The sequence below is a fragment of the Argentina silus genome (genome assembly GCF_951799395.1).
Source record: "Argentina silus genome assembly, chromosome: 19".
In the NCBI taxonomy this organism is placed as follows: domain Eukaryota; kingdom Metazoa; phylum Chordata; class Actinopteri; order Argentiniformes; family Argentinidae; genus Argentina; species Argentina silus.
In genome coordinates this window covers 14547791-14613196 of record NC_139673.1, presented here as the reverse complement: position 1 = coordinate 14613196, position 65406 = coordinate 14547791, and the positions used below count along the sequence as shown (strand labels likewise).

The window sequence follows — 65406 nt, the reverse complement described above, 5'->3', positions numbered from 1 at the left end:
TTAAGTGGAACCAATATTTCTCTGGGCCCACTCCAGATTCCTCATAAAAACACGAGTTGGGATGACCTTACCATTAAGAATATATATTACAGGGGAAATAATGGCACTTCCTTCCAATGAAGGACTCCCTGAAAGGGGCTATCTTAATCTTCGACACACTGCCCCATGCTAGGTCATTTAACAGCCTCATTTTCTTTTAGGGGTATACCTACTAAAAACAACCATGATACACCTGCAATACATTTTCACTGTTATCTGTTAAAAATATCAAATCATTGTAAAAGATTTTGCTGATAACAGTTTAAGAGTAAAACCATCCATTTGTGATGGATGATGGAGTGTTAATGCAGCAAGTGAAATAGATGTCCAAGGACATCAGTTTTCTTTCAAGAGAGCTGCTTGTTAGGACTATCACTGTTCCATGTGTGAATGAGGTGAATTCCACACAAACACACACGCACGCATACACATACATACATACACACACACAACCATGAATGAATGAAGAATTAATGTGATTAAATACGGTAAATACAGTAATGATATGATATATAGCCCACTCTATGTGTGCTTATTGAAATGCATGATGGAAGAGTATTTCACAGATGTTTTTTTAAGAGGAAAAAAGAAAACATGCCAAACTTGATGTTTTATTTATCAAAGAAAATATATACAAAAGAGAATATCTTATATAGCAGCGTTTTCCCAATTAGCCAGAGAGAATAACATACTGCCTGTAATCCTGGCTCATCCAAACCTCAGAGGTTCTAAGTAAAATCCCTGGGACCTGACTAGACACTGCATTGCCTTCAACAATTATGCTAAATAATCTATAGCTAGCTATCACCCAGGGCTATTTACTACACTTATTCCCCAAAACACACTGAGAAACCTGTACACTGCTGAATTTAAACCGCCTCAGGGACATGTCATCATTATTGCTTTGCTAAAAGATATATAATGTGCTCTCGTAAAAAAAAATGTCTTATTAAGATAATTGCCTCTGAAGCATCTTGTCATCTTGTGTCCTAAACATCTTGATGAAGATCCCCCCCCCCCCCCCCCCCCCCCCTCCCTCCACCCTCCCCAATTCTCTCTCACAGATGAGGTCATCAAAACTCCAACCATGCTTTGTATGTTAATGATGCAACAGCCGTGAGTTTTTGGACATTCTTTCCCTAGGGACCTGTCGGCTGTGATTGTTCTGTTAGGCTGATACAAAAAGAGATGGATACCACAATAGATACATAGAGAGGGAAGAGAGAGAGCAGAGTGAGAGAGAGAGAGAGAGAGAGAGAGAGAGAGAGAGCAGAGCGAGTCCAGCGAGAGAGAGAGCAGAGCGAGCACAGCAAGAGAGAGAGAGAGAGAGAGAGAGAGAGAGAGAGAAAGGTGGAGGGGACTGTGTCTGTGCTGTTCTGTGGCTATAGCTAGCAATAGCGCCTGTGCCTTTAAAGCTGCCAGGCTCCTCCTCCCTGGAGCAGAGTGGAGCGGAGCAGAGCCGAGAGGTGTTGGCAGGAGCCTGAGCCCTAACGATAAACTCTGGCATCAGCCTCCCTTCATCCGGCAGTCAACGAGGACACACCAGGGCGCAGGGGCAGAGAGAGAGACGGGGACGGAGAGAGAGAGAGAGAGAGAGAGAGAGAGAGAGAGAGAGAGAAAGAGAGAAAGAGAGACACAGAGAGACACAGAGAGACACAGAGAGAGAGAGAGATAGAGAGTGAGACAGAGAGACAGAGAGAGAGAGAGTGAGAGAGAGAGAGAGACAGACAGACAGAGCAGCAGCAGTAGCGGCAGGCAGGAGGAGAAGAAGAAGAAGAAGCAGCCTCCAAAGGACACTGATACACAGCTCCTTTCCTCTCCACAGCTCTGCACGCAGCCGCTCAGCTCCAGCCCCCGTCAGCTACCTCCTCCTCCTCCTCCTCCTCGTCCTCCTCCTCCTCCCTGACGCCGGGCGCTACTGATGGTGATGGAGGCAGGTGGCGGCTTCTCTTCCACAGGACTGTCGCCGGAGCAGCGCTACATGTAGCATCAGTTAGCTTCAGGGCTCAGCATCCTTCAGCAGCAGCGGCAGCAACAGCAGCAGCAGGATCTACAGTACTCTCTGCTCCTGGTCCCTATCCCTCAGCCTCCTCTCCTCTCCTCTCTCCCTGCTGTCTTCGGAGGGCTGTCAGGGCCATTCCTACCCGCCCACCTCCCCCTGCTGCCTCCTCCTCCTCCTCCTCCTCCACCTCCTCCTCCTCCTCCTCCTTCTCCACCTCCATCCTCCACATGCACTACATTCCGCTGAGCAACAACAGCTGAATGAAAATTGCCCTCTGACTGAAGCGGCTTTTCTCTGTGAAGACAGTAAGTGAGGGAGGGAGGGAGGGAGGGAGGGAGGGAGGGAGGGAGGGAGGGAGGGAAAGAGGAGGGGTATATGTGCGGTGTGTGTGTGTGTGTGTGAGTGAGTGAGAGAGAGAGAGAGAGAGAGAGAGAGGGAGGGAGAGGGAGAAGGTGTCAGTGTGTGCGTATTGATTGTGTGCGTATTGATAGAGGGATTGAGATTGCAAGAGAACTAGCAGGACATGCATGGCATGGATGAGACTGTGCCTTTTTCAGTCAGTCACAGAGAGGAGCGTGGATGATGAGCTCTGGCCACAGCTGATGTAAACGAAAAGGTAGGTGTGTGTGTGTGCGTGTTAATGAGGAGAAGTGTGTGTCGGGGGTGGGGGGGGTGGGGGTGGGGGGGGGGGCAGTCCAGCTGAGACTAGAGATGTATTTTCACAGCGGCTAAAAATCGGCAAGTTCCAGCTCCGCAGTTAATTCCTGTCTATCTCCATCCCTCCATCCCTCCCCCTCTCCCTCTCTCTCTCTCTCTCCCTCTCTCTCTATCGCTGTTGTGTTCTATTTGCAGTGCCGCTGAGCCTAGAGAGAAGAGAGAGAGGGGAAGAGACAGAAAGAGAGAGAGAGAGTGAGAGAGAAAAAACCCGACTGCTTTCCTTCCCGTCTCCCCAGGTGCCATGTGTGATTGGTCAGCTTGCCCTCTGGCAGTAGCATCACCCAGGACTCAGCGAGCATCTCTCTCCCCTGCCTGTTCTCCGGCTGTCCCTGGGGGAAAATTCATGGGATTTACCTAGTTCCTCCCGGATGGCGCAGGGCTTTTTGCCTTTTTGAAAACTATCCACACGGAGGAGAACAACAAACACACAGATAAGAAGTGAAATAATTAATCAATCAGCACAAGCAGGCAGACTGGATTCCCTTAGCAACAACTGAAAAAGGAGGGAAGTGAATCGTCTCTTTTTCTCTTTCTCCAGCTCCCTCATTTTTGGGCGCACCCCTGCGGACCAAAGTGGACCAGTAGTTTTCTGAGAGGGTGGCGTGAACAGGGGCACTGCATGGGCACGAAGGACACGTCAGTCGCCCTAAACCTGGCTCTCCACTCGTCCTCTCTCCACCTCCACCTTTATTTGTTATTCTTCCTCAGCAAATTCTTATCATGAGTCACATTCTCCTCACGAGAGAAATCAGTTGATCCCCCCCCAGTCCCTGCCACCTGGAATAAGCCCTGCTGTGGAAAAGATTGGACACACACACACAAACACACAAACAAACACACACACACACACACACACACACACAGCTCCCCCCCCCCGCTCCATCCTCCCTCCTCCACACTACCTTCCTTTTCACAGACAAGAAATGAAGGACACATTTCGGTCATAACCGGTGAAGAAAATGGACGTGCGCAGAAGTTCCTTTTGATGTGGGGCTATTTCTATTTCTATTTCTATTTCTATTTCTATTTCTTTTAAGATTTTCCTTTATTCCTCGGTCTCATCCGAGAGGAAGGAAAGGCTGCACAGGACACAGGAGTATCGCTTGTTTTGAAACCGGATTTGTCCTCCTCTCTCTCCCTTCAAAAAAAGACAAAAGCCCCAACTGAGGGAGTATATTTAGAAGGCACATCTCGTCCCTCTTGACCACCAATTATGTAGAACAGGATCGTTTTTTTTTTTGTTGAAAATCGAGCCACTGCTGGGAGTTCTATTTTTCTATCATGCTTGGATATTTGGCTCTACGGGGGAGGTAAAAATGAACCTCTCGTTCAGGTTGACAATCTTGACTCTTGCTCTTACTTTTTTACGATAACCTGCCACAGAAGTCACCGTGTCGTATCGCTAAAGATGATCGTAAAGGGCAAGAGGAAGTGGAAGAGAGCAACTTCCGCATACATACGGGCAATCTAAATAAACATCCCCTCAGAGACTAGAGCATACGTAGCCTACACACTGACACACTGAAATGAGTAGGCTCTCTGGCTCAACCACTATTATATAAGAGTTTTTCACACCAATTTTAGCTCATGCTTTTTTTCTTCTCCTCCTTCGTCCCGCTCCGTGGATCTAACGTGCTTGAGTTTTTTTCATTTTTTCATGTTTCTTTTTTCCACTTCTCTTTCCGTACCGGTCGCACAGGGGCCATGGCTGTCCGAGGGTAACCCGGGGGCGAGCGAGGCGCCGGCCAGGGAAGGTCTTTTGGCTGCCCGGGTGCTTTTAAGATGTTGAGGTCTCCCTGCGTGGCCGGGGCCTCCGTTCGGATCAGTAGCACTGAGGCTCCTCGCGGCCAGAGGCATGGACCCCGTCTCGGCTCCCCCCTGCCCACAGCCCGCCGCCCCCCGCCGGCCCTACGTCGCCTTGTGAAGGATGTCCCTCAGCAGAGCTCAGGCCCGGGACACCTCTGAGACCCCCAGCCCGAGAGAACGCATCCGCAGCCACATGAAGATGGTGATCGACCAGCTGGACGGCATTCTCAAAGAGCTCAAGGATGTGGCCAAGGAGCTCCGGGAGGTGAGGGCTCAGAGCTGCGCCACTCTCTTTTCTCTTTTCAAAGCTTTTTTTTTTTTGAGGTGTGTGTCTTTTTGGATGGGGGGGGGGAGCGGGGGGGGATACTGGACTGCATTGAAACGAAGCGTAGAATTCATTTCACAGTGTCAAGATGCTTTTGATTATAGGATTTGAATGAGATGAGATCAAGTTGGCTTTGATGTGGTAGTTGGCAGGAGAACATGGTTTCTTCCTGCGTGTGCGATTAGGTTCCCCTTTCTTGTTTTTGTTTTTTTTCTCAAGGGCTAGGATATAACTATGGACATGAGTGGTGTCGTTCACATGATAGTTTGCAGTATCCTATGAAGCCTTTAGTGGATAAGGTGTGCCTTTAGAAAGAGCCTTCTGGAGAGGCAGGGCAAATGTGAGACTCTGAGGTGTGCTTAGGTAAGCCAGAGGACTTGGTACTGCAACAGTTATGCAACCATTCTGTTATCAGCTGGATTCTTACTGTACTGTGTTCTTTGCAACTGCCATGGTAACACGATGAAAAGATTCTCGAGTGAGTGTGTGTGAATGTGTGATGTGTGTGTGTGTGTCTGTGCATGCGTGTCTGTGTGCGTCAGTGTGTGTGTTTGTGTGTGTGTGTGTGAATACAAAGTGATCTTGACCATCACAGTAGGATCTCTCCCTCCCCCCCTGCAGCGAAAGCCTGTCCTTCCACCGACGGCTCTTCATATAAAGCTTCTCAACAAGAGGAAGAGAGAGAGCGGTAGAGAGAGCAGCAGGCTCTAATTAAACCCTTCCTCCAGAGGATGTCCTCTCTTCTCCCAGTGAGAAGTGGAGCTTTGACACATCCACACCCCCCCCCCCCCCCCACCCCCACCCCCCTGCCCTCTCCCCCACCTTCCCTTTTTGTTATTAGCTCCCAACCTCCATCAGATCAGGGGGCCCGGGTCGGAGGGGCGGTGGGGGCAGGAGGAGACCCTTGAGAGGAGGGCGGGGGGTGGGGGGTGGGGGGGGTGGGGGAGAGGGGGTGGCAGGGATTCGATCAGACCCATGGGGGAGGAGGGGCCGCCATAAGTCACCCCCCCCCCCCCCCCCCCCCGCCCCCCTTCCCGCCGACTGCTGCCCTGCTCACCTCTCCCTCCTTTATGTACTCACATGGGGTAGAGGTGCAAGGTCACACCTCACACAGCCTCACTTCTGCCTTCTGGTGAGCCCAGGAACACAGACCCAGTGGGCCCAGGCAGGCCAGGAGTGATTGATGATTATGGAACGCTGCAAGAGGAGTAAATGCAGGCTGGAGCTATTTATAAACAAAAACACTATACCTCTCTGCCTCTGCCAGCGCCAACACATTGATATTACAATTCTTATTCCAGAACCCATTAGAGAGGGGCTGTTTTTAGAAGCTGATGCATCATTCCTTGCAATACACATATTGAAATTGGTAGAGATTGCACTCGCTGCAGTATAGTGGTAGTGGCAGTAGTATCAATAGTGTGCAATTAGCTAATCTACGCAATCGTAGACTGTATTAGAAAATGTTTCCAAAAAAAAAAACGGCATTAGTGCTCAATGTACCGTCAGATGCATGGCTGCTTAATGTCCCATAAAATCTCTCTTTCTTGGCGACATTAAATGAATAACATAACAGATAACATCTGTCACATCAATAAATGATTAATTGCTGGACAGATTGAAATAAATAACTCAATAAGGGCCACCTTCATGTAATGTGGTGAGTGTGATGTGACTGGACTTGCTGGGTGGTGTGTCATTGTTCTGTGTTTGTGTATTTGTTTGTGTGTGTGTGTGTGTGTGTGTGTGTGTGTGTGGGTGTCTGTGTGTATGCCCTTTCGTGTGTTCATGTGCGCGTATGTGTGTTCATACGCGTGTGTATGTGTGCATGTGTGTTCATGTGCGGGTGTGTGTGTGTTCATGTGTGTGTGTATGTGTGTTCGTGTGCGTGTCTGGTTGTTGGAGGGGGTTGTGGATGGTGATCCGGAGATAGTGTGGGATTATCCCTGGAGGTCCAGAGGGAGCTAGTCTGATTTCTGAGCTCTCAGGTTTAAAGCCATGAGCTCCAGACAGCAGCACAGTAGCTCAGAAGTGACTGTAGTCTCTACACAGCTAGGTGGACCTGCCCTGTACATGTGTGGCCCTGGGTTTCACTGTACATGTGTGTGGGTTATCTCAGACCTGCTCTGGCTATTGCAGGGGAGGCTACCACTTGCCCTGATAGCCTTAACAGGAATGAAGAGAGGGGTTTTGAATCAGCAGTACTAGCCTGACATCATGTAGGTATACCAAAGTAACACACACATGGGCACTGGAGCATGGTCGAATGCACGCACAAATGTGTGCCCGCGCACACACACGCACGCATACGCACACACACACGCACGCATGCACTCACACACACACACACACACACACACACACACACTAGTGGATCTAAAGCTGGCTCTAGCTCTAGACCCATGCCTCTCGCCAGTCTGTCTCCACTCTGTGCTGTAGGTGTGAAGACAGAAGAGGGGAGATAGGGCCATTACACAACTATGTCAGCTACAGTACTTACATAACACTACACCAAACCCATAGTGAGAAAGTCATCACCACATGTCAGTGCAGAACGGAGCACAATCACAGCGCTGCCTGAGATCTTATTTACTTGCCAAAGAGAAATGTATTAGAGCATATACTGGTAGTGTTTCAAGATAGGAGGCTTCAAAAACACATTTGTGAATTCCATTACACATGACAGCTAGAATGGAGGAGATCAAAAGGAAAAACCTTTTGAATGAAATGCACTGATAAACTACAGTTGGCTACTCGACACATAATAATAGCAATGATATTGGAGGCAGCTGTGGTGGAATTGATTAATTTGAGTATCATGTCAACCTTGCTCTCAGAATCCCTGTGACAGTACAAAATGGCAGGCGAATGAAAAGCAAAGCATCCTCTGCTATATGCAGTATGAAATATTCCATTTGTTAAAACTGAATCCCGATGAATAGAAAGCAATTTCCAACAGCTGAGCAATGCCAAATGTAAGAGAACATCCATATTGGTTATTAGAGAGATACAAGACTGGTAAATTGAAAGCAATAAATGAGGCAGGAAGGACAGAAAAATTAGAGAGTGGAGAGAGAGAGAGAGAGAGAGAGAGAGAAGCAGCAGCAGGGAGAGAAGTGGCACGTCATCTTTAGATAGAGCCAACAGGGAATGGGAACTGTTATTATGTAGAGGTAGTCATTATGTGGAAACATAAGAAGATGTCCGTGCTCCATGAGAGAGAGAGAGAGAGAGAGAGAGCAGAGAGAGAGAAAGAGAGAGAGATGGAAATGGAAATAGGTAGACCGTCAAACCTGAGGAGAGAATTAAAGTACCTAATGAGGGCAGTGAATAAAAGCCGGACACAGAGCAATTATCCCTGGCAGAGTACGGTACAATGTGTGCTTTCCTTGAGCTGGAGCTGTCCAACGGTTTCGTAACAAGCAGGACACCCGTCTCTATCCGTCATAAGCACTGAGTCCTCAGTACACGTGTAGCTCACAGCAGACTGCCTTGGTAAAGCATGGAGATGGGCTGTTACAGGGCAGGCTCTGGACCAGAGACGGAGCCGGATTGCATCAGCGCCGTGACTATCCGTCTTCTCCCCGAGGCTCTGTCTGTTTCTGGAACAAATGGTCCACTCTTCGCTCAACAAGCTAAGCTTACTGCTGGAGAGTGAGGAGAAGTCATTCTCATACTGCGCTATCAAACCTTACTGTTGGCATCAGGTTTGGAGTCAATTCCCATGTGGTTAGCACTTTACATTACAGCTCGGAATAAGTGGGTAATAACGTGATAATAACCATGTAGTTAGCAATAACAAGAAAGAACATTGCCTTGTTATTGTAAGGTAAGTTGGCCAGTAGTTTCCATGCCATTATTTTACATGAGAGATGCTTGAACAGAGAAGGTAGTTACTATAAAATAAAGCTGCATCACTAACATGGCAATAAACTCCCCAATGGGTCTAATACAAAGGCCTACATGAAGGGTTTATTGATGACTCCATACAGTTAATGTAAATGCACGTTCCTTTATTAATAGATTTAGATGTTGACATTAATAATACAAAGCTGTCCAGTAGGTAATCTTGCTCTGTCATGTAATGGTTTGGGGTAGAGAATTAATGGAGGCAACACCTTCAAAAATCTTCATATTGCACTTGGATTGAGATGGATGGAGTCAGGTCTTCTTTTGGACTGAATGATATTTCCAATGATATTCGGCACAATATTTAATTCATAACAATAACAAGACACAAATATTCATTCACTGACATAATATAATATTCAATACAGGTAGCTAGCTACTTTAATCTGAGGTTAATGTTCGTTTATTGCTAACAAACTTCACAAATATTTCACAAATACAAATGTAACATATCTACAGTATCTGTACTGAATGTATCAATACTCTAACTTTGAACTTTAATTAGATTTAACGTATCACGGTTGTTCAAAGAGCCGGTTCTTCTTCTATTAAGCCCTGACAGGAAGTGGCCTCCTAGTGAAGACCAGAGTAACTTTACATTAACTGCATAGAAATAAGCAATAAAAACGTATCGTATCCGACCCATTGCATAGCTTATTACTGTGTTACATTCAGTGGATGCATACATACTGACACTACTGTAGGTAGCCTATGTATTACCACTGACTGAGTTACCATGGTCTTAGTTGTTAGGTTAAGACAAGGGGTACAAGGCTAGAACAAAATAGAAGCAGGTAATATAGGATTTTCTGGTTCTGATACCATCTTATTTCATAGTAACTACCTTGTTTGTTCAAGCATCATCTTTCATGCAAAATAATTACATGGAAACTACAGTCCAACTGACCATGTAATACGTGTCTTATTACTGGTAGCTGCAGGTAATGATTGATAATTACTATGGTTATTACCATGTCATTACCCACTTATTCCAATCGTTAATGTAAAGTGCTACCCACATGTCAATTCACTCAATGCAAGACAGTTGATTGAAATTCAATTCATTAAGTGAAAATGTCCCATTGTTTTTGATGAAGATTTTTTAAATTCATATGAATCAAATGTCACTACGCTTGGTGCTTTAAGTAAATAGAATTCTAGAATAGGATTTGAACTGACCCTCAACCCTGATTGCTATTGCTGAACTACAAGCAATACAGGCTGGCACAGATGCTACTATACCTATTGAAAGCACAATGACACCAGTTCATGATCCCCTCTGAATCCCCTCAGGTATCAATCAAGGGATATTTGCAAAAATGAAAACAGACAATGAAAAATAGCCTGTAAATGGATCTTATTAGAGAGCCTTTTCCAGGGGTGCACTTTCATGTCCATGGCATGGTTTAAACCCTGCATTGTTTAGTCCCAGTGTGGTTGTAGCAGAACAAACAGCTGGCTCCAGATCAGTCAACGAGCTACCATGCCTCCTGATCCAGTCTGGACCGGGCTCCAACCAGCCCGACAGTGGGGGTGCCGGCACATTCTGCTACCGCCACAGAGCTCAGCACTGCGCAAATCTGGTCCGAACACAGAGGTAGCCGCGGGGAGCCCTAAACCCAAATCAAAGGCTGCTGTTTTTGCAGGGGACATTTATCCCTCTCCTCCATTGCTCCCTGTTCCCCCACCAATGGTGCTGCCATGCAGAGCAGGGCAAGGACAAGGCAGAGGCCCCATGCCAGCTGCGCTTCAGCGGTTAGCCACTAGGGGCACTTGGGTTGGACACTTGCATGATAATGAAAACCAGAAGATGGTGCATCTCATCCTCTCAAGTCAGCTTATAAGTCTGTCAGTGTAAGAACAGGTGGTGCCATGATGGTGTCTTTCGCTTATTATCTGTCCTGTATGTGCACAAAGAGGCCCCTGTGGCCATTGGCTTATCACACGTATGTTGGCTCCATGGGTGGTTATGGTGCTTTTCCTTTCAGTCCACCTGAGAGCCCACTTATCGGAAATTACAATCAGTCCCAAAGCTGTGCCCTAGTGGACCATTTCCCAGAAAGCAACCATTTTCCTTCGCCTGCCAGTTTCCTGGGTTGACTGCCCAGTCTGCCTCGACCCGGTGCTCTCCAGCGAGGGTGCCCCAGCACACTGCTAGAGAGACAATTTACTGCAGATTAAGGCCGGATTTGGCTGAGCCGCGGGACGGCGGCTCGGGACGCTCGCTAGCCGCCCTGCAGGCCCAGAGAGCTCACTAGACTATGCCGAAGGCTTAGCATTGCTTCTAGGAGGGGAAAGGATCCCTAAACCTGCCTCACCTGGGCCGTAGGATAGGATTCCCTTTGTTCAAAAGAGCCAACCCTAAAAACACAGCGCCCGGAATATCTGTCAATGTGTTCCTCCTCGCCTGACCTCCTTTGTATGCCGAAATTAAATCTTCTAATTAAAACGTGGTGACAAGCCTCCAGCACAGTTCGTTTCGTACACTACAACAGTAAGAATAGGGCACTTCAGTGTCATCGACTCTGACTGTCGTAAAATACCCCCGTCTCCATCGGCGTGGCTCTAAGGTCACGTTCATTCGTGCTCTCTGTTGTGAATTCATCACTAACCCTAACCTGTGCGTGACCTCACAATGACCTTATTGACCAGTGGCTGGGCTGGTTCCTCCTCAGAATCACATCCTGACATTCCTCTAATAAGACTGACAGAGAGAGAGAGAGAGAGAGAGAGAGAGAGAGAGAGAGAGAGAGAGAGCAGAATAGAGCAGAGCAGAGCAGAGCAGAGCAGAGCGAAGGGAAATAAAGAGTTAAGGATTTAGTGCCTTATAACCTTGAAAAGCTGTGTAGAGAATAAAACTGCACCAGGCATAGCATTCCCCTGAGCCTCTTTTACCAAGCGATGCTGTGGAGCTTTGGTTGCTTGAGGATGCAGGGCCAGCATATTGACTAGCCCATCATGCCTGTAAGACCCACTGGATTAGCCCACCCCTCGGAGCTCAGACTCCCTCCATGAACCTTGCATAGATCGCAATGAGGGCTTTCGGTTGGAGACCAAGCAACGTAAACATAAACTAAATGGGCCACTTGTATCAATGTAGCCATCATACTAAATCAGCCTCGAATACCTCCAATTCTGACAGGATCTAAGGCTAGGTAAGATGACAGCAGAGGTAGGGGATTGGAGAGCTCTCGAATGCATATTTTGTACTTAATGTAAAGCTCCAACCCTTCCCTCCAGGGAAGGATAAAGCTGGAGAGAGAGAGAGAGAGAGAGAGAGAGAGAGAGAGAGGGAGGAGTGGGGTGGAGTGTGTGTGTGTGTGGGGGAGGGGGGGAGGGGGGGGTATAATGGGTCCTCCTGCTGTACAGGCTGGCGACAGACTGGGTGGAACAGCTTAGATCAATTGTTGCAATTGTGCTGGTGGGCGTGTTCAGGATTGTTTTGGCCTATCTTTGTGCTGTGAATAAAACCAGTGGGCTGTAGTTAATGGTGTGAAAAATGGCCTTCATTGAAGTGCACAAGCAGCCCCCAAGAATAGCTACATGACTTTATTGTGCCTGAGCATATTGTACACACAAGGAAATCCAGCAATTTTCATTGGATCGTCAGCAAAACGCTTTAAAGGTTGAATGTCACTGCACCTTCAGGGCACAACAAACCTAACAAACCTTGTTTGCATGTATTCCAGTCTATGACAGGCAACCCAAATTAATAGGTGACCTAATTTTATCGAGAGTCCATTTCTTCATTGGTCGTGCCAGGAAAAATGCTCAGGGCAGCATACTCTAGATCACTCAAATGTTGCTGTTCAGACTGGAGAACCTTCTCACCGCTCCTCAGATGCTTTTGGCCCAACTATTTATAACTTCGTAGCTTTCCGATGATTAAGTATCATGATGAATCGACCCAGTTTGGAATGATCCTATAATGTGATTGTGCTGAAAACCCAACGCTGGCAATATCCAAAGCACCAACAGCAGGCAACCGTTTTTATGCAGCGTCTAACCTTAAAAAAAACCTTTCCATCAGGCCTTCAAATCATTTCATTACATCAATCCTGACTGCAAATGTCAGAGTCAGATGCCCCTTGCATACAGTATTTTGTCTGATTCAGTTTCAATTCGATGGGTGTTTTCAGCAACATCTCCAACAGTCCAACAATGCTATTGTTATTGTACCTTCTCATGAGAACAAAATAACACACCGTATCCCCAAACATCAAAACGCAGAAAAAAAAACAGTTGGATTACTGTGATTCTTTTCTAATCCTTCCAATTAGCGGCAAACCTTGTCTGGGGTACATTTTACGTTTAAATGTCATTAATTATCTCATTCATTTCAGTGGAGCCTGTCTGCATATCTAAGCAGGGTCTGAGGCAGATCAATTCATGCAGAGGGCATTACATGGGTGACTACTTGGGCTGGACTGTACCACACAGGGAGATCTGAGGCCCTCTCCCTAGTCTATTCATATGCTGCTGTAACCTTGTGCTAGCAGTCAAACTCCACCACCTGGCCCTGCATGGGTGATTGCCACCACTGTCATTGTCAACAGCACTCAGATGCAGGCATCAGCTGCGGGCGGGGCGGGAGGGATGAAAGACGCACAGACAGGCTAATTATTCAGGGACACAGATAAGAGCAGACAGGGGATGGAAAGAATGTGTCAACAAACTATTTGGATGATTAATATTTTTGTCCCGGACCTTTGACGAGATGGTGAGGTATGAAGGAGGGGGACGGGGTTAGGGCAGGGGTTTGGGTGGGGGGGGGGTTGTCATCTGCTCGCTTCCAGCTAGTTTATTAACCCCCACCCACAGACTCCTCCCTCCACCCTAACCCACCCCATGGCCTCCACCACTGGCCTACTCTCCTTGTACTCCACAGCACCTCCGAGCAGACAGGAAGGGGGTTTGGTTTATGTGTGTCTCTGTTTTGTTTGGAATACGGAGTGAGTTTCTGCTTCCAGGTGACACGGCAGAAAACGTTTTGTCTCTCGGGGAGGCACACGCAAACACACATTCTTGCTACAGTGACATCCCTATTTGTATGCCCTTCGTCAGTGAAGTTGGCTGACAAGAGACTGACAAGAAAAGCACCACCACCGTCCTCAATTCAACTATGACTCATAGTTTCTATTGCTCCTAGTTTTTTTGGTGCAGAGATTATTCAGTGGAAATTAAATAGATAGATGCCAGAGATCTTACAAGAATGACTGAGTCTTGGGGTGGAACGAATGATAACTCACTCATTTTGATGCTGCGTTGGCAGTATAAGTAGGAGAATGAGGAGTGGTTTGGAGCCTGTTTTGCAAGTTCATCCTTATACATTCTTAGTACTACCGATCATGTACTTACAAAAGATGTCCACGTGCATTAGGTGGCGAGGTCTTGAATCGATACTGTGTGAGTGGAAGGGGGATATGGATAGATGTTGAAGCCCGGTGAGGGATGACAGAGTTTAGGAGGACATCATGACTACAATGACCCTCTTAGAGTAGAATTGTCTCCTCCTGCCACATAAATCACAGACCCTGACCTGGAGCTTTCAGTTTATTATTAATTCTGCGTGCTCTTGTCACTCGCCAAAAGGCAAACTACATGACTAATTGGTAGAGTGTTTAAAGCCTGTCCCTTGTTTGGCTAAAAGCAGCGATTGAGGTGGATCAGATAACGGGTGGATAGGGGGGATGGGGCAGAGGCCAGGGGAGAGAGACGCTGCGATGGCGGATGACAACCTCCAGTGTGGCAATCAAGGTCACAGGCTTGAATTATAACCCCAGAATCAGCTGTTACTGTTGGCAGCGAGGGCAACGTGATGGAGTGCTTTGCCCAACGTCAGGACTTTTGGAGTCGGGCTACAGGGTTGAAGACACGCAGGTCATCCATTGCTGTGTATAGAGGGTGGGGGTTTGTATCAGCAAAAAAACAAAACAGTACAAGAGAACAGTTAGGCAGAGCATCGGAGGCCTGCCCTCGCTGCTAAGCTATACCTAGGAGTCTGCATACGAGTACAGTATGCGTGCTCTAGGAAATACAGTGAAACATAGAGCCAGGATGTGAGAGGGTGAGAAAGAGGGAAACAGAGAAGGAAGGAGAGAAAGAGAAAGAGAGAGAGATAGCTTATCTTATTGCCGACAGGCAGTGGTTCCTCTTTGAGCCACACGGGGGGCGGGGGTGTGTGTGTGGGGGGGGTTCTTCTTCTGCTGGGTGTGTGAGCCAAAGGGTCGGCAGATCAGCCCACATATCTATGGCTTTGAGTCAGTGGCAGATGCATGACAATAAAAATGTGGGCCTGGTTATTAAACACCTGTCATTCCTGCATTCGCACTAGGGATTGACTGCAACATCTACCTCCCTAATGCAGGATTTAATAGACCAAAAGGCTCTAACATACATGTGCTGTTCGACAGAAGGCCTTTATCTCAGAAGATCCTACCCGAATTGCAAATGTAAGAGGAGGATTGTTTCACATGTTTGTCAAGTAGATGGATTCTACAAGTACAATAGTGCCTAGATGTATTTTTTTTGTATGTATTTGCATTTCAAAATGGCTTCCAATTTACAATATTGTGCATCTGCTAGTTACAGAGCACCAAATCCATCCATCTAGCATCAAAATAACTAATACTGTTATATCAATGTTCCACAGTTGGGCAACACAAAAATATCTATTTGTTGATGTGTGCTCTGGCTTAAATTGAGGCCATGCCAATTGGTGTGTGAGGGAGAAATTAACTGATGATATAAAAACATAAATGTGGGTAACGTAATAAAGAATGTTCCGTCTATGACCATAGCGATGGGTTGGTTAGTCCGGTAAACAAGCGGTCATGAATCGCACGCTAGCTTAGACACACACACCCCAAATTCTCATGGAGAATTAAACATTCAGCAACATGCTCACATTCCCCAATTAATTAAAGCGTTCGTTAACAAGCCTTGATGTGAGCAAGCAATATTATCTTTTCCCAATTGCTATGTAAATTGCAGCCTCATCCTGCAACTTATCATAGCACACTGGTAAGATCAATGAGAACTCTCTTCCTTCTTGGGATCCAATCCCGCAGAGCTTTGAATAAACAGCAAAGCTGCTATTTTGTTATTCCACTTTGATTCTTCCAGAAAGGCAAAGAGATGTCCTTCCATAAAGTGTGTCATTTTATTCTCATTTATTCTCATTAAATCAAGTAGTTGGACAACAAGTTGGAGACCTATAGGGGGTTAGCTGTACTGTCGATAGACCCCTTTTTAGCTCTGTGGAAACTGCAAAGCAGTAGTTTTAGTACGTGTGGAGGTCTTGGTCTCTGCTTGGAATCAATATGAAAATGGTATGAGAACAAGAAAATACTTCCGATAGGGACGATGTAAACCTCAATGTGTGAAAAGCCATAACGTGAGAGTTAGACTTTGGTGACAAAAATTCAGCAGTGAGGTCGGTTCTAAAAGCTTTTTGACAGTACTTTACCTTGACACAAACAGGAGACACTGTGCCCTTTGCACGTACGATAGCTGTGAATGTCTCACACACACACACACACCTCTACGGCAGCACTAATTGATGCCTGTGGCAAAATAATCCACAGCTTTGTTTGACACCTCGCCATGCAGTTTTCACTGCTGGCACTCAAGGATGCATGCACCTGTGTGAATTCACACACTGTCAAAAGCTTTTTCTCTCCGCTGGACCAGAGGCAGGACAGCCAGGCACCTGGAGGAGGCTGACACCATTACTCCTCTTGAGTGCTAATTGCAGGGACAGAACGCTGCCTTGTTTGAAAAGTCTGCCAAGAGCCCATATGCTGCAGAAAAGGTATCTAGCTAGCTGACAATCGGTGGCAGTGCCTTCAGTCTCTCTAAAAGCTCAACTTTGGCACTCTCTCAGTGTGATTGACAGGCTGATAAAGGGGTTCACTGTGGACTCTCTTTGCTGCAAGGCGGAGGGGGGGCGGTGAGGATTCGTGTAGCGTAGCCTAGCCACCCAATTCAGGGCTCTGGGGAGTTTGCTGGTTTCTGGTTCGGGGAGCGGAGCACAGTTCAGGAGACACAGTGTGTTCCAGGTTTGAACCAGGTCGTAGCTGCTGGTGGTCAGGCAATTAGATAGACACTGTGCAAAAACACAGCCTCATGCTGTTCTCAGCCCACTGCTGCCTGCCACAGCTCAATACATATGTATGAGTCAAAGCTGAAATGGAGGGAGGGACTGAGCAAACCATCCAAATGCCAAACTATTTTCAAACCATGTCTGTCTCAGCAGCACATCCTCTCATTAGGGATTTCAAACAAAACAGGCGTAATGGGTTGTAATGTACAACAGGGCTTGTCTATAGCTTGAGTGCCCCTGAATGCTTCTACCCAAACCCCTCCTGTCAATCATTCATCCTCATCTTGACTCTTTAATGGCTTAATGGCTTGTTTTCCTCTTTCAATGTTGAAAGTACATCACACACACATAAACGGACGCATGTGCACACATACACATACACTTACACACACACACACACACACACACACACACACACACACACACACATACACATACACATACACATACACATACACATACACATACACATACACATACACACACACACACACACACACATACACACATACACACATACACACATACACACACACACACACACACACACACACACACACACACACACACACACACACACACTGCAATGGTTCGAGCATTGTGAGTGATGAATTTAGACCCATCACTTTTGATATACTGTAGAAAGAATGTATACCCAAGATCAATATAGCCTACTTTTCAATTCACAAAGATGTTCTTTTTTTTCTTTTTTTATCTCAGGGGCTAGTGCAGGCAGAAGATACATTATTGATCTTTGACTCCGGGACACCACTGAGCATCCTTGAGGAATAGCAAACTTTGTTGGAGTCAAAAGTTACTACATTCAGCCTTTAAACTTTGCCCACTGTGCACCTCTAACAACCACATTTGGAAGAAGCAGTACGTCTTTGAATTGCAAATCATGACCAAAAACAGCATGCAAATCACATATTAAATAAACATCAGTGGAGTACAGACACAGTTCAGTATTTAAGCACTACAATAAAATGTGTGGAGATGGCTTGTTATTTACGAGTGGATTCGTTTTGTAAGTCCATTGGCTGCTAACTCGCTGCAGCCAAGTGTAAAATGGGGAGCGCCAGCCAAGCCAAACCAACATGTGAGAAATTGCATCTGGATGTCTCGGCAAAAGCCATACTGGCTGTTCATCTGCTGGGCGTTTAATATGCTGGATACCAAAATCAATAATCCACACAGCTTAAAAATTTAGATTTTCTTTTTTTTCAATTTTGCATGCAGATGTCTTTGTGTGTCTTTTTCTTGGTTGGAATTGACAAACAAACAAAAGCAGCGTCAAAAAAATCATCAGCCAAAGAACAGCACTCTGCCTTCAGGCATCATTTTTGTAAAGAGGGCATTAATCCATTAAAGGGGAAAATTAGCTTTAAAAGAGAAGAGAAAGAGCGGTAGCTGGCACTAGCAACCACATCATCACTCACCCTCGCCCCCCACCCTGCCCCCCACCATGTATGAGATTGTCAAAATATCTGTCAGAAGTGTTTCACGCTTCAGAAGCAGTGGTGAAATGTTACAATGTTAGAAGTACTGGTGGGTGCTGCACAGTCTCAGCAGAGGGGAACAAGTGAAGAAACAAAAACTGACGCAGCAGCGGTTCACTTCAGGAAATAACATTCATCAGATTAAAAGGTGCTTTAGCTGTCACATACAAACACTTCAAAATAAAATACTTAGAAACTCTTCCTTTTTTTTTTTTTTTACGAGAAGACTCAATTTAGGCCAGAAAAGAATTATTCTGATGACAAGCGTGCAGTAAACTCAGTGACTGTATTTCCCGCCGTTTTTAGCTTATTGGATTTCCTTCCTCAGTCCCATTCATCTGCTATTGCTGTATTTAGTGTTGGTGATCTTCGCTGAGAGGAGGAAATAGGCAGTTAGGTTCTCTAAATTTACCATACCAATAATTTTAAGAGCCATACTATTTTGTGTTCTTCTACATACTGTAGCTATCCATTTTTCTTCACTTTCATAATGCAGGACAGAATGGTGATTTTTCTCCTGGAGTCATGGAGGATAACGTATCTGGAGGCTATTGTATTGGTGGCATTCCAGAGTGTGGTAGCATCTGCCGTGGCTACCCCAGGACATTTAGCTAGCGACACGTCCACAGCACTAGGGAGAAATGAGGGAATGGAGCTTCCACTTCCTGGACATGTTTCAAATCAGAGCTGGCGTGGCGTAGCGTAGCCTAGCCTAGCCTAGCCTGCCATCCTCTCCCCAGCTCCCTGCAGCCATTGGCTGTTGTCTGCTAGGAGCAAAGTTTGTTCCTTTGTCTTGTTGTTTACTTTCTCCATTTTCAAGTTGCCTCTAAATGTATCATTAGACCAACTGTTTATTTCCAATGGCGCGGGGGCATGATTTGATGTTGCATCCATACACAGTAGGGAGCATGTCGAGTCAAGCGCGGTCAAATCAACAGTATCTGCACTCTGTATCACATCAGGGGCCCCTCGGAAAATCATATTGTTGTCAATAGAGTTTGTTTGACCACACTGATTATTAAAGTGCTATGTCCTGCCCACGAACTTGAGAGTGAGAAGTGTCCTTCACAAGGATAGGCTGAGTCCTGTGTCCCCTCCAGCCCAGCGGTAGGCTGTTCTCGTGTCTGAATGAGCGCCTACAGCCTCCCTGCCAGCAGCACTGAGGCGAGTCATTAGGAGGCGCCCTAATCAAGCCCAGACACAGCAGTGCTGCTACCGTGCCAAGATTGCCGCCAAAGGCAAAAGCACTAACATGACCACCCCCCCCCCCCACACACACAGCCCCCAGCAGGACCCCGGTCAGCACCCCCTCCCATCAAGGCTGGAATGGTGAGCCCAGTTCCTTGTTTTTATCGGCTATATATAGAACCAGTCTGCTTCTCTGCAGAGCGGCTGCTAATAAGGCCACTGCAAAGCCAGGGAGAGAGAGAGATAAAGAGAGAGAGAGAGAGAGAGAGAGAGAGTGAGAGAGAGAGAGAAAGAGAGAGAGAGAGAGAGAGAGAGAGTGAGAGAGAGAGAGAGAGAGAGAGAGTGAGGGAGAGAGAGAGTGTGTGAGAGAGAGAGGGAGGGAGAGAGAGAGAGAGTGTGAGTGAGAGAGAGAGAGAGTGGAAGAGAGAGAGAAAGAGAGAGAGACAGAGGGAGAGAGAGAGAGAGAGAGAGAGAGGGAGGGAGAGAGAGAGTGTGAGAGAGAGAGAGAGGGAGAGAGAGAGAGAGAGTGTGAGTGAGAGAGAGAGAGAGTGGAGGAGAGAGAGAGAGAGAGAGAGAGAGAACCGGGCTGTATAGAGAACTGAACATGGTGGGCCACTGGTAACGCTAGACATATCTATTGCAGCATTTCCCTCCAATTTGCACTGTAAAGCCAAACAAACAATATGGTGCAGCAATATCGCAAGAAGCATAAAGCACCAAGCATAAAACAATTATTCAATATGCTTAGCAACGCTGTGACTGAGTGATGACCTCCAAACAGGTTGGAATCTATAGTATTATCTATAATGAATAATATGTGGGCCTCCTCCGCAACCATCGCCTATTATTTATTACCCCACCTTCATCATTACTCTCCATTATGTATTAGAATGAGTAAATACTTTAATAACACGTCAAATGGATTATTCATGGTATCCTGAGTGCTTGCAAAGGGGGAAACTTCAAACCTTACTGCGGGGGAATATGGGTTGTGTCTTTAGCTCCTGGCTCCCCTAATTCCTGACCAGTGTCAGTGTCTCTGTTGAACAGGGATAACACACAGCTCCTTTCCTCGCTTACAGGGCCAAGCAGTCTCCAGGCCAAGCTCTCTCTCTCCCTCCCTCCCCCCTCTCTCTTTCTCTTGCCCTCTCTCTCTTTTCCTCTTCTCTCTCACTGTCTCGAAATGAGACCAAATGCCAAATGAAAGCACCAGGCAGGCAAGGCAGGGCTGAAATAGGGACAGGGCTGCATCTGGGACATGCTGGGTGAAAGTATTTTAGCATGTAATTTCCACGTCATTCCAGGTCATCGCTTTTAGGCCTATCAATCCAATCTGAAGTGAGTTTTTTTTTCCTCTAGGTTTCAGGGAGCGTGCGGGGGCTAAAGGCTTGTAGTGAGAGGTACGGTGTAGTGACAGGTTGTTATCGTAAGAGAGCATAGTCCCTGCCTCTCGCATTGTCCCACAGTCCTTGAATTCCCCTGACTCCATTTAATAAACAGACACTCTCCTCTGGACTGGAGTGTGGAGCAGAGAGGCTGCTACCTACAGTACGTGTCAATCCCACAATTGCTATGACCACGGGGAGAGGGTGGGGGTTAGAGAGAGGGCGAAAGAGAGAGGGAGCTACAGTAGGGACAGAAGGAGAGAGGGAGGGAGGGAGGGAGGGAGGAGAGGGGTGTGTCAGGGTGCTTCATCATTCCCCACCAGTGACAAGTGCACACCGAGGGAAGCGAAGCACATGTCCATGTGCAATCTGCAACCTCATCCAGCAGCACGCAGGCTGCCAGCGGTCACCTCACAGACGTCTGGCCAATCCCATCTATATCCCCTAGAACATCTGGCCTTCTTCCAGGGGAGGCTACGGAGCTTTTAATTGCGTTTGTGTTCGTCGTTGGGGGGTTTGGGGGGGGGCTGCTCCGATTACAATTACATTTTGATCATGTACGAAGAGCCAATCATCATGGTGGGGGTGAAGCTCAAGAGATTATTGACAAATAAACAACCTCACCCTCACCACCACCACCTCTACCACAGCAACCTTGAGAGTAAACACAAAATCAACCCCACTGCCGTTAAAAAGCATCGTAATTCTAAGTGAAAGAGACAGTGCAAAAAAACATAAATGGATTGGCTTTGGGAGGCATCACAAGCAAAGCGATATATATTATGTCATCCATTTTCTAATTTAATATCTTACCACCACCCCCCCCCCCCATCTCCTCCTCCTCCTCTGTGCCCCTCGCAGGATCTTGGCGATGGTGCAGAATTGTGTCAACCTCTGCATAATACAACAAAAATAATTTCCCTGTCTCCCACTGTTCCAGGGAGGATGAAAATGCTCATTGCTCCCCTCCTGAACACAGAATAATCATCCAGGATTTATGCTTCTGGCATGTATCAAATTAATTGTGAGTAGAGCAAGGAGGGTCAAGAGAATATCTGGCGAAATGGATTTCGCCATGTTAGCATACTCCACTGTCACTAAAAATATCCTCCATTCACTTATCTTCAGCAGAGATTCCACATGGCAATAAACCGCGAAACAGCAAACACACAGCAAAAATACAGCGTGGCTTTACATTGCATTGACATATCAACCAATTTGCAGGTTTTTCGAAAGTGCTGTGAAAGGGTCTGCTGTGCACGGGGGAATTATAAGATTTACATTGATGTTGATACTTTGCAGGTCACCCACAGTGTGCTCTCTAGACGGGGAGGGGAATTCTGCGGGGGTGGTGTTTTCTTAAGAAATCACGCAAAATCTTAATCATATCCTTTGGGATAGGGCAATGGAATGGCTTGTCACATCTCTTCAACTCCAACATTAGTGTGGGAGTGATAGAGAGTGTTATTATGCAGATGTGTACTGTAACTCTTTGTGAATGCACGTGACAACCTTTCGAGCACTGTACAGACAGAGTTGTGAAGGCAGAGAGAGAGAGAGACAAACACACACATACTGAATCCAAACCAATTGAATCCTGAGAGAACAAAATGCTCCTAACTTGATTTCACTTGATTTATTCAAGTCCGATGGATGCCTCTATTCAATAGCCTCCATTAAGATTTCTGTAGAGCTTGTCCATCTCCAAATTGGGACCTCCGTTCAACAAGGAGGCAACAGAGCACCAATACATATCCCAAGTTGTATTACTGAACAGTGAGTTATTTCAGTGAACTGTTCCGCTTTTTGCTTTAAGCGAGGAGACATTTATCTCCACACAAAATAACTTTGGTTGGTTTGACATTACCCAAATTACAAATTTAGACAGTGTACATTAGCCCTCTAGCAGGTAACTACAGGATGAGTCACAGGGTGTTTGGGAGCAGTCGTTTACACAGTTGGTAGGGCTTTGAGGGGAAGAGAGTGGCGGATCACTGTCTCTAGTCTCTGCCAGTCTAGAGACAGTTCCACAGAGCTCAGCTCTCTCTGGCTGGCTCAGTCGAAGATCAGACAATATGTTCAAGCTGTTCAATTCTGCTCTCTGTGTCTTTTTTACACGCTGTCACGTGACCCCCCCCCCCCCCACACACACACACATACACACAGCTACTCAAACACGCAGACAGACACACATGCACACACACACACACACACACACACACACACACACACACATAGATACACACGATCCGAAAGCCACTCAGGAGAAGTCTGCCTAAGACAAAGACACATCCACCATGGCTCAGCCGCCCCATAATGAGAATAATGACACCAAGAGAGGAGGGGACGGCGTGAACATAAAAGGAAGGAACAAGATGAGCGACGGCAAATTCATGAGCCGAGCAAAGGGAGCGGTTGACAGTGAATCCTGTAAATCCATTGGGTTTTTCAGACATAGAGGGAGAATGGAACTGACAACGGCTTGAGGGGGCCACAGCTCCATGGAGTGAATACCAGAGCGGAGGAGAGGAGAAAGAGCGAGAGAGAGAGAGAGAGAGAGGAAAATAAATAAAGAATGTGTCACCTAGTGGGAGGAGGCACGGAGGCAGGGAGCTGTCAGAACTCTGCTGCTGTCTGCAGATTAGATCTGGGGCTATTTAAAGAGGGAGAGCACGCCAAGACCCCCCCAACCCACCCCCCAGCTCCCCACCCCTGTCCACACACACACACACACACACACACACACACACACACACACACACACACACAGCAACCCGCCACCATGTGATGACATCATCAGTGGCCATCACCTTATCCCGATTGGAAAGCATGAGGCGTAAATGACTAGGAGGAGGAGGAGGAGGAGGAAGGAAGGAAGAGGCAGATATTTTTCTCTGAGCATGACTAACCTGATCACGTTGCATGCATGGTGCATCAATGTCTTCTGTTGTACAGTCACTGGGTAAAAGCCAAGGTCAAACATATGGGTTGGGTTGATGACTAAGACAGAGCGACTGCAGGAGCTGTACACTACCTGCGGGCAGATTTGAATGGGCAGTAGAAAAGGGCTTTTTTGACCTATAAATAAGACCATAGCCCTTCATGCTCACAGATAGAGAGTAAACAAGCTGCCACCATAATACTGACTACATCCTTGCATCAGGATTATATAGCCTGGCAGGCAGTCAGACAGGCAGTCAGACAGTGTCTGGCCCTTACTGTGGATGTGTGTGGATTGTGTGTGTATGTCATACTGTGTGTCTGGTCCATACCGTTGATGTGTGTGTATTGTGTGTGTATGTCATACTGTGTGTCTGGTCCATTCCGTGGATGTGTGTGTATTGTGTGTGTACGTCACACTGTGTGTCTGCATGTGAGAGAAAAGAGAGGAAATGATTGATGCTTGCGATGTGTGGGTGTCTGTGTATGCCCGTGTATCTGCCAGAACGAGAGAGATTGGCTGGCTCTGTGTTTAGGTAGGTGTGTGTGTGGTGTGTGTGTGTGTGTGTGTGTGGTGTGTGTGGTGTGTGTGGTGTGTGTGGTGTGTGTGTGTGTGTGTGTGTGTGTGTGGTGTGTGTGCGTGCGTGCGTGCGTGCGTGCGTGCGTGCGTGCATGTTCTTTCCTCCCACGGTAGATTGATTAGATAGAATGCTGTCAGCCAGGCCCCTGCTGTGTGGTTGGCCACATCACTCAGAGTAGTGGCTGAGTTTTCTCTGCTTGGGCAAAGCTGCATTCGCCCATCCAACGCTGCCCTCCCAAAGACGGAACCAGGATGGCATAGCGAAACACCCCATGGTGCCGTTCCAAACTGCGGGGCCTCAATTACCCTGTGATCCCTTCCTCCCTTCCCTCTCTCCCTACAGGCAGGGCTCGCTCCCTGCTAGCAACTGACTCATTCCCAGCCAGTCAGTTATCTCTCCATCCAGCTCCTAGATTGCCCCTCTCTCCCTTTGTTGTCATCAATCAGAGCTGGGCTGCCAGGGAGGGAGACGAGTGCTCCACACATACACACTAAGAGGTGTCAAAACACTGTCCGGGCGATGGACCAGCTAGCGCTCCCTGGTTCTGCTCTGCTCCGCGTTTACATAAAGCACGTAACATGGAATCCATGGATTATTCATGTAGCCCCCTTTTTGAATATTTCTAGGAAAAGTCTGCAGAATTGTGTGTGTGTGTGTGTGAAAGAAGTGAGAGGCGCCTTGCATCAGTGTGTGCTGAGAGAAAGGCAGGCGTTGCATCATGCGACTGGAGCTAGCGAGGGAGCTAGCCAGCTTTATAGTAACTGTGCTGTAGGTTTGGAGAGGCGTCTCGCTGGCAGTCTGATGGCTCTGGGTCATGGGGAACGTGAGATAAAGATAACTTTGTCAGGAAAAGTGTGGACGGCTCATCCCAAGAGCGCCTTCGCAAAAAAAAACGTCCACGCAGATGGTGTGATGAAGCCTTCATGTTAGTTCTTTTTCTACCTGCTAATTAGATGCTGGGCCTGACTTCACACTTTTTCCCTTGCCCACGCTGACTTTATTGAAAGATGAATACCCTTACATGGAACAATACAGTACATCTCCATTCGTCATTCCTTCCAATTTGTGTCAACAGCACAGGCACAATAGCCCCCACTGTTTATGTACTAGCAATTAATAAAGAAAAAGGCGGAGATGGAGGGAGAGAGAGAGACAGAGAGAGAGATAGAAAATTGCTTCTCCTGTCTTTTTCCCCCTACTGTACGGTACGTTGCTTATCTGTCCTTCTGTTAATTGCCCACTCGTAATATTGCTACAGAACACATGAGGACTAAAGCCGAACTGACTCCATACAATGTTTTTTGTCCTTATCTGTAATGAGGCGAGAGACCATACACTGTACTATTGCAGGCTTAGGTCGAACCTGGGGGTTGGGTACATTGGCCTGGTGTGAGACAGTGTGTCTATCTCCCTGTCCGGAAACAACCCCGAGCCTCTTCACCCTAGACACTTGAGTAGATCTAAATGAAAAGGATTGGATAGGTATAAACAAGATGGTAGAAGCTCACTGATAGACTCGGTGGAAGCGAAGCCGTCTTGCATATCTATCCCGTTTCGGATAGGGAATTGGGGCAAGCGGTTGTTTTAGGGTAGGACCTGTGTGTTGTGGCTTAGTGGCTTCTTTAATACTCATCCAAGATTCAGTGAGGATTTAGTGATGCCTGGTCCACTCTGTCAGACCACTCATGGATGTGCAGTGTAGAGGAAGCCAGCCTGCTGGTGGCCTTCCCACACACTCAACCCCCAACCACAGACCCTCCCCCTTCGCCCACTCTTCTACTGTGCCTCCCTGCCAACTCCTACAACCTGTAATTACCAAGAGAGAGACACATATGCGTGCACACACACACACACAAAATCTGGATAATTGTTGGAAGAAAAATACTAAAGGGGAGTTATGTAATTAAGTTGTTTTTCCTCTTGCAATGAACGTGTACCTAATATATATCCTCAAAAGATTTGAAGTCCGCAAGAAATCAATATGTATCAGGTCACAGCTCCCACATATTTCAATATGTAATTAAAGGAGTATGACTAGATCCATACACATTGACTAATGGCTCCCACAAAGAGAGAGGACTCCAATGAAATGCATCCAAAGGGGAGGGGAGCTATACAGGCTTCACTGTAGAGAACTGTGCCAACACATCTGGGTATTTGTCTCACTAATTTCACATTGGAAGGGAGTGTTTTACATTGGAAACATTGTCAAAATAAATGTTTGCTCTCATTCTGAGAGGAGAACCTACGTTACAGAGCCACAGAGGATATGGACAAGTATAACAGATGCTAGTGTAACAAACTTGAAACAAAAAGTATATTTTGATTGCTAAAAATAATATAGCGGTTGTACTCGCATTTACATTTTCTAAATCCAGAAAGGTTAAAGGTTAGTTTGGCTGTGCAATTAAAGTAACGCTGACTTCGAGCCAGAGAGAACACTTGGAATACTCATTGTGGCACTTGTTTCAAAACAAATTATAAAATGCTATAGATGCTTGACTAAATTTGTTGGCATCCTCTATCCACCCTGTTTAATTTCAAACCCACATAATTTCACCTCCCTCTGTGGTTGGCGTATACAGAAATAAATCTAGCTTTAAGCGTTGGGAGATGCGACACCAAGTCGCTCCGGTTGCATCATCAAAACAGGGGCCCCCCGGTGTCATTTCCTTCATGGCAAAAGTATCACTTGTTCTAGAACATAAACATAACCCCTAATAACCTAGATACACTCCCTGGAGATGAGACATTGATTGTATTGACATTTCTGACACCCCACTGATAGCTTACATGAATGTACCCCAGCGAGACACCTGCAGTGCCAAGCCGTTTGATTATGCCTAGATTCTAGATGGAGCTCCCCAAGTCGCTCTGACGCTCAGGGGCGTCAATCTATCTCAATGCTCATTTGTCTACCTCCGCCTCTGGTCTACCTTCTTCGATGAGAGAACATTCCGAAATTACCAGAGAGGTCTTTAAGACAGGTTTATGTGCTCGCAGGCCTATTCACCTCGCCAAGGTCAGGCAGGGGAACTGTCTGAGGACGGTTCAGTTCTGTAGCTGATAATGACAGACAGTCAGACGTTTGTTGCAATTAAGCTAGGCAGTGTGTGTGTGTGTGTGTGTGTGCGCGTGTGTGTGTGCGTATATATGTGTGTGTGTGTGTGTGTGTGTCTGGGCTGACATGTTGACATTGGTAGTCCTGATGATTTATTGTTTGAATGAGATCGCACCTATGTGGTTAACGCTTCATTTGCAACCTTCATTTTCATTTGTGTGTATGTGTGTGTGTGTGTGTGTGTGTGTATGTGTGTGTGTGTGTGTGTGTGTAGGAGAGGCTTTATATAAAGTGAAGTTATAGTGATTGTGCAGTGACAGTGGCAGGTATGTGGCAGCCAGATGGTGCCTTGCAGGGAATGGCAGGATATCTCCCAGTGATTTTGTTTGCAAACAGCCCTCTGGTTAAAGTCTCTGTGCTTTCTCTCCTCAAACTTCCCCGGCATTATAGGTGGGGAGCTTTAGGAGCTGCCATGTCTGATAAAGGTGTCTGGGCTTCAAAGACCTCCTGCTGCGTGCAGTAGAGAGAGTGAGGGAGACGCGTTGTGACAGGTTTTGTCACTCTTTTGAGGCGACGGCCCCGCAGATTGTCACAGATAGAAATGGCGGAAACCTGGAAGCAATGACAAATTGTTCGGAGAGATGGAAGGAAGTAAGAGCAAATCATGCCAATATCCCTGTCCTACTTCACCGTGGTGAGGAGGAGGAGGAGGAGGAGTGTGCCTTCTATCACATTTCTGATTTCCTCCCTGCCACGGTTCCCATCATGCCCTGCTGTCTGGTTTGTCATGACCTTGTGGTGGCGTTTGTTCTCTGCTCAGCTATAATGAACATATTGCAGCATGTAGAATGGTACCAGAGGAGGCTGGTGGAGACAGAAATCAGAGGACGGGCTCATTGGAATGCATGGAATGGAATGAGAAATGGTATCAAAGACTTGTGTTTGATACCATTCCTCATTCCATGCATTACAATGAGCCTGTCCTCCGATTTCTACCTCCACCAGCCTCTACTGAATGTCACCCATGTGGACAGCAGTAGATTTAAACAGTCTTACGACAGCATATGAAATCAGAAAACCTATAGCAATAATGACTTCAATGCACCCCCATCCCAAAAACAACCTTGAATTATCTACCGATTTACAAATGTGCCATGGTCTATCAAATGGTAGGGAACTATCTGAAATGATAGACCAAGAAAATTAGCTGATAGAGGCATTGTTAAACAACATTGTAAAGCAACTACCAAGAAGGAAAATCTTCTGATAAATATGGAAATCATAAGTCACGCTCATCTGACGAGCGATATTTCATTGATTGTAGGATGTTCCTGTAAATATGAGGGTGATAATGACTAGAGAGACCTTTACTGGAGAAAACAAACAAACAAAGACAAACAAGACGGAATGGAAATGAATTCGCCACAGCCATTTCCCTCGCCACGTAAAAACGCAGTAGAGTGAAAACCAAAAATAAATTGCAGAAATTGTTTTTCTCTGGGCTTCAATATTATCACTTTGGTAGGGTAGAGCAGGCTACATTTGTTGGGCAATGATATATGAGGTTCACACAATAAAATAAAATGGGAGCGCACTCCCATTAAGATAAGCAGTACAGGGGCCAAGGAAACCTAGAAATGCCAGCAGCATATCGATCGTATGGCCTGTATTAAGAGGAGAATGCACACTGCTCTTCTCCTGGGCACAGCTCGCCAACCTCCCGTATGCCCCCGGAACAATGAGAAACTATGAGACGACACTCAGAGCTCAAGACTATGGAGTAGAATAGGGCCACAGAGCTCAATGTTCACACAGTATGCACAGTGGAGGCTGGTGGAGGCAGAAAGCGGAGGACGGGCTCATTCTATAGTAACGCATGGAATGGAATGAGGAATGATAAAGTTCCTCATTCCATTCCGTGCATTACTATGAGTCCGTCCTCCGATTTCTACCTCCACCAGCCTCCCCTATGCATCAGATGTGCGTAATGGTGATGTTTAACATTAAATATGTAATACTATACGCTCATAATCAGAAGTAAATAAGGTTGTATCAAGTCTTTTGTCTTATTGTATGCTCCCCTGTCTTACTCCCGGAGAAGCACATGTAAGCCATTATTGTATGCTGCATGTGTCATTTTGTAACACAAATAATGTAAAATCAGTTCTTCATTTTATGCGACTGTACATTATTGTAGGCATTCTTTTAAAATCAGCACATACAGACTTCCTCATTCATTGTAACACCCTTCCCCCTCCCTCACTCACACACACTCTCGCACTCTCTCTCACACACACACACACACACGTTCAAAGCTCCATTAAACTGAGCTGGTTTGGAGATGGGATAGATTGGATGAATTCTCTGCTCACTGGGTTGGGCTTTTAGTCAGACTGGCACTTTGGCAGCCAGGCAGGCAGGCAGCAAGGGTGGGTGGGTGGGGGGTTGTGGGGAGATTTACCGCTGGATTGGACTGAGCTCCTTCCTGTGGTGTGCCGCACTTCTCCCTAGCCAGAGAGATTCCCCTGCTTCACCACCACCACCACCACCACCACCTCACCCTGTATATATCCCCCCCCGCCCCCCCTCCTCCCTTTCCCACCACAATAAAACCCCAAACAATCACATGCAGGCTATTTAACACCTACAAAAAAAAAAGAAAAAAAAAAGGCAAGCCTGTGACGCTGTCGAAAAACTCCTCTGCAGCGAGCAAAGTCATTAAACAGGGTCAGTGTGGCCTGGTCGCGCTCACAGCACACTCATTTCCTAGCATGCGGCCCAGCGTGACCTGCCCCACACACGGGCCGACTGTGGCCTAATCCTGGCTGCTATCTCTGGGAAGCAGACAGAGTGAGGAGCCCCGTAGCGTAGCGCCTTCCATCTATTTCAGGTCATTATGAGCACCGGGCCTCCCGACACAGATAGAACCAATGAAGGAGAACCTCAATAAATGGCTAGTGTACACTGCAGTGCCTCTGTGGTGGGCCGCACCCTCCTACTCTGTGGAGCTGAACGCTAGCTGTTTCCCCACTGGGTATTTCAGAACACACCCAATACACTACATTTCTGGTCCAGAGTTCCAACCCTACTGTGTTTTCAAAAGGAAACTCCTCATTAAGTTGGTTATTCACCAAACGGCAGGTAGGGGGCACCTTCCCAACATAATGACCTGAATTAGGCAATTGAGGGCAGGAGACTGGAAGAAGTGTGTGATGTACTGTAGCAGCCCTCCAGGACAGCAGAGGCCCACCCTACTGGGGACGTATGGATGCCCATTATGCAGTGAACTTGTGATGCTTCTTTTGATTACAGGCTTGTTGAGGAGCACTGGTACTGTGCTCTCAGCGCTGAGTTGTTTGTGAATATGCACAGCACTTTAAGGCCTCCATAAAGATGAGTGTTTTTGAGGGAAAGATGAAAAAGGCAGGAGGCGCGTGTGCCTAATGAACTCTCCAGCTTATAGTCCCTCTCATGACAGGATAATTACAGCAAACGCTTCCAGGGAGCACTTCAAAGTGGCTCGTTCATCCCAGCACCAACGCCATGGCGACACGTCTCACCAATCAGGTTGGCCCTGACCTAAATCAAGTCCTCCTGACACGTCCGTTAAGACTGCCTGCCTGCCTAAATCACTATCTTCAGGGTCAATTACACTATTCCATTGAGAGAAAACATGAACCAGAATAAAGGGAATACTTTGTTTTTTTAAGAGGCCTTTAGTTTTTTCTAATCATATACAGAGCTGGTTGTGTATCACAGGCACGCAATGACAGGACCCTCAATTTTCTCTGGACAAAAAAGCAATTTTCTAAGAGAATTTGGTAAAATTGTCCTTTCAGAATGCCACTGGGATGATGAATTAGTTTCAATGGGATGTGATAAACAGTATCTCTCTGAGATGTGAGTCTCTGGGATGCTCTGCGATGCCTGTGTTGAGGGGAGCTAAATTGAGTGGAAAGAGGCATGGGGGCACAGAGTGAAGAAGATCTGTGAAACTGCAGGAGCTAAACACATTAAAACAATATTTGCAAACGTTTCACTTCAGAGCCAGCATGCACGGCCATCTTGGTAATTGCTGAGGCTTCCAAACTGGCATGAATTCTGTGCATACGACAAATAAAACTTTGAACTTGAACCGCTCCCCGGCACTGGAAGTGTTGCACAGGGGCAGGCTGGTGGGAATCCATTGTGACATGTTGAGAATTAAACGACATTGAGATGTGTTTTTATGGCTCTGCTGAACACATTTCACATTTCCTCTGGAAATTCAAATCAATGCCAGGCGCTTGACGTTCCGTAATTAACTAGCGAGCGCTGCAAACTTCTCTCTGTAAACTTTGAAAATCACAATTAGAAAAAAAGGATGAGTGCCACAGGAACAGATGGAGAGGGGCACATGAACATTGTGTAAAAGTATCAAATCAGAATCTGCACCACAGACGATTCACTGTTACTGTTCGTGTATCATGAAGTTCTCGAGAAGCCATTGCATTTCTAATGCTTAAAAATGAATCACTTTCCATTTGTTTTGGACTGTATAACGAAGTAGATTTATGTTACACAAATGATATAGCAGGCAATACAAGTTGTAGCATACAGTACAGTTGTCAAGATATTTATCGAAGCATTTGCGGCTAAAGTAGCAGTTATGATAAAGAGATTAGTGGAAGGATGTCAGCATATGACATCCTCCCACTATTTAGCCATCATTCATTATACCAGACTATGAACTTTAATCAATTAGGATACTGCAACAGTGTGACCAGCGCAGTCCCAATCCAAAATTATCAGGAGTGAATGTTCTAGAAATTGTCATTCTGAAACTAACATACAGTACACATTATAGCCTATCTATATGTATATATTAAATTAATGCTTTAAGACTTGCAAGCAATGGGGATTTTCCTTAGTTCCCTTGACAGCTAACGAGAATGTTTATTTCACAAGAGCATCATTGCATACCAAAGCAAACTTCCCTCTTCAAACATCTGTTTCAACATCAGCGGAGAGATAAGGGCACGTGGTAAATATCTACCTCCTTGTCACCAGGCAATTCAAACACTAATTTTCACATTTGCAGATTCTGACCTCAACAACATGTCAAGTGTCTACAGCAAATTAAACATGCTGTGTGAATTAGCATGACAGAGGAACAAATGCTTACATTACATTAAGGTAAAAATGAAATAGCTTCACCACAGATAAGCAGATGATTATTTCACATGGAAAGGGATGTTGGAACACAGTGTAGGTTAAGTAGAGTACACTACAGAGTTTAATTCAGATATCGTTGCTGCTCTACTGTGTCAGACACTCTGCTAGAAGGCTTTTCCAGAGTATCAACCATCGCTCCAGGTTACATTGCCTTTCCTTCTGGTTTCCCTTCACTGTAACTGCACTGTCACGGACTATGTTCCAAGTGCCCTCCTTCACTCTGACCCTCAATTACCCTGCCTAATCATCGTAGATGGAGTTGGAGTGGTAAACCTCGGCTGACATTCACAGCTCCTCTCTCAGAAAAGCGCGCCTTTGAGCACTCCAAAATGACTAGGCTCGTTGTTCATTCACACCAGAATTAGTCGCTAGCAACAAAGCGGCCGGAGATCAGTCATTTTCTCAGTATGTCGGTGACGTCCAGTGACCTGGGCAATTTGACAGTTGGGCAACATAATCAGAACAGGAAGCAGCTCTATTTTATGATAATATTCGGGGGGCACTTCAGCGACATACCAATCAGCAGAGAGAACATCACGCTAGCTAGCTAGATTGGTTAACACCTACATTGTGTCTCCCAGAAGGAACAACCCCAAGTGGAGGCGCAAGCAATATCGCGACCGGTGTGTACGTACAGTCAGTCTTGATTGCTTGGTACAATTCGGATGCGTTGTGACCTGAGCTGGATTGTTGGAGTCACAGCAGCTGACTACCATCGTGTCTTCACAGACAATGGACAAATTGATAGTGGATGCATCTCAAGATAAAAAAGAAAGATAGAGAAGAAAATGCAATACTATCAGACCTGTAATCATTTTATTGTTGCTGGTACAGTAATGACACCTTAGCAACACAGCCTCATTGTAGCTCAGCTGCCTGTTTGAACACAAAATACAGTATATGTTGTTGTATTTATAAGATATTATAAACAGCACTGTAGTGAGGGAGAAGGGGTGGACTCAAACCAGTAACCCTGCCATTCTTGTATTCAATCGTTGTCTTTTTTAATTATTTATTGTTTTATGTTAAGCAATTTCTCACAGGTTGTTAATGTGGAATAGGAGACAATGATTGAACTACAGCCCACGACTTAAGCCATTAATGGCATGGTTTCCAACTTTGACCTCATCTTATGGAGATTAATCTATGGCTATAAGGAATTTAATGTGAGAGAGATTGTGTAGCATAAAAAACACAATCTGCCACTCTTACAGTACACATTTCAGTCACAAGGGTACCTGTTATCCACATCCCACCCTTTGGAATATAAATAGCATTCATAATGGCTCAAAATAACACAAAAATAACCCTTCGCAGTGCATTTATGCATATCATGTCATCATGTCAGGTGTTAAGGAAAACAACATTTCGGTAGATTTCATGTCGTGATCCAGCTGCAATCATCATGTGACATCACGAGCTATGGAACCCAACAAAAGGATGTGATTTTACTCCAAAGCTTGTAATTACTGTTGCGGGTCCTCATTGTGCACTTTCCATTTCAAACGCAGTGTGTCCCTCACTAATGACTTGTTCCTGATGTGTTCATTCATCCTTTACGCTTAGGCAATCTGTTTACCCAATAATTCACTCCATAGCTCACTCATCACACATTCTCTTCCTGGAAGAAAAGGCAGAGATTACTGCTCATTGTTGCTGCATTGAGCCCATCTGTGACCTAGAAAGATTTAGCAGACCCTTCAAACTCTGACTGTTATCAAGCTGAATTACCCTCTCTACTGGAGGGCTGGGACCACTGTAACCAAGAGAGGAGAGCTCACTGCTAACCCTGGGGAATGTGGGGAAAATAAGATGGGTCACCATGCACTGCAGAGATAGATGAAAATCCAAATGATGTTTAATGACTATAAACATAATCTGTGCAATTCCGAGTACCTTGTCTTAGCAGATATATCATGCAAAGAGGCTTTAGCAGTCAATGTTTGCCATTTGTACTCCAATCCTTTTGTATTTTCCAGGGGATTTGTTTTAAAGATACTATTACTGGGAAATGATATGGCTCTCCGTTATTGGATGCTTTATTAACTGATGCCTAATAAAAATGGTTAAGTGATGTCAGCGTCAGTGGTGAGGGAGGCTTGTGAAATTCCTTTGACAGACCAGACTTTTCTAAACACATTGATTAAATTAAATCCCTCTTTTTCAGGATGAGTAATCAACTAAACAAAGCCATTCCATTCCCTCTGGGCCTGAGAATCATCTCGCATTAGCACCTCTATGAGTTTAAAGTCTGCAAATCATCCGACAGACAGGTCTAGCGATTCAGAACCCCCCCCCCCCCCCTTTCTGCCAATAGTGAACAGTATAGCCAAGGTACTCGTGTGGCATGGCATGCCATGTGAGAACTGGAGACTGGCATACCCACACAGAGGGCCATTCTACAAAATCAATGCCATACTAGACATGTGGACATGCATGCACAAACTGTACGCTGTACAAATAGCCTGCATACTGCCCATGCGAAGCTGAACAGAATGACAGAAATGAGGATTGCTGTTCCAAGACAGTTTCAAATGCAGATGGTTGAATTCACGATCACGGTATGGTCTTTGTTTAGAACACTGGGGTGTATGCTCTATATTTAGAACACAACACTGGGGTGTAATATCTGACAATTTTGTACAAATAATATTCATAATAATTTCATCCATCCATCCAAAGCTTTTTTACTTCACATATATATTTGTTAGCCTAAGCCCATCCAGTCTCTGTGATGCTAAATGCCCATGTTTGCACTAGAAGTCACCTGAGCAATCAGTACATCAGCTGAATGATAGTCCTTTGTAATCACTGTTTGTGTAGTCAGGTCTTTGGGACTCCTAATTGCTCCTTTAAAGTCATCGTGCTGAAGAATGAATTAGGATTTTAATCCCTCATGCTGGCAGTGGATGATTTTCTTCTGATACAACTCATTTGATGTCAACAATGAGCCTCTGAAAAAATGCAAATAGCTGAAAAAATGGATCATGTACCACCAAGTCTCCAGATAGAGCTAACACTTTCAGCCATTCAACAACAATTATGTCCCAATTCCACATGCACATGTTCTGAGAAAACATTTTTAAATTCAAAACACGGGGCTTAATTGTAGAACGGTTTGGGGAAATGTATCACTTACAAACTACATGAACGCTAAGCGTTTTCATTTCACAATAGATTGCTTATGAGAGCGCCGCGTGTTGATTAAAGGTGCTCAAATGTCAAGTGTTGGAGGCTTGAATTTTATGTGCCATCAGCAAATCAACAAAATCAATGGTGTTTTGGGCTTAAGTGCTTTCTATTCATGAGACCCTTACACACTCACACAGTCAGGCTGCTGATAAGGAGTATTGGGGTTGATTTTGCAAGGCCAGGTTCATCAACCACCCTGCTTTTACAAAGTCATGGTTCTTTACCATACCTTCAAATAGACCCTTTTGTTTCAAGACATTTTCTTCATGTTGGACAAAATTACTGATGCATACTGTACAGTAGTCTCTAATGACATGTTTCTATATCCAGGCTGAAATCATATACCATGTTGCAATATCCTCTAATCAGTTATTCTCTGCTCTGCCCCTTCCTTCCTCAGGTGGTGGGTCAGATCGATAAGTTGACGTCAGACTTTGACTTTGACCTGGAGCCGGATGACTGGACGGTGGCCACGGCGAGCAGCACCTCCAGCAGCGAGCGAGGGCTGGGAGAAGCCTTCAGGCTGGACTTCCTCAACACAGATGTGCTCTCAGACAGCTGGGAGTTCTGCAGCTACCTGGAGGCGTCTGCCGCCTCTGCTCGAAAACCGGCCGAGCGGCCCAGTGATGGGGACTTGGGGCCGGAGTTGGGGCGCGGGACCATCCCCACCCAAACGCAAACCCCGACCCCACCCCCCACCACCGCCTCGGCCTACTCCCAGATGAATGGGGGGCTGCCCATCCCCAATGGGCCTCGCATCATCACCCCGGACTCGTCCAGCGAAGAGGCCAGCAGCTCCACGCACAGCCACAAGACCTCCCGCACATCCGGCACCAGAGAGAGAGTCCGCTTCAGTGACAAGATCCTGTACCACGCGCTGTGCTGCGACGATGACGAGGATGAGGAGGCAGGGGAGGGGGAGGAGGAGAAGGGTGGCTGTGCTACACCAGACACTGACAGTGAGCCCAGTCTCCTAGCCAGCTCACCCATACCCCCGCTCTGCTCCTCTGAGCACTCCCTCCTCCATAACTGTCTGGACCCTTCCCATGTCCCCTCACCAGTGAAGGTGACAGCAGGCACTCATACGCTGCCCAGGAAAGGTCTCCTAAACCCTGGTTGCCGGAAAAAACTGCTACGGAACAGCAGCACACAGACTGTCTCAGACAAGAGTACCCAAACTGTACTGCCCTATATTCCAGCCAAACAGAAAACAAAGGACCACTGAGAAAACGTAACTTTACAACAGAACTCCTAAAAAAGGACTGTGTACTATTTAATATTAAATACATAGAACATAGATTAATACACAAATAAATACAATTAATTAATTACTAAATAAATAAATGATATATGGGAAATCACTCGACTACCTAAAGTCATTCTGAGGCTCAGGGAGACAAAGATGAAATGATAAATGGCAGTTCCTTATGGCAGTAACAGAAAAAAAGGATAATGGAGGACCAAAAGGCTTGTGCCTGCTCATGTTAAGAGATGTACCGAATGGATTCCCTATTTATAATCATTTGCAACACCGATTGAGATTACTAAAGCAATCTTTTTGTAGGAAGTTTAAAGTGTTCTGAAATTGGAAAGTAAGTGTGAAGAGGTTATTTCCCCCTCGTACACCAGTATAAATCACAAGAAAATATCATGCTTGTTCTTAAGATGTGGTTAAAAAAAAAAAAACGCTGCACATTCTGTACACTGAATCTGTATAAACATTGTCTTTTTCATGTTCCAATTATTTCAAATGTCAAGGGGATCTCTGGTAACAGCGGGGAGTATATCTCGATGCACAAGTCAAGTCTTTTCCTCTCTTTGATGTCATCAAAACTGAGTGAGGGGCCAGAATAACACTGTTTGACCTGCCCTTGATTTTATAAATCATTTAAATAATTTCTCTCTTGGTCTGCTACTGAGACTGTAGTGGGAAAGTAAGGAGAAAAAACTGGTATTTTCGAGCAGCTGGAGTCCACATTGTGACATTTCAGCTCTATAGGTTCCTCTCTCTGTGATGGAGCAAGGTCGTTTGGGGTGAGAACTTGAATAGCAGTGCACAAAGCCAAGATGCAAAAGGTTATGTCTCTCCATTCTGCATCCCAGTAGGGATCTGGACTCAATAGAGCAGCATTTTATTCACAGGGATTATGCCAATAACAGTGCTGATCAATACGGCCGAGGGAGAGTGCTGAGAGAGGTCTCTCTACCGAGCATGCAGGATCTGCTCCTGGGCTCCGTTAACAAAAACTCAGTCAGACCTCTCTGTATTTACTCTGAGTGGAAAAAATGGAGAGACACAACCTTCAAAAGACTGGCATTTAAGAATTGTGTGCCAGAGAGTGAGAGTGGGTGGCAGAGACAGAGAGGGGAAAACGCATTAAGAAAAGGAGGGGTGATAGGGGGCAACCTTGCAAAGAAAATCTTGACCTAGCTTGTTATTCAACCCTCTGGAACATGATTATTTCCATTTTAATCACCCCAATGCTGACTCATCTTTTAGAGGTGGGAGGGGGGTGTCCAGTATTTTCTTCCCACTCAAAGAGAAAACCATCTACTTTAAAAGGCTAGGCACTGAAAAATGTCCCTCGACTCTAGTTTCAGAACACACCCACATAATGAGTCTTCTTTCGCTCCTTCGGGTATGATGGAGTCTTCTAAAATGCTGACACCCTATTTTTCTGTCACATACTTTACCATCTCAATATCTGTAACTACCAATAGTGAACACATCTATTATCGTTTTGAACACTTCTGAGAAAGTGATCACAAGGGTAGAGTAAACCATGGTCATTCCGTATCTGTGGTGAACCAGCAAAAGTTCAACTTCAGTTTGCCTTCCATAACAGATTTGTTAATGCAGCGTAATAATTAAAGATAATGGAAACAATATCATGCTGCTTAAAATTGGCACTGATAATAATACACTCGCTGACAAAAGCCAATTAAAATAAACATGCATGAACTCATTTTACTACGTCCTGCATTTGATGAATCAGTGGAAAAAATCTGTAACTGTTAAGAAAGGTCAAATTATATTTTGCATAGTGCAGTCCAATAATATTTATAATTTGAAATCTAACAAGATCTGCACAGGTGTTTAATGCTCACACGTGCCTAGCTTTTGGTAACGGCATTCGACTGAGAAAATCAGAGGTGCTCTATATTTTCAACACCCAACATGGACCAGTAAACACCTGCTAAAGGATAGTGACAGACACAGCATACACACCAGCCTCTCTCATGGGACTTCTGTTCTTCTGGGTCAGATTACACATTTCAAACCCACTTGACACATGGGACAGAAAACCTGATGAAGAATATGAAATGAAATGAGCTTCTCTAGTGACGCAATGAGAGTTACAAAATGTTATTTTAGGAAAAACAGAGAGGAATGTCATATATAACTAGCAGGAATGGCCTGTTTTCACTCACATTTTTCATTTGTCTTGCTCTGTTAATCCAGGGAACGGTCTCTGTGAGAAAGATGCATTGAACAGAGATCAATGGATCACTCCCCGCAGCATTGGCTGCCATTTCGCTTCCAGATGAAGGACCAACAGGTCATCAGTCTCATTAGCATAAACAAACAATGCTATAACACTACACAGGAAAATAATCAATCATGAGAAAACAAACTAAGCCTTTATTGTGATGCCTATACAGCCCCTGGAAATTACATTTTTGGAGGGAACATTTGTAATTCTAGTGTTTTATAAATCATTTCCACGATGAGATCAACCCTGCGAGTATATAGCTGTTTGGCTCTGGTGCAGAATACATTATCATTGGGAATAAATTCTAGATATTTGGACAAAACATTAGCAATGCCCCTCTTGCCAATAGGCCCATTATTCATCTCTAATAGTGCGTATCATTGTCCCTGGTCCTCTGTAGGACGAAGTGGGGAGGCATCCAAAGGTTAAAGAATCTGAGCACACTGCTGCCAAAGCTGCTGCCAGGACAAGCAGGTGAGTTTGTTCAGTACAGTGGTGTGTGTGTGTGTGTGTGTGTGTGTGTGTGTGTGTGTGTATGTGTGTGTGTGCAAGCATGCGAGTGCGTGCACGTGGTAATCAAAACACACACTGTGCTAGACGAGGTATATTAGGGAATGATTCAATTTCAACAATCGAATGAAATAATGACATGCCCTGAGAATCCCAGAGGAAGTCATCTGGGGGGGATTTCCAGGGTACACGGCTTAATGTAGCCTGTTTAGAACAGGTGTTACTACTCCGGCAAACAGAATGAGTCATCCTTAGTCCTTTATTTGACGTCAGCAGCAAGATACACATTAGCTCACATCGCTGATCAATGCTCTAATCACTGCCCAGAGGGCACTGTTTCTGTCTGAATGACCACCACAGGCCAGGCGCACAAATTAGCAACATTATACTAGTGTAAGCAAAATGTACTCAATGTTTCACAAGACAAATAGTGACCTGTCCATTTTCAAATAATCTGCACAAATATAGTAATGTATTAAAAAAAAAAATGAAAACAGAGAATTATAGACAAGACACATACAATGATACAAACACACACTCTCTGTAAAAGTCCCTTGACTCCTCCAGTGAGCTGAAGAAAATGGATGACGGATCTGTGTTTTCTTTGCTGATTGGTAAGGGTCCATGAAGCGGAGAGCTCAATACAGTCACACTGATTACTATGGATTGGCTAACGGCCGGGGCTACTGAGGGTTGATTTGTTTCATCTCTGTGTCATTTATTTCCTGCTGCTACCAGAACAAACTATTTCTATTCCCTCTCTCCTTGGTCCTCTCCACCTAGTCCCTTTTCTGCCGCCCACCCATTCCAATTTGTGACATCTTTGAATTTGGCACTCAGTCAGTGCACGTCTACCCAGCTCACCAGTGAGAATACAATAATTGAGTCGCCGATGTTGGTCGTAAAAGAATAAAGCTGTTGCAATGTGTCAACGAACAGACGTCAAATTCAAAGTATTTTTAACAATGTCCAATTCATACATTTCTGTATGTTTTTGAAGGGAATCTTGAAAAAGGCCTCTTCCTATCACACAGATGCTCATGTGGCAGGTCATTTTCCGATACACACCTTAGAAAAACACTACTGCTTGGATAAGGTCTGCAGTAGGGCACAATAAGGAACCCAGGGTCCATACCCTGCAGACTCTGACCATTGGAAGGCTGGTACAGTGTCACCTGGCATATAAAGCACAAAAAGCAGAGCAACAAGGGTGTGGGCATGTGGCTTATAGCCACAATGGGGCACTGGATCCGTAATGCAGCAGGCTCCAACCGGCTACAGCTCCACAGTTACTGTGGGGGGGGGGGTGGGGGGGTGGGGGGGGGGCTGGACAAGGCCACATCCAGCATCACTCACCATGTGATTGGGCTGTGGGAGTGATTAATGAACAGCCATGGAGCAGCCACAGATAAGATTAGTCCTTCACAGGTGATGAAGGACAGGGCCTGTGGCCAGGGGGGCGGGGCCGTGTGTGGTGGAGAGTACACCACTTTCACATAAATTGGCAGCGAGTAATTAAAGTTAATGAGAATCCTGTCAGTTTCACATAAACAGTTGTCTCATAATGTTGTTTAATATGCAGAACAAAACAAAAGAAAGTGAAAATCTGGCGACTTTTTATAGTACAATGTCTGCTCCGTGGTTGGACGAAGGTGATGTCACCCAATCATGCCTAGGTGGTGTCCCAATGTTCTATCCTCTATTCCTCACATCCTCTCTCCTCGCTTCCTTCTCAAAAAGCATTGGAGGGGAATATCTGAGGGGAGGAACCTTAGATATTCTCCTCCAGTGCGTTTTGAGACAGAAGCAAGGAATAAAGAATAGACTATTGGGACGCACCGCTAGAACAGTGGAGGCTGGTGACTTGAACAATTGAGGAGGATGGGAGACGCGCAGTATGGACAGCAAAGCTTGTTTCAAACATTGTCCAAGACAAATTATTTTAATCTAAGTTCATTAAATTCATGTATAATAAAATATTATGGGGAATGGGAAAAGGCCAGTTCATCTAGGGAATAGCAGTGTCCAGAATAGGCTCATCATGAATGGATGGTGCTGGAGAAGAGCTCAACTCTTCCAATCAGGGCAGGACAGGATTTTACTGTCAAATGTGGTTTGTGTATTGTACTGTATGAGATTGACTCATGTATGTGATGACAGGAGAGAGTTGACACACACAGTAATGGAGTGGTCATCACTTGGGGATATTAAAGGGAGCTAGCAAGCTTGATTGTTAACTGACTGGTTCTCTCTCTATAAATCTCTCTGTCTCTCTCCAGAATGTTCATACATAAAGAGCTATACGCACAGTGAGTCAGTGAACTAGCTAGCCTATGATTTTTATTGGATTGTCAGGAGGTCAGGTTGCCATTTGTGGTCTGAGGACCATCCTCTGAAGCTCCTCATTTGTACATTGAAACAGTACAATGAAAAAATAAAAACACAAATTAAAGGGGCTTAATGGAGCATTGTTTTTTTGTTTTTTTAAATCAGGAGAAGCTCTCAATCCTCTTTTCTCTATCCTCATCCAACCTGCAGTACAATGTTCAACCATTTTGGACCACTGTTGAGACCATAAAAAGTTACACTACTTCTATTTGAGCCGCTTTTTGGTGTGTGTGTGTGTGTGTGTGTGTGTGTGTGTGTGTGTGTGTGTGTGTGTGTGTGTGTGTGTGAGCTGTTTGAGTGCATTTTGTGCAGCAGAAGTTTTTATTTTCTCAAAATTCTAGGGGGAAACATCTTCCTCTTCCTCAATGGACCAGCCTCAACTGGCTAGAATCCATCGAACTTACCTCAGTCAGACTGACCAGCCGATGCAGTACAACCACAAGACAGAGGACCAAACAAATACACCTCAGTATCTTCCAGTCAATTTCAAAGCCAAACATATCAAAATCAGGTGAATACTGTACGCTATATATGCAATACCCAAAAAAGGATGTAAAGTAAGATGCTATTCATTTCTACTGGGCATCGACTATCTATCGACTCTCTCAGCTGCACAGTACTTGCACTTCGTCAATTGATTGGTAATGTTGGTATACCCCTAGAGCACCTGTATGTTTTGCTCCATGTTGCAAGTTGGCAGTTCCTTAGCATCGACTGATTACTGATTCAAATTGCACCCAAAGTGCATCTACAATCTTGGATAAACAAGTAAGAACAAATAGTGGGGATGTTATGTTGCACATTGCATGAAATTGCACAAAATCATGCAAATCATATATATGCATGCACCTAATATTATGTTCGGTTGGGCAATACTGTATATACCAGCATGAGACAATTTGACTGCAGAAGGAGGACACACAATCCCCATGAAACAACCTTGACATGAACTATGAGATGAAAGATGAAAAATGTTTGAGAACCAAACAATATTGTTGCCTGGTAATGTGTGCCTTTAACTTTTTGTTAAACCTGTGTTTGAGGGGGAATCATATGACCCGAATACACAGTCTATTTCACTTCCATAAAATCACTACTAAATGCATTTTCAATCTGCAAAGGAATGCTGTAGATGACTCCAGAATATAAATGCACAGACCAGCTAAGTGCAGCTGAGTACAGGTGCTCCTCGAATTCTCATAAAGCACTGTCGTAGAATTTGCAGCAGCAGTTCTTTCCCAGGCAGCTCTGGTCTGGCAGTCTGTCAGCATTTTCATGGCATTTACAGGTAAAAGCCAAGAGGGCCAAGCATTGCTGACAGTTTAGTAAGACAAGCAAATAAGAGTTAAACGATGACAAAGACAGGTGCAATCTACTGGCGGCGGTCCCCAAGTGCCTCCTCTTTCACCTTAAAAGGAGAGGGGCTTTCCCCATCTCACTACTTCCTCTTCCTGTAGTACAGTACAGCCGTGTCTCTCACCAGAGTATGCACACTGCACTTCCTGTCCACTTTGCCTTTAACATGTCCTCCGTTCCTGCTCAGGGGGCAATCATCATCACTGAGGTGGTCGTTAAACATCGAGTGAGAGACAGGGGTGCCAAGGACAGGTAAGAGTCACTGTACTGGGCGATCAGGCAGAGGAGCAGGAGAGGAGGGCAGTGTGGGGGGGTGGGGGGTGGAGACCTGGGATTGGTGCAATGGCAGATGTTACAGAGCAGATGATTGATCGTGGTATGGATCAGAGTCTGTCTTTATCAATACACGCAAAGACAAAGCTGGGCCCTGATGAGAATACCACTGAAACGGCCGATGATTACAATAATTACTGTTAACCTAAGGGGACAATGGCAGGTCCCCTAACTATTCTATTCACCTCTACTCTCTCGATATCTAATTAATGCACAGCTTTATTGGTGTAATTGGATAGTTTGAGCCGTTTCTCCTGGTTTCAGAGAGTAAGGCAGCTCACCGGTGCTGACAGGGGTCCCTATGTGTTGTGCTTTGCCGCTGTGCATTGCCAATACATCAGAGCAGTGATCATTCTCAAATGAGAGCAATTAGTCAAATGTCAGGTTCCACTCAGCACTCTCTTGGTGGCTTGCTGACAAAGTAGCTCGGAGGTATGTCTAAAGATTAATAGCCGTGAGATTTCATTAAGTCATCCTGTTTGAAAAGAAACGTGGGGAATAAACAAAAAATAATTAAAACTTCAGCTCATTCCCTTAAGTTCCCTTCATAATTAGGCACTGAGTACCGACAATTGTGAGCAGTCAGAGGTATCGACCTAATGTTAGTCTGCAATGTACCAATGGACATAAACAATACAACACAACACTTGATAGAGTGTTATAATAGTTGTAATGCAGCAAACACAGAACCACAGTAGTACTAGCGACACACATATATCACAACATCCAAGATAGAATGCTCTTCAAAGATCTACAGGATATGCAGTACACAGTTTATACTATAATATATTACAGAGTAATTTCTTTTACTCTGAAAGCTACCTTAGGGAAAAGGCACTCAGGGAGACGGTTTTAAGTTATGGCATTTTGGCACCCTCTCAAAAGTGTGTTCTCTTGAAGTGGTCAATCAATTATTTCGTTTTTTGCCTGCGTTCTGGGTGCACAGAGGCCCCAGCCTGATTCACCTATAAAACACAGTGGGTAAAGTCCTCTGTGGGACTGGCTACCCAAGCGAAAAAATGTGTACTTTTTGTAAGTATACTAAAGTGCATATTTAAAGTACACTCAATTCTAGTATACTTGTTCTAAGTACCGTATACTAAAGTACAGATTTAATTACAAGACAATAAAGTATACTTTTTGTAAGTACAATTTAAAGTACATTCAATTCTAGTATACTTTTTGTAAGTATACTGAAGCACAAATTTAAGGGCATGAAATTAAAGTATACTTTGAGTAAGTACACAGAGTACTGTGTACTTACTCAAGTACTGACAGAAAAAATATAGATTATATTTTTAGCATATTATTTCTACTTTTTTTTTTCATCTTTTTTCAATACACTTAAGTATACTTTTGGGTAAGACCTGATGTTTGGCAGCGGGCGGCCCTTTGCCACCCTGAGTGTGAGACCAGGGGTTTAAGAGCATGTCAGGTGTAAATCGCCTCGCTGACTGACTGATCTCTCCCACGTCTCCAGCTCAGATTTACCACCCCAGCACAGGGGCACGCTGTGTGAGGGCCAACTCACAGCTGATGCCAAATTCCAGGGAGCAATTAGATCAATATTATTTTACGCGCAACAGACACTTAACAATCAAGCAATGATAAGTTTACAATCCCTCAATTCTACCAACATATTGGGTATAGGAAGCTTTTTTGACATTATGAAAACAATCATTTTAATCTATCGTTTATTTCACCATTTAAAGCGTTATTCTCCATTGAATGTATGCCACAAAACTGTCACTGACTGTTGGCTGGAAGAAAGGAGGAATATTTTAGGCATTGTGCATCCACCACATCTACAAATAAACTACAAAGAAGACCACAGGCAACCAGCTGTCAAAGTCTGAGGCTCCGCAAAACTGCAATGTCAACAAGACCACAACAACAAACAGATCTTGCATTCAAATTCTCCTGAAATGCTTCCCTGAGATAATGGCCACATACAGTACCGTACACCAACATCAGACCACAATACAATGCCAATGATGGGGGGGATTCCATTCAACTGATCAACTTGAAACGAATCCTGTGTGTATTCAACATAGTCACACTATCCGTTCTGCCAACTGGGTCACACTTTACAGGTTGCCTTTATGCAGTCGTTGTATTACTCAGTAATTACTCTACAATATTAGTAGCAGTGCATTAACTGTTACATAGGACATTTGTAATTGTTTATACAGTATAATTACTATTGTAATGGAGTTAGTTTGTGTCATTTACAAATGGAAAGGACTGATATTTATTATTATTCTTTATTCACTTCTCTGTGTACAGTAATAACACAAACCACTCCCAACGCCACATACCATGCAATTGCCTAATTACTACGATATGTAACAATATATGAATATAATGTTATTTCTACAGTAATTACAGTACATCATTACTACACAGGCATTGGGGTACCTTAAAGTAAAGTGTTACCCCAAACTTCTCTGTGCGATTTTACATTTGTAAGATGCTCTTATACTGTCAATGTTGATTCCAAGAGCATAATAATAAGACCGAGTTGTGAGTATCATGTACAGTCATTTTGTTCAGGCACTACTGCTTTTCTGTGTGGAAAACAGCATTAATTCAGTTAAAAATATGATGCACTCTGCAAGTATTCCAACACAATAAAAATTAATGGATTATGATCCTAAGGCACAGGAGGAAAAAACGATTGGAACGATGGATGGTGATAGTTCCCCTGTACTGTCCCTTTCATTTTCTGCTTTCTCTACCTTTTTACTATCAGTTGCTTCTGTACGTATTCCTCTCATGCATTCACCCTGGACCGGTGAATGGAGAGTGGAGATCCGTTCTCAGGCCATTACCAGCCATTTCCCCAAGGTCCGAACCCCATCACTGTGTTTTTAGAGAGTGTGTAGAGAAGGGGAATTTGGCAGGGCGGAAGAATACATTTCTGCTTAATTAATCCCATTCCTTACTTTAGGTATTAAAAGCCAATGGTCTGTTTAACAACTTTCTGCGACACTAAACGGGCAATTAGTCACAGCCTAATCATTTTTCATACATTTTATGGATATGTCCGGGGCGGGGTGTGCTCCCTGGAGGGGCATCTTGCTCACCTTCACTTTGCTCCCCACCCAGCGACCCCCCACCCCCCCACATACTCCCCCACCACGGGATTAAGCTATTTCCTTCCACCCCCCCAGCCTCACTCCTCAGCAACTTTATCATTAAGTGTGTCATGGTCCATGATCAGATACCTACTCCCTGATAGCTCTCTAGCCCTCTCCTCTCCCTTCCACTCCTCCCAGACTGCCTTTGATAGCATGAGAGACAAATGTGCAGCCTGTTTACTCATCCTGCAGTGCAGCCAGAGGCAGCCGACTGGAGGGGGGCGGTGGAACTGTCCTCTCTCCAATGCCTTTGACAAAATGCAAGAGCCGAAACCAAGCACAATCAGCTGTGGTACACTGACGGATACTCTCTGCCAGCTGTTTCAGGCAGCCATCGCTGGAGTGGGGGACGCTGCGTTTTTCTGACATGCATTCAAATGGCAGGGAAATTAAGGCCACTTAAATGGAGAGGGGCCGCCCACTGCCCAGGTGTAAATAGGATTTCAATAACGCTCTCTGTTCTCTCTAAACAAGCACAGCTGTTCATCGGCACCGCCAGGATTCTGACTCCACACAGGACGGCCAGGATTCTGACTCCCCACAGGAGGGGTCACTCTGATCCTGGGGGAACGCAAACACACAATTACTAAAAGAATAGTGGGGGAAGCTTTATCTCTGTCTCTCTGTTTGTATGCCTCAACACCCACAGAACCAGGGGCTATAAATAAAATCGATTAAACACCATTTTTAGAGCTGATTCCAAAAATCCATCGGAGAAATTAAAATCAGCTAAGCATTGTGTATTCGGGGTTGCCATGCAAAACAACCTTAATATCTTCTCTTCACCATGGTGCGTTTCTTTCTTACTTTCATTCTATTTCCATTGCATACTCCCAACATTTGTGAATGATTTTGTACATCATTAGTGACCTTCACAGAGCCCTAATAACTTTGGAAGTGTTCTTGGTGACTCATATCACATCAATTTGAAACCTCCGGCCAGAGTATTGTGGAGTCATCAGTCGCAGTTGATGAAATCCTTCATCGGGCAGACATCCCATTTCATCTGTAATCAGCCCCTTGGTTTCGAAGGGTCAGCAAACACTGCTGTCCATGTTAAATGTTCATGAGCTATCACTGTCAATAACCAAACTGCCCGAGATCATCTCAAACTGTAATTGTCATTATGCTAACCAGGTGTGGCTGGTGGAGGTAGAAAAACCGGAGGATGGGCTCATTGTAATGCATGGAATAGAATGAGGATTGGTACTGTATCGACCTCCACCTGCCTCCACTGATGCAAAATTCAATATATCAATCAGCCTTGAACAAGCAAAAGCCTCAGCCCCAGCCCCTAGACTATTAACCCCTCAAATGCCAAGGTCACTTCTGAGCGGATCCCTTACCTTCAGTAAATGCAGGCCTCAGACAAACTGCTATGGCAAACCTTTACCAAATGTTGCACATATTGCAGCAAGGTCATTCTGTATACTCAGTTTTGTGGCAAACTATTCAGATAAATCTCGACGAAACAGCAAACCTATATTGTAAAACCTTGCAGCTATGGTTCCATACCCTTCTACCAGGTTCATACACCACATTCATACACCACACCAGGTTCATACACCACATACATACACCACATTCATACACCACATTCATACACCACACTCCCCACCATTAACCCTTTTATCACCTAATACTGGTTAGAGTTGACAAACAGAGAGCCCCATCCACTGCCACTAGTGCCCTGAGCATGCAAGTTACACCTTCACTCTGTGAGAAAAGGTGACATGGAGGTTGAGGCTGCGTCAGAATAAGTCACTGATTTGGAGTGAAGTGAAGAGGAGCAGAATGAGTAAGAGAACAACAACACAACAATAATAACAACAACAACAACAACAACAAGGTACATCACAGGAGATGTACCATAGAGAGAACCCATAGTTTTAGATAAACAGTTGGCTCCAAACCCCTCAGGATGCAATAGGCTTCATTTAGGAGGAACAATGAAGTGGAGAAAACAAATCTACACACAAAACAAAATGTATGAAAAATAGACGTATTGGTGGCCCCATTTCACATTCTGATAGCTTTGGAAATGTATTATTTTGTTTTTCAGCTTCATACATGCCACAACAATGCTCCTATCAAATGGAGGCTATTTTTTCATGATACTGGAACACTTCCCCCAGCCTCAGTCCTAGCCTCTTTCACTCTCTCTGCTGGGGAAGCAGCATAATATGCAATATGCAGAGCACAGAATTGTGTGTCTCCCCAGCTTTCTCCCAAACAGTGCGTTGCAGCACTCATATACACACCAGGGGAGCCAGCACATTCCTGATCCTGAAGATTAGGAGTCATCATTGGGCAGTCTGTTAATGTGTTATTCATCCACAGTATTTAAAGCGCCCATTCCATCATCCATGTGACGCACAGAGAGAGAGAGAGAGAGAGAGAGAGAGAGAGAGCCCCCACACTCTGAAAGACTGGCTATGTGCTCTGCTTTCTCAAGCAGCCCTATACACAGCACCACACGAGTGGGATTAGGAGTCCGTTTTGGGGGATGATACATATTCTAATCACCAGCCCTCCCTCCCTCCCTCCCTTCCTGCAACACGGAGCAGATCAATTCCCAGAATGCTAAGCTGCAATCATGCGGATGCCACAATAGCACACAGTTTGCCTGCCCGTTCACCTGTACACACACAGAATGGTTAGAAAATAATTGTGTAGGGTATAGACAACTCAGAGGTAACAATGGCACTTTTTTTGCACACAGTCTGAGAGTCTGGAATTGTAACTTATTCATGCACTTCTGAAAATGAGAATGTATTTTGCTGCTCCCAGATGATTTGTTTGATCACGGCAGAGACTGAACACACATTTGGTTCAGGAGCATTATCAGAGCGCCTGCCCTGTTTATTGCTCAACGCGGTTTCTACGTCATTGTTAATCCTCTTGCCTTTAATTAACGGAACACAAATTCTTAATGGTTGGTTCTTATCTTTATTATCTTGTCTGAAATCCCCTTAGCAGCCGAGAAGCCTGCATAATCACAGGGAAATGGGTTGCGATTGGGAGTGTCAAATCTCCTTTATTTTTTGCCATCTGCGGCTAAATAAGACAACAATTGGAAGAGTGGAATGAGTGTGGGGGGGTGGAGAGAACAATTAAATGATACAGTGAATACCTGCCTGATATCTTCTGCCTGAGGTGATGGAGACATGATTGTGTCTGTTATGACACAATCATCTGACAACTGTTCCAACAAATTAGCTCCAGGAGTAATAACTGAGGCGTGAGCATCCAGAGACAAGTGTTGACAAACGTACATGAAGGCATGGGTCATGCTCAGGCCCGTCTCTAATGAACACAACCTCACCAGTGTGTGAAACCCATAGATACCCATATGTAAGCGTTCTATATCATTCTGTGGTAAAAACCCCATTCAGAGGCGGAGATGAAGCCTTTGTTTCAAGTCAGTGCAAATCAAAAGAATATTAAATAGGCACTGGAGCGTGCATGCTTTGATGCGCCATGCATTCCATGACTGGCTGTAACATTAAATCAACGTATGAACGAATGAGTACTGGAGTGTACATGAATGATTGAATGGAATACAGTCAGTTTATGGTAGTTGTATTTCATATTTCATTGCTCTTGGCAATGACACACAATAAATATTCAACTACAGGCAAACAATGAGGAGTGGGAGTCAGGACGTCATAATCTAAGGCACATAAACCAGGACATCTCAGTCCCTTATATTTAACAGATATATAAATGACTCTATATCCTTTCAAGTTATGCAGCATACATTTACGGCCCTATACGAGAGTAACAGTGCGGATCATTTCCATGTGTTTGTCATTCAGCGCATCTCTATTATCGGCCGCGTGATCCAGAGGTGCTCTCTCTTTGTGCTGCGTACAGCCGCCCCAAGCACAGATCCGTGCCATCAGGCCATGACCCAGCACTATATCCAACAGCAGTCCATAAGATTGCTCTGGGAATATGTCCTGTGGAAGTGGTTTTGGGGCAGCGGGGTTCATACGGCTTAGTACATGCATATATATCATTGAGATTGCGTCATGACTGTAACTTCAGCGCCGGGTCTATTCATCAGACCTTGTGATGCATGGTGTGATTTTCAGTATCAGCACAGTGTGCACGGAGCAGTAAATCAGATGGGCTTGCGGGAGTGTGTGTGTTTGGAGAGAGGAGAGGAGTATGTTCACACCGCGTGCGCTGTCAGGAGCCCTGGCTGATGTTAAGTTGGGAGCGACGAAGCGATTATAATTGATTAAACACTGCCTTGTCGCTTTCTTCTTTAGTGCATACTAATAAAATTCATTTACAAAGAGTGCACTTCATAATAGAGTCAGAACGCGCTGAAACCCACCGCCAAGACAAAGGGAGCTGTGTGTGTGTGTGTGTGTGTGTGTGTGTGTGTGTGTGTATATGTGAGGATGGATGATTTACCCACCAATTACAACACACCATGGAATACAGTAAGCACTATTTGATGAGATTGTATGGCATAATGACCTGTTGGTATAGGAACTGGGTAAACATCAGTAGTACCGGTGCTCCATTTACACTGCTTGTGAATCCTATTCTAAACTCTAGCTTTCATGAGAAAGAAACACAAACGTCAATCCTGGCGTCCCGCTGCTGACAGGGGAGCGTTGATGATGATCATGTCTACAGAGAAGAACTGTATCTGAGTGAATCCAAACCAACAGAAGCAGGCGAAAGGGAAAACATGCCTTTGATTAACATTCGGCATGACATGTAATTTTCATGTTATTACATATTCCAATCACTACCACCTGCATGTAATGCTGTTATCCAGTTCTCACTTTCCGCTGTTCCCTCAATTCACTCTATATTTGCTCTCTATAACCGAGTTATGGGTCTTAACTGAGTTAGCAGGCTTTACAGTACACAATGGATCAAGGGCCATGAAACATGATAACCAGTCTTAATTGCGTTTCCGCCCATTTCAAACGTTGGTGGAGGTGAGGGTGATGTCCGTATCAGCAGAGTGGATGCTGGGATGCCGATATGACAAACAGCCACTTAACAACCCCTGAGGTTCACTCCACAACAGACCATCACTGTTTCCCAATAGTCTGTCCTATATTCCTCACATCCCGTCTCCTCGCTTCCTCTCAAGAAGCATTGGAAGAGAATATCTAAGGGGAGGAACCTTGGATCTTCAATGTGTTTCCAGAAGGAAGCGAGGAAGGAGGACACGAGTGTAGACTGTTGCGATGCACCCCATGTGTTTGCTTCACAACAGACCATGCCTGACTGTAGAAACACCTAATACTGACTGGATCCTATATGGTGCTACCTTCGATTAATTTCTCTCAAAGTAATCACAACGATGCCACTTCCTCTTATATCCTCTGTGTCATCATTTTTTTTCTTCACTGGCTACTTTGATGGGTATGATATATTCAAAAGCCAGGCGCTTTGCAAAAGACGGCATTGATCCTGTCTTACAAGATGATATATGACATGATGTTATGGTTTATTCATTACCAAACACAGGTCTGTACTAAGCCCCTCTCCTTAATGTTCTGGCCTCCCCCCAGACGATCGGACGTGTACAGTACATGGCAAATAACGATACATTAAAACAAGTATTCTCAAATATTGAGTTTTAACAGTGAGGACTACAGTACATTATTCCATTATTGTAGCCTACGGTTCACCGGCTTAATTTAACTTTTACTCATGCATCATTGAGTGGAATTAGCTTGCTTTTAGCCAAAGCAACATGATCAATTTTCCGAGCCAAGCCGCCCGCCCGCCCAGGAAGTCGATAGAATGTATTGTATTACATGCTGGCAATGATGAGGTGAACAGTCCAGGGGGATCATATGGATGGAAATGCTGCATACCTTTGAGGCGAGAGTGGAGTCTGCAGTGCAATATGGGAAAGGCTGGTGAAATAACAGTCGCAGCAGCACTCTATGGCCTGGAACGGGAGAGAATTCAGAGATCAGATGGATAAGCCACTTTAGAACTTCCATTTCAGTGCATGAGAGGGTTCCGTTTTATCAGTTCTTCATACGTTCCACTCAATCCCTTCCTTGCCACCCTATTTCTTCTCATGGTACGTGTGTGTGTGTATGTGTGTGTGTGTGTGTGTGTGTGTATGTGTGTGTGTGTGTGTGTGTGTGTGTGTGTGTGTGCGTGCAGAGCATGACTACATCATAAGATCCTGATCCAAATATTGCTTAATTAAATTCTTAATTATTCAATTGACCCGGCAGCTGGTGATCAGTGAAGAACCAAGCACAGCTTTTCTGGTGGTGAAAATTAACTATGAAGAGGATGTTTCATTAATAGTTGCAATGGTAAATTACACTATCAACGTCAACCCAAATATGCATTAGTCGACGATTGCATGACACTAATTAGAACAAGTGTAAAGTACACATCTTATTAAAAAACACAGTGTGCCAGTGGATGAGTTTCACAGACACCGGGAGCGCAGAAACTCTAATGTCACTAAATAGATACATATGGTTAGTCCCAGTAATGAAATTACAGGCAGGATGGGACTATTTCTGGCCTGGCTCCAATGAAAGACAAATGTAACCATTAGGTCCCCCCCATGCATGCTCTCTCACACCCTCTGATGCATGCTCTTCCACACATAGTATCATTGCAAAACTTAAGACATGGTATCATCCCCCCTGGCAGCAGGTATCGTTGCAAAACATTCTACTACGTCTCGGCAAAGTCCTATTTTGTCAAAATAGAAGATCTCTTTTTTTCGGAAAAATAAAAAAAGTATGTCCATTAATACATCAATGTTTGTAAAGTGACAGTCTGATCGGTCAATCAATCAATAAAATGTTATTTATATAACACATTTGTACATACATGCAATGCGCTTCAGTATGGTAAAGCATAGACTTATAGACGTAAAAATACAGAGTAAAAAACTAAGTTTGAACTGAGAAGAGAGGACTGATAGTCCCCACACTTTACTATGTAATAATGGTGGAATGAGAGACTAATGCAATACAATTAAATGAAATGGACAGACAAGCGTAAAAGAAATAGAAGAAAAACACAAAGAAAGCACTTTAGGTAAAAGCAAGGGTTGGGGTTAACAAGGTACTAAACATTGATGAAGGCCAGGTGTTTCCCAGAACACACTCCAACCCAGCTTGGGAGGATTCTTCATGCAACCTGCTTCTCATTATCTTAAGCTGATTGGACAATGTTCTGATACTAAGGTCCAATAAGCTTTGGAGTTCTCTTGAATCCATCATTCACAATCGCCTCAAGCTACATTGTCGACAGAAATGAAGCCGAATTACCCGTATTGTCTAAAGAAAATCGGTTTGCCGAGTCAAAGCATTGTCATTTCAGGACTTTCTGAACTCTTTCCCCAACTCAAGGGATTGACTCTCACTTTGATGTCTTTTCAATGGAACACTTGTAATTGTTTTGTTCGTGGGGCATCGGTAGTTGTTATCTTGAAAGAGCCTTTTGATCATCCATAAATCTTTGAGAGGGTTACACGCCGGCCAAGAGACTGAACAACTGGGATACAGAAGTGAATTTCCACCCAGGTCAAAGCTGAAAATAAGGGTCTGATCGTCTCTGCCTTAAGGGAAATGTAGAACAACATTTGTTTAAAGGAACAAGTTGCCTTTTTCCTTCCTCTTCCTCATCTTTCTGTTGTCTGTCATCTTTGTTCTTTCCTACCAGGGATCCCCCGTCCTCTCCACTACTTGTGTAAGCAGTTGGGAATCTTGCCATTGATGTTCGGCAGATAAACAGAGAACACGACTTCAGAAGGGTGTCCACTGCCCAGTCATGTCTCCGCAACCTCACATGCCCACCGTCGCGTCTCCTGCTCCGTGCTGAGTGAGAACAGATGGAAACAAATCCAAACCGTTGGAAATAAAGGAAATGCATTAAAGTGGTGTCATGCAGGCCGACAGGACTGGGACGGGGACTGGGGCCTATGCCAAACAATAATACAGTACGTTCTGGCAGGAGCCGCCGCATGCAGCATATGTGTTTCTATTTCAGGTTGTTCCAGAAGGGTGCATGTGTCATGACCCATGTTGCCCAATATCCTGCAAACAGACTGGAATCCCAGAGCCTTGGCGCCGACTAACTGGGGACATGACTGGCACTACACTGCCATCTTCCTGCCTGGCAGGCTGACAGAGCCGCCCATCTCAGTTTGCATAATTTCACTTCTCAAAGTCACCTGGCCCACAAGCGACTTCATTTACTTACGCAACCCCATCCCAACACTTTCATATTGCCATCTAGTGTCTAGTTGGAGAAGCAGAGAGGGATAAATACTGTACATATCAAACAGAGGACAAACAGGCGGTTGCTTTTGGATTCAGATAATGAGAAAACAACTAGAGGACATTGTGCACCCAATTGTATCATCTTTCTTAACCTTGCATCATGCTCAAAATTAGAGATTTCGCCTTGGCATAACCCTAACATGTTCTGAAAGATGGCATCTTTAAGATGATTCCTTACTGGTCCAACTATGGATAGGAATTACACAGTTGGCATGACACATGAACTCGTCTTGATTCAGCAGGCAGGCAGGGAGGCACATAGCGGTTGATCTGAGCACATCCCTCAAGAGAGCATTGGCATTTTGTAATGACACAGAGGGCTTGTTGGTAAGAGAGTGAGAAAAGCCTCTGCTTAACTTCTGAATCCATACACTGCAGGCTCCCAGGCCTTTGGCGGAGGTAATGGAGGTATGCAAGGAGTCGATGAAACTGAGGACTCAGGGACAGCACACCTGGGACATCCTAGAATGCCCCCACTGTCTCGGAGGGATGAGAAGACCCTGCCATGGTCTCAGAGAAATATTCTATGATTCATATAAAAGAACAAAAAACAAATCACCCAGTTAAAATAACTTTGAATCTGGACATGAATATGAACACTATATTTCAGTACACCCATTTGCATGTATTTCTATTATTTTGTGCCACTGATTGATCTCTGTAGACGTACATAAAAAATGCCCTTTTACAGTGAGAGGGTATGTACAGTATGTATCATCAGTGCCTACAGTAAATGGGATACATGCAACATTTTCAGCCCCTGGGAAGCAAACATTTATCAGAAACTGATTGAGATTGAAATAATGGCCAAAACCTGGTGTTCCTATCTCATCTTGACATCACATTTCAAAAAGCACATGTAGTCTCTATTACCACAACCTTTATTTTGCTTTTACATAATATTAAAATCATATTATTCTCTTAACTTTGCGTTGACTCGCCCTAGATTTGAAGTGAAATTACAAATGCAGCTTTTTTGCAGTTTCCTCACCTTTCCTCACAGGATACGAGTGCAGTAATACTAGCATTAAAAAGTAATGCACTTGAGGTAGGTGCTGGGATTAATGGGAGAGAGCTCAGAGGGTGGGGGAGTGTTACCTGGCTAGAAGTGTGGAGTCAACAGGGTTTAGCTAGGTGGCCTTCTCTGTACAGACATGTAGCCACATGTAGCCCTGCATGCTACAGTACTGCCCTTGGCACTGGACATCTCGCCCCCCTGTGGGGCCAGATAAATAAATAAAAAGATTACAGGCTCATAAATTATCACTGTTCTCGCTCTGAAAAAGGGGGCGCACCATGAATAAAACACACAGAGAAAAACTCAGGGAATTCATTACACATGATCATAATTCTCTGTAAAGTACACTACATATATTGTACATTAAGCTAATTCCCTCCGGCTTTGCCTTGGAAAATGTGAAGATGTATAAACAAAGGGAGAGTCTCCACCAAGGAATGAAATGAACTCTATAAGCCAGGCTTAAAATCTTTAACCCGGCCCATGGGTGTGTTTAATATCTGAAAGCTGTTTGTGGGAGATACTATAGTACGGGGGTCTGCCGGACGTAGTTATTTGGGGGTTGTGTGTACGGGGAGTATGTTCTCGTAGTCTCGCATTGTAGTGTGTTCCATGCATTGTTGCCATGAGCCTTTCAGTAGACTGGGGTTATGATGCATGTGATGTGGTGTTGTAGCAGTTGCATGCTACTGGAAAGCTTCTCCTCTGACACTTTAATCACAGCACATTTTAGCAGAGCTCCATGTGTTCCATGTGATCCTCCCTCACGACACTCTGAGACGCTTGACCATTAAATCCAATGTTCATTTAAGCATGTGGAATATTATGCTCATTACATTTACAGATTGCCCACATTGGCCAGTTCACAGGGAGGCCAGCTGCATTAGCCCATGGTTTATTAACACGTCTCCCCCAAAGAATCCCGACCTCGCCAAATATTGATACATCTTTCTCCGCCTTATTATTCTCCACTCCGCAGAACGTGGGCTAGGTACTTTATCCAGAAGATCCATATTTCGACTTTCTTTTAGCCAGAAACCTTTGCTCCCCTGCATTAAGGCCACAATGTGTCACATACATAATGAGGAGAGCAGAATTCAGGCCCTCAAGCTTTTCAATCCTATGGTGAGTCCTAATAGTCTCTCCTCCATTCTTCATCCTTCCTCGCCTCCTGCGAAAAACGTATTGGATGAGCAGAGCCGAGGTTCCTTTTCTTAGATATTCTCCTCTAACGCTTTCTGAGAAGGAGGTGAGGAGAGGGGAACAGAGGAAAGACTAGTGACACAGCCCTACTGGTTTCTCCATGGTGCTTCATTGATCATAATTGTCACTGGTTGGCTGGAGATTACCCTCACCTGGTATCACAGGTAGAAATGAGTGCCTAGTTTAAAGGCACTTTAAGTCTCTGTAGATTTACTGGCTGTGCTGCGTGCATACATTTTCTCTGGTCAGGAATGTATGAATACATTATGTCAAATTGTAGCATGTTCTACAAAATCATTATGGATTCCTTCAATACCACCTCCAAGTAATGTTTGATTTGAAACGGTAACTGCAGGGCATCCTGATTGCTGTTTGAATATCAATGGAAAATACAGAGCAGCATCACAGAAAATATTAGTGTAGTATAAAGGTGTATATATGACATTTAAACACCATTGTGTGCGAAGATAGCGTCTGACAATATCCTTCCCACAGTGCTCAGAATGGCTCATGTTTGTGCTTTTAAGTATTCTGTGATGTGCTGCTACATTGTTGAATCCAAACAGAATGAGCCCACTCACTGATGCAGTGCTATGAATAGCTAAGTGATTGTATGTTGTGCATGCCTATAGGTCTGGAGCTCATATTTCTTAGTCACTGTTGAGGGTGCTTGAATACCCTGACCCTTCTCCCTCCTCATCTCTCTCATGCAGAAACAAGGTGTGCAGATTTGTGAGTTATCTTCCGCTCTCAGAGTCAGCCCCCCGGCAAATGGTTGTCATGGAAATGCTTCCACAGACCATGACCTGTACCAACTGACTGTGTCCCTCACAATTGCCATAACAACCACATCAAAGGCGGGCGAGGGGAAAGGAAAAGAGACAGTTACACTGTCGGGATATTCTGGTAAGTCGCAGAAATAACCAAGGTATCTCAGTAAGAATGGCCCCTAAGGAGAGACCCACCCACCAAAAAAAAAAAAGAGAAAAAAAAGAAGGAAAGTTTCCTTCAAAAGGCAGTGGCTGAGTAACAGATCATTAGTGTGACTCCTTCACCAAAGTCAGTAAGACGAGGTGAACACTAATGCCCGGTGTTACGCCAATCGAAGGCAACTTGCTCTAACTGCCTGAAGGGACTTTTATATTGGTACCCGGAGAGATTTATATGACACTTTACGATCCCCAGTTTGGTAGCTTTCTTATTAGGAGAGAACAGGTGCAAACATGCTGCTGCTGGGGTTTGATGTGAACAGTTGAAGAGGCAGAAGCGTTAAACAAAGACGGCGGGGGAATTCAAACTGGAATCTCCAGACGTGAATCACCGCTCTAATCAGTATGAAAAGCTTCCATCCTGACAATGTTTGCCCAAGCGTCGTTCCAAGAGACGTTCCACTGGGAGAGAGAGAACATCCAAATCCTCATGCTAATGACAACATGATTGCGATGAAGTCCTTTTTAAATTCAACATATTCCCCAGAGTGTTGACTTACCAAAGGTAAAGCCTGTGATGGAAGCCAGAAGAGAGAGCTTTCCACACGAGGGGTGGGCAGTTTGCGTTCTAAATTGGGAAGCCCTTCTATCTATCCCCCCCCCCCCCCCCTCATTTGTTTTACTGTCGTCTCTTCTCTCAATCACTGAGGTGCCAAATGGAACAGGCAGGCCAAAGACCCTGCTGAGAGTGCAAATAGTGATGAAAATCAGTATTGACACGAGGCCTTAGAGGACCCGTTAGCCTCTCCTTTACCTTCCACAAGGCCTCTGGGTGGGAAGCTCTATTCATCGAAAAACAGGCTGCGAAAAGTGCTCCATCGCCAGCCATTCTTACTCTCTAGTGATCTCCAAGAGAAAATACAAGGAACACTAATGCCTAATGCCCCATAAAATTCTGACATCACCTTTCCACAGGAGAGGAGGACACACTCGATTTGATGGGCTAATTGTGTGTGGCATAATTAATCAATGTCTCCTGAACGCCAAATTCCCACACGCACGCTCCCAATGTCGCATGAATGCCGCCTTGAGCATAGGGGGTAATTTAATTTTCATTTATTTATTCTCTCTTATCGAGTGATTTAGTCATTATTGGCAGACACCTGTCACTTCTGCTTGGGGAGCGGAGAGCCAGACGCCCGGAGACCTGAACGGGTTCGAGACTTCACCTCACACACACTTGACTGTGTAGGACTGACGGCTGGACAGTGCAGAGCAGCAGTAGTAGTAGTAGTAGTGTGAGTCAACACTTCACCTCGACAATACTGCAGTGGCAGTGGCTCACACAGGCCTCACATCATTAGGGCCTGGGCCATTTCTTAATCGGGTGATAATTAAAACAGCGATGGACTCTGCAGCAGGCTGCTCAGTACTGCCACATCAGCTCTGGGAGTTAGCCCACAGACACACAGGAGGGGAAGGGAGAGGAGGAGGAGGCGGGGGTGGGGGTGGCGGGGGGGGGGGGACTAGACTGTACTTAGGAGAGCAGGAGAACAGCAAAAAATAAAACACAGCATAATTAGGGCCTGTTTTAATAACCAAGTTTGATACCGGGTCCTGTCGCCCGGTGCAATGAGGGTCTGAAGGAGGAAAAATCTCCATTAGACAAGTGCAATAACAACCTTTATGCTTCATATTTCACACAGAAACAGCTCTCGGGCTGAAAAAGACAATATTATGACCAAAAAGCGGGCAGTCATACATTAATGATAAGGATCTCATAGTATATTTTATGACAATGCAATGCTATTAAAATGGCTAACAGAGGACCATAACCCCAAGCAGACAGGCAACAAATCTGCGAAGTAATGGCAACATTAAGCCTAAACAGAATGTAATATGCACCAAATGAGTGCAAAAGTTATAGTTTCGTGGGAATACGAAACAGGAGGTAAGAGAGAGTTCATAAGAGATAAGCCATCTTTCTCTTCATTTGAACCTCGATAAAAATACGTTATTAATTGTGTGGTAAAGGCTTGATGTGGACCTTTGGGTACCAATGGTAGCTTAATTGGCTCTTGGTTCTAAAAGTTCACACACTGTCTACAGTGTAAGTGCACAAAGGCATACACACCCAACTTAGAGCTCAAATCACCTGCACTGCAGGTCTAGGAGTAAAGGACTTTAAAGGTGTAAAAGGTGTTTCACCTCTGCCTGTCCATAGAGAGGCCCCAACATATCTGTTTCTAAACATATGGGAGGGTATTGGCAAATGGAGCTGCCACTGAGTTTTTCATTCTGTAGTAACCACCTCCCAAAACCAAACATGTAATGCAGGTTACCACAAAATCCAAACCAAAAAAGTTAGACTGTGCCTTTACACGTGAACAAAACACAGTCATCACTATGGAGCCCTCGTTATTGGACTGAAGTGAGTTTCCCATCAGAGATCATGAATGAATGAATACAGTAAGTAGCCATTTCACAATGAGGCCCATGAGAAGGCAACAGGCGAGAAGAGAGAATTGAGATTCAAACCACAGCAATTACATTTGAGCTGTCATCACACGAAAAATCGGTTCACCCATTGCATACTGCAGTAGATTGCATTTCCATTGCGCAGCATCCGGATCCATTTAAAGTGTCTTTTGACTCAGTCATCTCAGCCACCATTATGGCATAAACAAGCTATTACTGTCGACATATATGATTACCAACGGGCCATGACCGATTTATTGGAATGACGGTGAGAGATCATTTGAATAAACCCCACAAATAGAAGTCAGGTCGATCTGTGGAGAGGTTGCAGAGGGACTACATTGTTGATGTTGAACTTCACGGTAGTAAAAGACAATCTAGACTGTCACACTACGCTGACGAGTTCCCCTTTTTCTCATTAAAATTGCATTGATTGGCAGAGATGGCCGTTAGTCGCCTAAATGAAGATTGACATAAGTGGTTAAACGGAATTTGGACTCATCACGTTTGGGAGGAGGGCTCTGTTGGGGATGTTGTTGAATGCATTGATGGTATATTTTGTCTTGAGCGCTATCAACATATTGATTATTTGATAAACACAATCTGATTGAAGAAAGAAAATGTTGGCATAGACGTACAGTAAACATATGATAAAAACAGACCTTATCTGACCATTTTAGCCATGAGATTTAAATGAGTCAATTGTTGCAAGAAAATACTTCCGCTTTGTCCATTTCATGAATTCTTGATCTGTACAAAGAACTTTGGTCTTTTGCTAATTGTGGGATTATTCACAATAACTGTACAGCAAGGGTCTCACTACTCTGCATTAGAGAAGGCCCCACCAGCCAAGGACAGTAGATTGAGAAAGGTGGTGTGATGCCAAGCACAACATGTTTGATGTGCCTGAGTCCCATCTTCAGATAGGATCTGAGGAGTTTCTCCCTGTGGTTGTGGAAGCAATGTTCTGCTAATTGCTCCACTTTAAATGTTACTCATAAGAACCACTGAATCAGCAGACTATGCAACATATTCTACACTTTATAGAATCATTATATTCTGACCATGAACATAAACTGTTGAATTGCTGTTTATGAGAGCCATGAATACTGTACATCGAGTGACACAAAGATGAATAACCTACCAAATCAACAATAAATTATTTCTATAACTTGTAGATATGTAGAGCAGTGGAGGCTGGTAGAAATCGGAGGATGGTAGAAATCATGACACGATTCTTCATCCCATTCCATGCATTGCAATGAACCCTTCCTCTGATTTCTACCTCCACCATCCTCCACTGATGTAGAGTATGCACTAGATAATCAAATACAGGTATGATGAGTATAAGGACAGTGAATTAGTCTGTGATCTGAGACAGTGTTTCTTATGGGGCGTACAGTACTGACCAGAGAGAGAGAGAGAGAGAGAGAGAGAAGATGATGCTGTTTGACGTTCTCTCAAGGAATACTGTATGAAATGCAGCACATGCAGCTGGGAGTCTCACTTCTAGAGGACGGTATCCCTTTGATGAAAGCTAAGATCAAAGGCAGGAGATTTGCTTCTATCTGCAGTAATTTCATAGTCTTTCCCCCTTAATCTGTTTTTCTTTTCCCTCAATATGTAAAACTATTCATGCTCATCAGAAAAAAAAAAGTTAACATCAATGGGGCCGATACAGCGTCCCTTCTTCAATGATGACCAAACAAAAAAAAAACAGACCACTTTCCCTTTATCCCTTTGAAGAATAAATGTGTTCCTTTCTGTTTGTTCTACAGTTTCCTGCAAGCTAAAACATGGTTACAATGTTTGCATTCAAAGCATTTGCCTGTTTTCCTTTATGAAATTTTAAGGGACGACAGGCATTGTTTTCGACACTACGTGAACTCCTCTGCGGGGACTGGCAACAGGGGGGGGGGGGGGAGGGCAGATGTCATTGTACTACCATGCACGGCCATAAAACATTTATGAGCCATTAGGCTCTCGTGCCAGAGTACAGTACTGAAGCATGTGAGGTCTATGAGACAGTCACGGCTGGGCTGGCTCACAACAGGTGCATTCAGCCAATCACATGACAAGCAGCCTACGGGTTTCTCTTTCTATCAATCTTTAATTATTTGAACACATCTTCCGGCAAATGAACACACTTTCACGTCCCCACCCCAGCATTTTGGAGAACCAGAGTATCAGGTTTTAAGGACGTGTTAGACCAAGCATGGCACTGTGGTAAAACACTCGACACACACTGAGTGATGAAGCATTTTCACAGTGTCCTTTCATCTGAAAGAGAGTACAGTGCATGAATACCGCACAGTCTTCTGACTGCATCAATGCAACAGAGAGGGGGAGGCAGTATATAGAAGTGAAAATCCTTTTTCTAAGGGATTTCTCTGTAAGAAGATGATTGTATTCTCTGTGTGTCCGTTAGTAATTTTACTTGCATTTCACCATCGTGCCAGAAAGAAGGAGCTTAGAGCAGATGACAGGCCTCTGTCAGAGCTACAGCGTGGGGGGAAATTAGGGTTACACAATTACATCAACTTCCACAAGCACCACCAAAAGCCCTCCCCGTAATTGGATCCATTTTAAGGGGTTTAAAGGCCGCTTGCCTGAGATATAGAGGCAGAGAAGCTCCCCTACTCCCTTCCTACATCTCTTCTGAAGTTGTATTGGTACAAGGAACAACAAAACAGCAGTCAAGTTAAAAGGCCCGTCAATCGGCACAACCCTGTGATGACAAATCCCCCCCGCCCCCCACCCCCAACCCCTCATGCCCTAAATTAAAGGAAACCTCGTTAGACCCTACTTTACAATAAAAATGCTTCTGTACTTCACTACTGAGATGACCATCGACAAACTCCAACTGTGCCCAATTTCTCAAAAAAGCTCCATGATTATTGGTAGAACCGCGGTCATACATGTATGTAGCCTCGACTAAGCTGTTTCCTAAAAATGATGTGGTACTCTACATATATGACCAAATGTAATAATCAAAGATCATCATTAGGTAAATAATGTAATTCTTCAATCATAGATATGTACAGTAGATCATGAAAATGGGAAACACAAATGGAATTAAATGTTAATAAATCATTAAAGCTCAAGCTACAGTTTATACTGCAGGGGAGGAGGTCAGGCTCATTGTAATGCATGTAATGGAATGAGGAATGGTATCAAACACGTGTTTCTGCCTCCACCAGCCTCCCCTGATATACTGTAATCCTAAATTAACTGAAAAATGCTTACATGACGGTGCAGTTATATCTGTGAAGTAACATTGTAATTACTGTACTAACAGCATTGTATTAACATGTGGTTACAAAGTCATAAGGCAATTACATTGCATATGGAGATGAGCGGTTTGTGTTATTACACAAGTAGAGTAAAGAATCAATCAGGTGGTGCTGGCAGAGGAATGAGCTATTCAATTTGTGTTATAACAAACTGCTAAACTACATTACTATGCACTTTAAAAAAGCTATATTACTATGCAATGACAGTGTTATGTAACAGCATGTGTTATGCAACAGCATGTTAATACACAGCATGTGTACTTCATAGGTATACTGAAGGGGGCAACTATATTATACAGGATGCCCTTCGGTATGTCCTCATTTGATGTCAAGGTATACAGCTGGAACTACAGTAGGCCTACACAACTGATGGTGTGGGATCACCATCATCATCACCACCTCATCTTCACGTAAGACCATTTTTGAGGTCTGAAAATTACAAATGTCCTTCCTCTCTCTTTAACTACTGATTTCACTGTTTCAGCAGCTGATACAAAGGCCTAGTTTGGTTGTGCAAATCAAACAATCAACTGTCTGAATAAAATAAAGATTCTTACCTGGGTACAATAGTTCATAACCTACAAAGTAGATTAGGTTGATGTACTTTAGGCTATTTCTGCATTTCAATACGTCAGTACAGTGTGCGATTCAGGATTATACCCATCCTCCTCCTCTCAAATAAATCCTGAGTCCAAAGAAATGAAATCCTGAGTCCAGCAGGACGGTCATTCTCAGTGCACGGCGATTTTGATGCGAACTCTTTTAACCCTGATGAAATTGGTAAGGTTAAGACGGATATTTAAAACTCTGTCTGACTGATGCCTCAGCAAGGAGCTTGGAGGAATTACACACTGGCCGGTATTTGACCCCATTTTACAGGCACAAGTGAAGCTGTAGTGAAACCAAAATGCAGTCTTTTCTTGGCTTTTCCAACTTTGCATTCTGTCCTTATTAAGAAAAGATGAGGAATACGTGGCCTGGTTTCCACTGCATTTCACA

At 44.6% G+C, this 65406-nt stretch overlaps 1 protein-coding gene across 1 annotated transcript; it reads left to right on the top strand.

Moving 5' to 3' along the window:
- Positions 1-4742: 4742 nt before the first annotated feature.
- On the top strand, positions 4743-37187 carry LOC310820147 (inhibitory synaptic factor 1-like; the record flags this gene model as incomplete). The annotated part of the gene is made up of 2 exons (XM_083691678.1): positions 4743-4829; positions 36363-37187. The coding sequence occupies exons 1-2, from the start codon at positions 4758-4760 to the stop codon at positions 37185-37187; spliced, it is 897 nt and encodes a 298-aa protein (XP_083547804.1). The 5' UTR covers positions 4743-4757.
- Positions 37188-65406: the final 28219 nt, after the last annotated feature.